The sequence below is a fragment of the Vigna umbellata genome, chromosome 9 (assembly GCF_029865625.1).
Source record: "Vigna umbellata cultivar VRB3 chromosome 9, Vumbellata_1.0, whole genome shotgun sequence".
NCBI classification, from domain to species: Eukaryota; Viridiplantae; Streptophyta; class Magnoliopsida; order Fabales; family Fabaceae; genus Vigna; species Vigna umbellata.
The window spans coordinates 28459737-28531825 of NC_142173.1; the positions used below are offsets into that span (position 1 = coordinate 28459737).

Below are 72089 nucleotides of genomic sequence, written 5' to 3' on the forward strand. Positions count from 1 at the left end.
CGCCTGACGGAGTAGGCCGCTTCATGGGTTCCGAGAGCAAATCCGTGCTTAGCGCCTCCCGGAGGATCTTCTCTTGGGGGGCGTTTAAGGGAGTGTATTGCTGGAAGCGGGGTCCTCGTCGCGGTTCCTTCTATCTAAGCCCGCCCGGTTTTCCTGTCGAGGCGCCCGATTTTCCCCCGTTTGCCCTTTCCCCCCTTTGCTCCTAACTTTTCTTCTTGTATGACAACTTCATCTCTTCCACCCTAATTCCGTCCGCCGCCCGCTCCCTCAACTCTTCCATAGTTTTGGGGGCACGTCGACAGACGCTGTCCTTAAACGGTCCTAGCTTGAGGGCGGGGAGGATGTAATGTAGGGCAAGCTTTGGGCTCAATGCCTTCACTCGTCACACGGTCTTTTGGTAGCGATCCATAAACGCTCCCAGCGTTTCTTCCTTGCCCTGCTTCAGGGTGACCAGCTCGAAAACGGTTAGGTCTTGAGTGTTGTTGGCGGCAAACTGCCGATTGAACAGGCGTTTTAAGCCGACAAAATTCTCTATAGAATTGAGGGGAAGAGAGTTGAACCATTCAATTCTTCTTCTTCCAATGATAACGAAAATGCCCGACACCAGATGGCGTCATTGCCTGTCCTGAACGCCATCGCGTTCGAGAAAGCCTTGATGTGGGCCTCGGGATCCGTGGTCCCGTCATACATTTTAAATTGTGGCGCAACAAATTGTTCCGATATCTGAACGTCCATGATTGTTTGGAGAAAGGGGAGTAATAGTGTGGACGAGGGCTCAGGCTTCACCATCATCCGTTAGCTTCCCCCGCGGCGCTCTCTGCGTGTATTGATTTGGCCTTACTTCCTTCGGCCTCGGACTGCGTCAACTTCCAAGTTTTATCGCGTCCGCTATTGTGCTCGGTCTGATCCTCCACGGCGGCCTTTCCCTTCTCATGTGCCTGTTCCTCCTCACCTCCCTTTCCAGCAATCTCTCGGGCTATTCGCGCCTTACACTCGGCCTTAACGGCCGCGAGCTCGTCCTCATGGCGCTGCTGCATCTCATCGATCTTCTACTGTAACATTCTGATCATCTCAACTGGATCGTCCATGCTCATGTTGCTCGTGGTCAGCATTGGGTTTAAAAAACAACTCGGCCCCACGGTAGGCGCCAAATGTTTCGGTTGTATGGGCTGAGTCATCCAATGCCTCCACGTCCTCCTCTTCTCGTCTCTCGGTCGTTCGGTTCTCACTCCTTACTTCTCGATTTCCTTCTCTGCGAGCGGGTGGGAGACCTGCGAAAGATTCTCTGATGCCAAAGTCAGTTTGAGAGCAATGGCGTTTTTCGATAGAACAGTAACAAATGTGCAGTAAATGCAACCTATCTACCACTCACCCTGGATCTGTATTTATAGTTTTTGCTATGGGCTTGGGATTAGTGAAAAGTTAATCACGGCCCAAATTCAGCCCAATAGCTTTTAGCAACTACTTACCTTAATCTAAATCCTAACCTGGTTAATTAGCGATGTGGTCGGCCGGTCTCCCGAATTTTGCTCATACGACCGGTCGGCCTCATATGAGTTGTTGTTCATCCGGATGGCAAGCTGCAAGGTTGCGTAATTGGATAATCATGGACATACGGACGTCCGGCCTATCACGCCCAACCCCTCCTGATGACGAGCGGCAAGGTAGCGTGATTGGACCATTATGGTTATGCGGACGTCCGGTCTGTTTGATGCCCGGTCCCTACTGGTACAAAAAGCATCCCTCAACGGGTGAAAGGATGAGAAGTTGGAGTGTTGCATTTCTAGTGAGAAGGGAATAAGAAAACTTGAATGTGAGATGGGAAAGAAAAACCTGGAATGTGGAGGTGCGCGGGGAACAATAGAAACTCAATGTAATGAAAGATATTTTAGAAATTTAGAGTTTTATAGGTCTCCATGAAGAAAAACAAGGTAGGTACAAGAAGAAATGGCCCATCTCAATTTGGTTGATGATAGATATAAAAAATAATGGAAATTATGCGTCATTTATAAAATTTCAATTTTTGAATAGATGATGTTGAACTTAGAATTAAATTAAAAATATATATAAAAGTATTATTCTTCTTCCTCCATATTCTATTATCATTGATATTTTTTCTCATCAATCACTTAGACACACTCATCACAACTCCTTAATTTTCAACTCAATTATCAACCTATCCATTTTTCATACAATAGAGAATACACAACCACTCCATCATCTTCTCTATTTTTTTGGATTTTCCCTTCTTTTTTCATTCAACTTCAACAAAAACATAGACCATTTTTCCATATTTACAATCTTCATCCTCGTAAAAATATCATGAAATGGTTGATGTAGCAAGGACTACATTGTTCGACGACAAGTGTCGCCAAATCTTAGGTGGGCAAGATAGACAATATCGCAGGTGGAGAAAGTGTTCCCTTTATATGTAGGTGGATTTAGAAAATTCAATCTATCATCATGAAAATAAGAAAAAGTTTGTATTTTTGTTTTTGTTAAATATATTTTTAATTCCTTAGCTTATATATGAAATTAGAATGAGTTGAATATGTTTTTGGTCCATAATTTATCAAAAAAAAATTAGACTTAATATCTATTTTGGTCTCTGTATTAGTTAGTTTTGTTCAAGATGGTCCTCACCTTTTTTTTAGATGTTCAAAGTGGTCTCTTATTTTGTAAAATTGTTCAATTTGATCATTTTCGCTGACGACGTTTAAATCACTAACGGCGTAATATCCACCTTCACCAATAATGAATTGTCTAGTTGTAAAATAAGTGGCAAGATCAACCCAAGTAACGTGACAATGTTAAAATTTAAAGTTAAAGTTTAGTTGAGGACTGTTAGGGTTCGTATATGAAGAGGGTTATAGAGTTCATTGTATTTTTTCCCTCAATTGAGCAAAGCCCTTGTGTCGAAAGACGTATGACTTCTTCTCGATGTTCTTCTTCTTGTTCCAATACATGGGGCAAGGAGATTCTCATTCTTCACATGGTGGTGGTTGGAGGAGACAAAAATGGCCAAAACTGCAAAGAATGATGACAGACAATTTTGGGGATGTCGTCACTACAAGGTTTTATGAATACCTCTTTTCACGTTATATCTATTGGATTTATGTGTTGACAATTAATATTGACTTTGAAGTTATTTTGGTGAGTAACAAGGTGGATCTTCAAATGGAATGTCCTGTAACTTTTTCAAGTGGTGTTATAAAGAAAACGTTGATGAAAGAGATGCTACAATTACCAGGCAAAGGAAAGGGATTTATGATCTGAAAAATTTAGTGCAAGTTTTGAATAAAAGGATAAAATTTTTAGTTGTAGTTGTGTGTGTTGGTAGTATGCTAAACATTTTAATATTGTGGTTGTGCTTAGGTTGATGGGTTTAGGTGGGCAATTTGGTTTTATTTTTTGTTGATGTAATGTTAAGGTTAATGTTTAGGTTCATGCATTTAGGATGGTGTTTGTAGGTTGATGTAGTGCATGATGTATCATTGTCTGTTTTAATAAGTAGAAATGAAGAATCAAAGAAATTTGATTTGGGTTATGGATTGTTCCATTTACCCCCTTTTATTTAAAAAAATCGCAATGTGCTCCCTAATGTATATCAACATGATACATACCAAGGATACTTGAGAGAATATAGTAACAGAAGTAGTAATATAATTCACTTAATAACATTATAATATAATAACATTAATGAGTTAATTCTCAGTCAAATGTTACAAATTACATAATCAAAGTGCATAATCAAAGTACAAAATTAAAGTACAAAATCAAAGTACAAAATTAAATTACATCAAAATTTTCCTAATAATGTTCCCAATCAAAGTACATGAAATTACTACTAAACAACTTTTATCCTAACATCTAATATTCCTTTTTCATTAGTTGAGTTAACTATGGTATGGATTCTTACATTGGATGGGGTGCTTCAAGTATGGTTGAGGGGATGGAGGAGTTGGTGCTATTAGTAGCTGTGATGGTGGAGGGGATGGGGGAGTCGGTTGTAGTGCTTGTGTTGGTAATGGGGATGGGGACTTGGCTTTATTGGTGGGTATGATGGTAGAGGGGATTGAAGACTTACTGTTATTGGTGGTTGTGATGGTTTTGTTACGTTAGGACGTAAGGGTCAATGATTTTTGTTGTGTCCAACTTTACGGCAGATGCTACATTTTTTTTCTATGGCCACCTTGACTCATTTGGGTCTCATCTCTCGTTAGCTCCCATTGCTCCAACCTTCGTTTTTTCTTTAGCCTCCAAGGAAACTTTCTGTTAATTGGTGGGAGTACATATGGGAAGCTTGTTGTTTCCCATAGCAGGTGCCTATTCACAGGATAAATGATGGAGGCATATGTCTCTTCACACGTGGATCTTCTTAACCAACTTGGAATATATTTTTCTAGGTCTACATTTTAGAAGTTCATTGCTACAATAGCATGACAACAAGGGATCCCACTTATCAACCACTTCCTGTAGCTACATTCTTTGTTGTCTAGGTCCACTGTGAACTTGTTCCTAATGACACAAACATGTCTAATTTCAAACATCTTTTGTGCAGACCGATTTTAAGAAATAAATGAAAAATAATCTAAATATGATCATACATAAATGAACACGAACATAAATGAAGAGTATCAATAGATTATTACCTTGGGATCTAATATCTTGATAAATTAAATTCCTTGACAAGTCTTTTTTAATCTTTGGGCAGATAGAAAATTCCATAGATGTCACCTTGGTTCTGTTGGAGGCCTACCGTTTCATGAGATAAAGTCTAATCTCTTCTAGCATGGTGATAATTGGTTTTCCTCTAGCATTAACAATAACACTTTGAAAGCTTCACTCATGTTGTTATCTCAGACATTGCTTTACTTGTGAACCAAGACTTTACCAATACGTGTTGTACAAAAATAATAAAAGGTATTTATAAGGTATTTGAAAGCTTCGTTAATATGCATGTAAGGAAAAAAGTGTACTTCGGGAAAATAGCTATAAGGTATTTATATGCTTCTACATTCACTTCTTTAATATTTAGCATTTCTCTCTCACAAGCTTGGGGGTACGTGCTTGTGGCAGCCCTTCACATTAGATTCTTCAATATTTTTCCAAAAAACCTTTTTTTGAAGTTTGCATACAAGTGCCTCATGCATAATCTTTGTTCTACTCCAAGAAAAATTTTTTGGATAGCTGGCAACAATTCCTGTCCACATCAATTTCCTAATCAGTCCTACATCAATTACAAAAAATAAAGTAAAACTAATCTAAGTAATACACGTACCTTTTGCTAGTCAAACATCCGCGTGCATGACCCAGAAACTTCATTAACTCCAAGGTCTTCTACAAATAACTCTAAAAACCACATTCATGTGTCTTTGTTCTTCACTTCAACTACTGCATACACTAGTGGTAACATCTAGTCATTTGGATCCCTAGCAACAGTAGTAACCAACTCTCCTTTAAATTGACCTTTCAAAAAACACTCATCTAAACTAGTAATGGGTCTACAACACAAAACTATCCTTACAAGCTTTCAGACAAACATAAAATCTATGGAACATTGGGTCACTATTATCAGTGTGTACTTTAACCTTATTTATTGATCATGGGTTACACCTCAACAACCTATGCGCATAGTCATAAATCCTTCTAAAATGTTCTTTAAAATCACCTTCAAGTTGACTTGATGCCATTAACTTTGCCCTATGTTCTTTAGAAATTGCAACATGGTATCTCATTCATCATCCGACAACCCCTTAGCATGTGCTTTTTGTTTAATATCACTTTCTTCACCCTTATCTTCTTCATCATTATCTTCTGCATTTTCATCACCTTGTACCTTCAAACCAATATAAACATCTCCTGCCTCCTCCACGTCCTCATTAATCTCACTTGAACTAAGATGTTCCATATATACTTCATCCTCATTGTTCACTTGCACTTCATCCTCACTATACACCTTCACTTCAGCCTGTCCATGCACCTGCACTTCATCCTTACTGTTTACCTCTACTCCAACCTCTATATGCACCGGCACTTCATCCTCATTGTCTACCTCTACTCCAGCTTTTGTGTGTAGCTGAATATCATCCTCAGTCAACAACTTAGCCTCATTTTGCACCTCTACCTCAGCCTATGTGTGCACCTCCACTTGAGCACACTAAATTAATACTTCTTCATCCTCATTTTCTACTTCAGCTTCACCCTCCACAAATCCTTCATCACCATCCTCAACATTTGCTAAATGATCAACATCACTACCCTCACCACTCTCTAAAGGTCTTCCACAAAGATAAAGATCTTCATTCACATCATTTTCAACAACCTTTGGCTTGTTCATTCCATGTACACTAAACAGGTTAACTTGCCCAAAATATTTTGTCACGTTGATCATATTCATTTCACCTCTATCATCATATAACTTATATAACATAGTTTGTATACTATAAAATAACTCATTTATTTCAACGTACCCCAAATCCTTAAGGGCACCTAGTATTTCAAAATAACTTCATTTGTTGGGGTCAACGTCCCAATAAGTTATCCCCTTATCTATATACTTAAAGGGCATCTCTTTTATCAAGGTCGCACCATAGTGAACCACTACTTCAAACCTTTGGTTAGACATCCCAAATCCAACCCTACAAATGGAAACCAAGACCATTAAATAATCTTAAAGTAACACCTATAAGACCAATAAAAAGCCCCCAAAACGTGACAATTTTAACCATAATTAAACACAAACCCACAACGAATTATATTCAACATAATTACACCCAAACCAGCAAGCTTTCACTACACAATTACAAAATTTTAACCACGATACCCATGCCCAATCAAACAAAAATTACATTTAACCAAATTAACAGATTCAACGCACAATTAAACCCTAACACCAAAATCCAACAAACACAACATGAGGTTACGAACACTTCCCTGACCTAAGCTCTTCCAAATGCAATTTCAATGAACCACTAACCCAAATTGAACACCAATTTCACTAGTTTCTTCAACCCAATTTCACCCTAATCGCAAATCCCTTTGGAACTAATTGTAATTTCCTTTTATAAAAACCATTTCACTTTTAACATTGTCACAACACTTGGGCTGGTATTACCACGTATTTTAAAACTGAACAACTCATTGAATATTGGCTAAGGTAGACATTACATCATTATCGATTTAAACATCGTTAGCAAAAAGGACAAAATTGAACAATTTTTACAAAAGAATGAACTACTTTGAACATCTCAAAAAAGTGAGACCATTTCGAACAAAACTAACTAATATAGGGATCAAAATAGGTATTAAGCCAAAAAGTTATAAATAGTTCATGCTAAAAGTTTTGATATTGTTTGGTTCCTTTACTTTGAGAAACAATGGTTTTGGTCCCTAATTTCAAACGACATTAAGTTTTATGCTTTGTGATAAATTTTGTTCCACATCTGATTACATGAGTCTGCTACATGCTAATTTTTTTAATTAAATTAAAAAATTATTAAAGTATTATTCTTCTTCCTCCATGTCTCAACTCCGAGATTTCCCACTTCTATTGTCATTGATATCTTTTCTCATTAATCACCTAGAAACAATCATCACAACTCCTCTATTTTTCAACTCCATTATCAACCCCTTCAATTTTCATACAACATAGAAGACACAACCACTCCATCCTCTTCTCTAATTTTTGGATTTCCCCTATTTTATTCATTCAACTTCAACAAAAACATACACCATTTTTTCATATTTACAATTTTCTTCTTGTGTAACCAGGATGTTTCGTCATCTGCTCCCACATTATCAATCACATAAAAATCACTCTCATTTTTCTTCACCTTTCATCACACAGAACCCTACAATACCCCTTCATCTACTCAAATTCCTTTGTCACCCAAGATGGATGTATCATATTGAACTTTATATGAAGATTTTGAAATGGTACATGAAAAATCAATATCACTCAAAAGCTTCGATAATTGAGAGTTTTATTGCTAATATAAGTATTGAGTTTTGTTCAAATTACATGCAAAAGCAAATATGATAGGAGTTTCTTCTAGATCATGGTTGAAAGGTGTTCTATAAGTAGGTGCTTTTGAGACGTAAATGTGCTAACCAAAGATCGCGATGAATTGTTGCAAGCACATCTATACATACTAAACAACACATATGAGGTGATCTCTTACTTATATGCACAAAAAGTCATTGTGAAGAGAACATTCTAAGACAATCAGAGAAATAACAGCTGATGAAGCATAATAGTATATTAAAACCTTAGTTTAAAGCTGAGGTTTTGAAATATTCAAAATCTTGAAACTTTGATGTGACTAGCAAATGGACTGATGTTTGATATTATATGTTGTACATGTTGCGAAATTAGTAATTTCACTTTTTATATGAAGTCTGTGGATTATAAAAACACAGTACAAAATAGTGGAGTCAACCTTGAAGTTGAGTCGCCAAAATTTTTTTCATCCAAAGATCAAAATCCTGTATTTAAATCAATGACGTATGGTATAATAGAAGAGATCTCGAAGGTTGATTATATTCTGTTTACTTGTCCAGTGTTCAAATGTAAGAGGATTGACAATAAGAATGATGTCAAAATGGATGAATCGAGTATGACGCTAGTTGATTTTTGGAAGGTGGGTTATCCAGACGAGCCCTTTATCATGACATAATAAGCATCTCAAGTTTTTTTATGTAAAATATCATGCATTTGAACATTGGTATGTCACTCTTCGAGACAAAAAAAAATTGATATTGATAAAGAAGGGTGCAGGGAAAGTCTCCCACAATTTCACAAACATCATCATCAAAATTGCAGATTATAGAAAAGTATGAAAGATAGTGTGCATAGTTCTGCTGCAATTGTTTAATCTAAGTAAATTTCACTTCATCAAACTACAGCAGAAGCAGGTGATACACATTGTAACTCAAGAAAGCGACCCTTATGCACAAATGGAAATGAATACAATGCAGTGGACTGGACTTACAGGAAGGAACAAGAGTGAAAGAAAACTTCTATAGCTGATAAAAATGACAAATAATTCTATTTTCTCCCTTTAACTTACTATTGTGCCAGAGTTACCTTGGACCAGATAACTCAACTGCATGTAGATTTTCAGTTGAGTCAACAATCCAATCAGAATTGGAATGAGGGGTGAGATCCACTTCCTGGCGCAGAACCTCCACCTTTTGCCACTCGTCCCATCTTTCGGCCAAACCGTCACCGTCAAGCATTCGCACCACTTCTGACATCTTAGGCCGGTCCATAGGGAAACCTTGTGTGCAAAGCAGTGCAACCTGAATTAACTGTTCCACCTCAGCATCTATGTAATTGCTATGGAGATCAGGGTCCACAAGCATTTCTAGCTTCTTTTCCTTCAAAAGTCCTTTAACCTAACAACATACTCAGCTATGTCAGATCTGGACATGACATTACTATAAAATATTATGCATTTCAGAGACAAAAGCAATAAGTACTAAACTATGAAATTCTTGTCGACAAGTAACATGGACTATAATTTAAAACTAGTGATTGTTTCATGGAAGATCATGAATGCACAGTTCAAATGACTACAAGTCAATGTTCAACATCATGTTAATCCTTTTCCAATTAGAGGCATAGCCTGTTTTTTCTTTCCTAAATCAGATCATGATAAATTATATAGGCATTAAGTAAATTTCAGTACTGACAGCTGCTAATAGCATTAGCAACATTAACCTTGACCTAATTTTCCTAGCCTGCACTAAAAAAGTATTATGAGTTAGAACTTGTTTTCTCCTGCAAGACCTAACAGGCCACATTTGATGTCATAGATACCACTTTCAATAATAAAACAACAGTGAAAGTATTTAGAAGCACAAAAGTAGCATTGAAATTAGTACAGTGGTGGCAAGAAAATGGAAAAAATGGAAAATTTGAAATATGTTCTGCATGCTACCATCTGCGGGCATAATTACTAGTCCTATGTCATCCTTGTCCGAAGTATTGAAGGAAGGAGAAAACTACTTTAAGGGTGAATGAAAACAAATGTAATTAACGAATACACAAGGATATGCATTTACAGTCAACATACCCAATCCAGCAACATAACATCATCATCATTCGCAAGTCGAGCTAAGTCAAAAGCCCTTTGTCCAGTGATCAGCTCCAGAAGCATTATACCATAACCAAATACGTCAGTTTTCTCTGAAGATTTACCAGTAGATAAGTACTCTGGGGCTATGTGCCCAATTGTGCCTCGTACAGCAGTCGTAACATGGGTGTCCTTGTAGTCCATCAGTTTAGCCAACCCAAAATCCCCAACAACAGCCTCAAACTCCTCATCCAACAATATGTTTGCAGCTTTTACATCACGGTGGATAATCTTTGGATCACAGTGATCATGCAAATATGAAAGACCTCTTGATGATCCCAATGCTATTCTTTTTCTTGTTGGCCAATCAAGGGGTTGTTGATGTGCTGGACGCTCTATAATAATGCAAATACGAGATCATGAGACAACACAAATTAGGGAAAGATAATGTAGAAGACTCATGTTTGACATAAATAAAATAAAGAACTGAGTTAGTAGCACAAGTTTAGTTGACATGTGGTATAACCAAGTTCATTTCACTTACTGTAGCATAGAATGTTACACAACAGTAATAAACATCATGGGTCTTTTGTTCAATGACTATAGTGTTAACAAACTCAATTTGCATAAATCGGGCAATTTCTTTATCTTATGGTGCTTTATCTTCTCTTCTTTAGTCTGAGTCTATATTTCATACATACTTTCAGCAGGAAATGGTAAATCAAGCGCAGAATCATTTTCCAAGCCAGAAGATAACAAAATCTATAAGTGAAGTCAATGGTAGTTAACACTTAATCCAAAAACGGTGGCCCAAAATTCCTCGTTTTGATGTATATGTTGACATGAATAAGAAAAAAGAGAGCAAAAGATAGAGTGACTTTTGTTACTTTCTGATAGGATCTAAGGCAAGGGATAGAAGGCGGGAAAATGAGAGAGCGGTTAGGAAAGGCGGGATGGAAGATCTTATATAAATAGAGTTCTATTCTTTGTTAGAGGGCAGCTAGCCGTACACTTTTGTGAAAACAGGTCTTGAACCTTGTTGAGGGGGATTAGGCTCCCGTTATTGTATTTCGTTATACGTTCCAGTAGATACATTCACAGAGAAATTCATTCTATTCCTTTGTTATTTATTGTTTCTGTGCTGTTTGGGTGTTTGGATATTGTGAGAAAGTTAGGTTTCTCAATCGGAAACCTAACACTTTCCTTAACATCATATTAGAGAAATAACTCTAGGGACTTTGGAACAAGAAGTCTCTTTTAAACCACAGATGACACAAGAAAACTTTTTTCCAATCCACATGTCTTTACAAATTTAAACCCTAATTATCTTTTTCATTAGTATTCTATCCACGTACCAGAGCTGTAGCACATTAAAACTATCCATGTACTTCAAATGCCAGTAGCAAGGATTGATAGAATTTGAAAATTGAGAGGAATAACTGACAATGACAGGTAATCAAGAAAGGAGAGTGCATGACAGTTGAAAAAGTAAAAAATCAAACTGATATCTTATGTAACTTGTTTCCATCCCCTGAAAAGCTAAATTCAAAATAACTACATAGCAAAACTGAAGGGCTTTTAACATAAGCCTGTTCTATTTTGTTGCTAGGCCAAAGACTGGAGGAAAAAGGAAATGCCATACCTCTTAAGCATGAGGCAACACTTCCATTAGCCATGTAAGGATATACAAGTAGTCTTTCTGTTGGTGTCATACAGAACCCACGTAAACGGAGGAGATTTCGGTGCACAGCCATGCTGATCATCTCTACTTCAGTCTGAAACTGAAGTTCCCCACCAGGTGTGCGCTCCTCTTTCAATCTTTTCACAGCAACCAGTGAACCATCTGCCAAGCGTCCTTTGTACACCTTACCAAATCCTCCCCTTCCAAGAATGTTTTTATTACTAAAAGTATCTGTTGCAACTTGCAGTTCCCGGAGTGAGAACCTCTTGAGCTGCCCAAGGTGTACTTCTGGATCTTCTTCAGCTGCAATTAGATGAAAGGAAAGGAGTCAACTCTCCAATTATTCTTCCAATGCACTACTAACTCGAATAGGAAGGGAAAGCTCACCAGGTACATCAAAGAAAAATTCTTGTGGTTTCCTTCGACGCCACCATGCAAATGCAATTGCTGGAGCAGCAAATAACAGAGCAGCACCTGCAGCTACTCCTCCAGCTATTGCACCAGTGGCACTATTTCCTCCTGCAATTAGACAGAGGAAATCACGAAACATAAGTGCTTCTTTTATATTAGCACAAAATAACTGTAAACTCATAGCATAAATAGGCATTGAACCTATTAAAATGTATGACTGACCAATGACTAGATAAAAAAAGAATTTAATCTTCAAAACTTCACAAGACAATAAACAGCAACAATGGATAATGAACAATAAGTCTATGTAAATCTACACCAACTCACTGGCATGACACAATAAGAGTCTCAACGTTCAACGGAAAGAAGAAAATAGTAACACCAATAATTAAATTTCAATAAACCAAAAATAGAAAAATCAGGACATGGAATATTGGCCGGTCATCACTGTTGAAATTTAATGTTTATTATTATTATTTATGTATGGGAACCCAACTTTAAGGTTAAGGTTTACGGAAGTGCCTTGACCTTTTGTATTCTGCTCCTTTGTACTCTATAAATACAGTAGTAAAATTGTGACAGTGTAATAAGTACATACACTTACTTCATTCAAGTTCTTCAAGTATCATAACCACATTATAAAAAGTTGAAATAGGCACCATGATGGGTACCGCGTGAACTTCAAGTTAAAACCCAGGTTAAGAAAAACTGAGAGCAACAGCTATAGAAGTTATGATAAAGTAGCAGATAACAGTGTAATCCAAATTTTAAAGCTTCAAAAGCACAATAAAGACTACCTGGACCTGAGATCGGGGATGGTGGGACAAAAGGAGGAGGAGGAGAAAATGGTGGTGACCCAGGACAAGGGTGCCCAGTGACTGGGCCACATAAGTCCAAGTTGTTGGTAAAACTACAGGAAGGGTAATCCATTCAGAAATCGTTTGCAGGCCAGATCACTGAAAGCAAGAATATCTCAAAGCGGAGCAAAATACCTGATGGGAGTGAATAGTGAGAAGGAGCCATTATCAGGAACCACACCTGAGAGACGGTTATTAGACAAATCCCTACATTTCAAAGTAAATATTGAGAACAAAACATTATCTTTGCATAAAACCATTGCGAAGATAAATAAACCACGTGGTGAGGGAAACTGTCTCACAGCACTTGCAAAGCAGTGACATTAGTCAGTGACATGGGAATAGGACCAGTAAGGCTGTTGTTGTTAAGCCGGCTATCCTTAGACAAACATACCACAAAAATGGTATTAGATATAATATTCTATAGTGGTTCAGAAAACAAGAGACAGATCAACAAGCACAAGGCACCATATTACGCTTTTAGAGTCCTAGCCTATGACAGAAAAATAATAGCAATTTACATCAAAGTAATATAGTTTTCATTTTCATTTTTGGTTACTCTTACAATACCTTTTAAATTTTTTCAAAGAAACAAGCACGAAATATATATATATATATATATATATATATATATATATATATATATATATATATAAGTGTTCACAAAGAGAGAGTCAAGCGCACATGATTTGATTAACAATAACTAAATGTGGGCTGGGGAGAGATGAAGGAACAATTTTGGGTAAATAGGAATGCAAGTTCCCTTAATGAGTAACTTATCTAAATTATAACCTTTTAGTAAGCATTTTGAGCCAAGAAAGACCCCTTTGGTTTAATTAATGATTAATTTACATTTCATTGGCTTAAACTGTCAACTCTGTTTAATACACAGAATTAGTAGCAACCAAAACCATAGTTGAATGTATGTTATCTAAATTTTAGATTCACTGTAGAATTTAACTAGTATGTACTAAAAGTATAAAGCTTTTTTACACTATCATCCAATCATAGATTTCAATCCATGGTGGTAAGATCTAAATGGAATCAAAAACTAATTGGTGGTTTGTTTATAATAATATGATTCAATACTAGGTTTTTTATAATAATTACTTTGAAAGTCATATCTGTCATGGTTGCTAATTGGTTAACTGTGTAAAAATCTTAACAGTATCAATGTATGAAATTAAAATATTTATTAATAGCACGATCGCATGCGCCCCAGAGCCTGTATATCCGCATTTCTATTATATTAAAAGAAGAAAATTTCAAAAAAATAAATAATTTGTAATAATGGTTTAAAAAAAATCTGTGGTGCTTATTTTAAGTGGAGAAGTTATATAGATACTTTTCAGACGGGAGATTGTGCAGTTACATATTTTATTAAATAAAGAAAATTAACTCTATTCATTAAATGATAAAATTGTCTAATTAAAAAGTAATGCCAAAAGTAGTTATAAAAAGGTGTGGAAAATGATCGTATAGATAACCCATTTGTTTTATTGTCAATGCGCATTAGCATATTCATCTTTTCATTTACAATAATAGGAGCCGTTCATAAATCATAATGCAAACCAAATGTAATGATGATAAATAATGGAATTCAGAAAAATAATATTCTTAAAAAATTTCACAGAATACATGTACATAAGACAATTCATCCCAACAATAAGTGTACTCACAGGAAGCGCAATTTTGACAATTTGCCCAATGACTCTGGGATAGGTCCACTGAAGCGGTTCAGATACAAATCCAAGCTCACCAAATTAGTAAGATTTCCCAGATCACTTGGAATTGGTCCACTAATGTTATTGCTGTAAAGTTCCCTGATACGAAAAAAGAAATGACATGAAATATGAACATATCAGACATCCAAATTAATATTTTGTAAATTAGAATCCAGCTAAATCTTTTTAATATTTCATTAACATTTTATCACTGACTGCTAGGAAATTGCTATCATCCATTAAAAGTCATACAGCTTCCAAAGTTAAAAGAGTCATTTAAAAAGTACTTAATGCAGATACTCTATTTTCTTCAGGAATACAACAAATGCACATAGAAGTATGGGAAATTTCTCTTGTGGATGAACTATTAATAGGCTTCTTTTCAAATATGTTAGAACAAGATCCACACAATCCCAAAACACAAGAGGCCTTGGATTTCCTCCTCAAGAAACTTCTGAACAAGTCAAATGCAACTGCTGAATCACACAAATTCAAATAGATAGCATGTTAGGTATTCAAGATGAAATCCCTAACGAGCTCTCTAACTCTCACTCACTTACACCAACACGGAACAGAATAGAATGAGAAAGAATGGAATTGCATTCACACCAACAAATCAAGAATACAATGTTCCCAGGAGCTTAACCTCCTTCACCTGGTTCTAAGACCGGTCAACTACATACAAGTCACTAACTAACTTTCAGAAACAAATACAGGGTCCTTATATAGACCCTGTTCCCGCCCTCTTAACTGTTATTCTGTTAGATAACAGTTAGGTATTATTCCTCACCCTTCTCCTCTCATAAACCCTTCCTCACCCTTCTCCTCTCATAAACCCTCCAAGGCCTAACATTACTCCCCCCTTGAAAATCAACCTTGTCCCCAAGGTTGAATTCTGGGAACTGTTCTTGCATCATCACCCGATCTTCCCAAGTGGCGCTTTCCTCCCCACTGTTTTGCCATTCAATGAGTAATTGCTCTCTTTGGTCCCCTCCTTGCTGCCGGACCCGTCTATCTAACACTCTGCTAGGCAAACAGGTTGGGCCACTTTCCTGCAGATCTTTTGGCAGCTCCTTCTCTACCTACTTCGTTCCAATAGCTAACTTCAACTGGGACGCATGGAAAACTGGATGAATCCTTGCGTTCTCAGGTAACTGCAACTTGAATGCTACTTCCCCTATCTGCTGAATCACCTTAAACGGTCCATAATACCTAGCTGCTAATTTCGGGTGCAACCTCACTGGCATCGTAACTTGTCGGTGCGGTCTGATTTTGAGAAATACCCAGTCATCCACCTTAATCGTAACTGGCTTCCTCCCTCGGTTAGCTTGTTTGACCATCGCATCCTGAGCCCTTGCCAAATGGAAACGAAGTTGTTGCAGTGCCTCATCACGCGTCTGCAATTCCTGGGCTACAGCTTCTACCATCGTTTCTCCCGGTACAAACCTGGTCAAAGTAGGGGGTGATCTTCCATAGACAACTTCAAAAGGGGTACTCTTCGCTGCTCCCTGATAGCTGGTATTATACCAGTATTCGGCCCAAGGGAGAATCATGTTCCAGCTTTTAGGCTGTTCAGAGCAAAAACATCTGAGATACCCTTCTAAAATTCTGTTGAGCATTTCCGTTTGTCCATCAGTCTCTGGATGGTAGGAGGTGCTCATCTGAAGCCTGTAACTTGAATAATTCCCTCCAAAACAAACTGAGAAAGAGTGGGTCTCGGTCACTGACTATAGTTTTGGGTATCCCGTGCAACTTCACAATCTCCTTTACAAACGCTTCAGCCACTGTCTTTGCGGTATAAGGATGTTTGAGAGGAATGAAATGTGCGTACTTGCTTAGTCGATCCACAACTACAAGTATCGCGTCGTACCCCTTGGATTTCGGCAACCTTACTATGAAATCCATGCTGATATCTTCCCACACAGCCTGGGGTATTGGTAGGGGTTGCAACAATCCTTGGGGAGAGGCTGCTAAATATTTATGTTGCTGACATACCAGGCACTGAGTTACAAATTCTGTTACAGCCTTCTTCATTCCGATCCAGTACAAGGACTGTGCGATCCGGCGGTAGGTGCGGTATACTCCCGAATGACCTCCCGTCGGTGTAGTATGATGCTCAACCAGCAGCTTCGGAATCCAACTTGACTTGGCTGAGAGAACCAGTCTCCCCTTGTAATGCAGCCTCCCATTCTCCATCGTGAATGCTGGATGTTTGTCAGGATCTTGGTTTAGGGCGGTTATAATTTTTCTAAGCTCTTCATCCTCATCAACTTCCTTTACCACTTCCTGGAAGTCTTTCCAGTATGGTCTTACTACCATATTCAGCTCCTTCTCCCTTCCTGGAATACCCTCCTCGGTTTCCTCCTCCGATTCATCTCTTTCCTTTCTAGATAAAGCGTCAGCCACCTTATTAGTTTGCCCCGTCTTGTAAACGATTTCGAAATCGTAGCCCAGTAGCTTGGCTATCCAGTGTTGTTGAGCTGGGGTGGTTATTCTCTGTTCCAGCAAAAACCGCAAGCTTTTCTGATCAGTGTGCACCACGAATTTCTGACCCATCAGATAGGGCCGCCAGTGCTGAACCGCCAACGCCACCGCCATGAGCTCCTTCTCGTAGATCGACTTCCCCAATGTCCCCTCCGACAACGCCTTACTAAAGTAAGCTATGGGTCTTTTTCTCTGTGTCAATACAGCCCCGATACCCACCCCCGAGGCGTCACACTCCACTTGAAACTGTCGTGTGAAATCTGGTAGCGCAAGCACTGGGGCCGTCGTCACCGCCTCCTTTAATCGACCCATTGCTCCTCTAGCAGCTTCAGTCCAGACAAAGCTCCCCCTTTTTAGCATCTCCGTTAATGGTCGCGCTATCTTGCCGTAATCTCGGACGAATCTCCGGTAATACCCGGTGAGTCCCAAAAAATCCCCTCAGCGCTTTTATCGTTCTCGGTTCTTCCCAGGCTAGAACCGCCTCCACTTTCTCCTTGTCCATTTCGACACCTCCCCCTGTTATTACATGGCCCAAATATCTTATCGATGTTCTTCCAAACTCACTCTTCTTTCGGTTGACAACCCATTGCTGTTCCTGTAGTCGCCCCATCACGAGATTCACCTGCTGCATATGCTCCGTCCAAGTCGGACTGTACACGAGTATATCGTCAAAAAAGACGAGAACGAACTTCCGCAGGTAGGGTCGGAACAGCTCGTTCATGGCACTTTGGAAGGTGGCCGGAGCATTGGTGAGGCCGAAGGGCATCACTAGAAATTCGTAGTGGCCCAAGTGCGTTCTGAACGCCGTTTTCGGAACATCCTCTTCTTCCATCCTTATTTGATGGTACCCGGATTTGAGGTCCATTTTCGAAAAATACGTCGCTCCCCCTAGTTCATCCAGAAGCTCTTCAATCACCGGGATGGGAAACTTGTTTGGAACAGTCACCCTGTTGAGAGCCCGGTAGTCGATGCAAAATCTCCAACTTCCGTCCTTCTTCTTAACGAGGATCACCGGACTGGAGAATGGACTTATACTGGGTTGGATAACCCCTGCATGTAACATCTCCGCCACCTGTCGCTCGATCTCCGATTTCATGACATGTGGGTAACGATAAGGATGCACATTTACAGGATCGGCCTCTTCTTTTAAAACAATTTGATGTTTCGCCATTTTATTAGGTGGCAGTCCTGGAAATTCCTGGAATACCCCCGCGTACTGTTCCAAAAGTTTCTTCATATCCTCCTTTTGTTCTCTCGTCAACTCACTTTCTTCCTTAGTCTCCCAACTTGCCTCTTTGCCCTCCAGACTCCAAACCAACGCACACGACTCTACCTCGCTAAGTTTTAGCAGTTGTTCGGGTTCTATCACCCTCCTCTCCAACCTCGGGTCTCCGGTTATGGTGCGTTTCTGCTCCCCTTGCCAGAACGACATGGTGGATTTTCCCCAGTCTACCGTGATCTCACCCAACTTAGCCAACCACTCCACTCCGAGAATCATGTCTACGCCCCCCAGTTCGAACAAATAAAATCTCTCCATGATCTCGACGTCCCCCATGCAAACCACCACTCTCGGACAACACCCCCGCGTCTTCTTTCGTTGACCATCCCCCAAACTGACGTGATATGGGGATGTGTCTTCCTGCTCGAGTTTCAGCTCCCTCACCAATTCTTGACTAACGAAGTTGTGGCTCGCGCCACTGTCCACTAGTATCAGCACCTTTCTCTCTCCCACTCTCCCCTGCAGCTTCAAGGTTTTTGGTTGAGTCAGCCCTCCGGCTGAGAAAGCCGACAACTCCATGCATGGCGGTTCTGTCTCCGCCCCTGTCTCTCCTTCATCTCCTTCTTCGTCCTCGACCAACAGCACCACCCTCAAGTTCTTCTCAGGACATTGGTGCCCGGGACTAAAGGGCCCCCCACAGCGAAAACATCTACCCTCCTCCCGGCGCTTCAAGTACTCAGGATACGGCAAATTTCTTGAGCTCCGGTTCCGACTGTCCCCGCCGCCGTAACCTCCGCTCCTCACGAGTTCACTCCCTGGCGCCGTGTCGCGCTTCACCGATCCCACACTCTCTATCGGTGTCGCTCGAACCATGCTACCCCTTGGTTGCTCCGTCCTCGTCACCACCGCTCCTCCTCCTGACGGTCGTCCCCACGCGGGGGTAGTCTTCGCTGCCGTCCATCCCATCAACCCTAGACCGCGAAGAGCTTCCTCTACGTCCCGCGCAATCTTCATCGCCGTCATCAAATCGCGGGGATCATGTGGTCTCATCTGACACCGCAGCTCCTCACGTAACCCCGCAATGAAATAACCTAACAATTGGTTATCGAAAAATTCCTTTGTCTGCCCTGCCAATGCTTCGAATTCTTTCACGTACTCCTCCACGGTAGTGGTCTGCCTAATCGCCGCTATTCTTTCGTAAATTCCCCCACGGTGGCGACTCTCGAATCGGATCAGCAATGCTTCCTTCAACCCCTCCCAGGTTCGATCAGTTGCCTTGTCTTTCCAGAACTTGAACCAGTAAGCCGCGCTTCCCTCCATGCTGATATGAGCCAATTCGACTTTCTCCGCTTCCGCTACCTTCTGAATCTCAAAGAACTTCTCCGCTCTGTTAATCCAATACAGAGGATCAGGTCCTTCGAATATGGGTAACTCCACCCGTCGTCTCCAATTAAAGTCGTTGTCTGATCGCTCTCCCTCTCTTCCCCCTCCTTCGTTCTCGCGCCGGTTCCCTCCATTATGGTTCACTGAATCCTGACTTTCATCCGAGCCTGATTCCCCTTGGCTGTTACGTTTTCCCATCAACCATAACAATTCTTGAATGTCTTTGCGCATCGCGATCGATTCTTGACGATTCGCTGCCGTCTCTGCCTTCAAACCGTCGACCGCCAACTCCAGGTGCTCCATCTTCCCCTCAACCTTGACCATTCTTCCCTCCATCACTCGCGCTTTCCTCCGATCTGATCCGGCAGGTCGGACCACTTTGTTAGGTATTCAAGATGAAATCCCTAACGAGCTCTCTAACTCTCACTCACTTACACCAACACGGAACAGAATAGAATGAGAAAGAATGGAATTGCATTCACACCAACAAATCAAGAATACAATGTTCCCAGGAGCTTAACCTCCTTCACCTGGTTCTAAGACCGGTCAACTACATACAAGTCACTAACTAACTTTCAGAAACAAATACAGGGTCCTTATATAGACCCTGTTCCCGCCCTCTTAACTGTTATTCTGTTAGATAACAGTTAGGTATTATTCCTCACCCTTCTCCTCTCATAAACCCTTCCTCACCCTTCTCCTCTCATAAACCCTCCAAGGCCTAACATAGCATAAGCAAAGAGAATCTATGCACAATTAGAATGCTAGTCAAGCCACCCTTAGCCAAAAACCATTTTCAATTTAGATAGCTTATCAATAATCCAAAGCCAAGAGTGTATGGACAAATATATGCTAGAACATTCTTAAAAGCCAAGAGTGTATAGACAAATACATGTTCAAACTAAGATCATCAATACAAAGTTTTCTTTTCTCTGTCTTCTTTTTCTGTTATCCTCTTAATATGGTACCAGAGTCATATTTCTATAAACAGAAGTTCATTAATTGTAAGATGCTCAATACAAAGGCCTTTCATATTATCTTTAATGGTACAAATATCAAGGGTTCAGATACCTTAGATAAATTCACCAGTTACAGAAAATATGATAATTATTCTGAATAATAAACTAAATAACAATAATAGCATGCACTTATCAAGTTCAATATCTTATAAAAACCTTACCACCTAAAGTCTGCATTGAAAAAACTGAATGAAATGTTATATAGATAGGATATTTCAGAAAGTGACAATAAATTATGTATCCATAAAATTAGAGATCTGAGTACCAACATTTGCCCATGATGACAGTCTTAAACACTGCACTGTTTTGCTCTACATTATTGGAAAACCATCCCTATGATACTATTGAAATAGAAAATTAAACTGACAAATAAAATATTAACAAAAACAGGAAAAAATATTGTCATCCATAATAAAAATATTATAAAAGGAAAACTAAAATATTGAAACATGAAAGTATAACATACAAATACTGTAAGTTTTTAAGTTGGCCAAGCTGTGGAACAAGTTGACCAGACAAAGCAGCATTTCCCAGATCACTGATATTAAACCAAAGGAAATAATAATAAGACGTTAAAATGTAAAAGATGACATTAGGCTGCAAAAAATACAGAACAAACATAAATGCGACAAATATCAAGGGGCAAACAGATTACACTCTAATGACACTATTATCATTGTTGCATGTTACATGAAACCACGTGCATGGATTCACCAATGTAGGGTCCCAACTTTGCAAAACATTGTTAGGATCCTGTAAATTTGTCCTCAGGTTATGTAAGGCGTCACCTGTTTCATAATACAAGAGCAAAAGATCAGGTGCTGCAAAGACTATCATCTTGAAAATTATTTTTTACACACTGCATCTAACAAAACAACGCCCTATTGATTGGATTGGGCAATACACTCCCGACACCCAACACACATAAACACTGAGAGAGAAAAATAAATAAATAAATAAAACAAAAAAAAAGTTCAGCAGCTGTTGAAGTATGTGAATCAGAACATTAGAATCATGTCCCTACTACACAAACAAGTACAAACAATTGAGGAAAAAGATAAGCCTAATGAACACTGTTCCTATTCCCTATGAGTAATCACTTCACACTCTGTTTCTTACTGTAGCCATAAGGGCGTAGCCCATTTTGTTAGAATCTTATGGATACACAGTGCAAAGGCATTGCCATCAGATGTTCTCTAACACAAAACCATAAGGTCATTGGGACAAAAATGTAGATACAATATCTTTCAGGACGTTTGTACCCCAAAACCAAACTATGATCCGTGAAAACCATTACAGCACTTAACATTGCAAGACCAGTACACAAAAACCATAACACAAACAACGAAACATCAACCAAAAGTCCCAGATATCCAACTCAAACACAACCAAAGCTTAAACTCCTCAGTAAACGAGCCACAAAGTAAAGAGCTTCAACACTCAAAAAAAACAAATACAAACCTTCCATGTTAGCAGAAACCAAGCACAATGGGTGAGCTAAGAGCACCCACCAGAAGAAAACAAACCCCCAAAACTTTCTCTCCATCAAAAACTAAGTCACCAGAACAAACCTCAGATCCAAATGGTATCTCACCCCCCAAAACACCATCACAAAACACCAACAACCCAAAATGCCACAAAAACCCTAACCCCCTAAAAATTCTCACATGCAAACCAACATTACCAACCATCACCACACCCAGAACCCGATCCCAACAAAACCAACATTTTCCAAAACCACCCTGAAAAGGATCAAAACTCAGAAATCATAGCATTTTCCCACATTCTTCTTTTCCAAAACATAAAACAAAAATAAATAAATAAAAAATAAACTTTGCTTTTAACTTTTTCTCTCCTGCTTATGAAGGAAAGAGCACACTTTATTTTTAATTTTAATTGATATTTTTCTCTCTCTGTTTATTTATGTGTGAGGAGTGGTGAGTGTATTTGAGTGAAGCGTGGTGAGTATGAGTCAGTGAGGCTGCCCGAACGGTGGTGCCCGCTGCCCGAATCCAATTAAAACGCCTTCGCGCTATATTGCGGAAAGCAATGTGAGGCAAAAGCCCTCCGTTCTGGGGTCAATAAGCGTGTGATTTCTGTGGGTCCCACACCTCTCGCTTTTATTACGCTTTTGTAACATCTTATATTACTATACTATACTAATATGATTATTATTGTTATTATTATTATATATATAAATTTATTATTAGGTATATGTGATGATGGATTACAGTGACTCTTCTTTGACTATTGATGATGAGAATTTAGTTCACTGTTTTGTGATTTGAAAAATCATTGAACAAGTTGTTTTGCTTTGTGCTTTTGTTATTGTATTTTGGATCTTTTATGCAAATCGATGTTTAAAATTATTTTCATATTTATATTATGAACCTTAGGTAAAATTAAAATTTGTGTGTTCCAGTTTAAAAAGGATTATTTATGCTACGATGTACTTATTTATTTTCTGGAAATTATTAGTTTTTACTTATGGAAAAGAGTAAAAGAAGGTTTTTGTATTAAAAAGAAGGTTTGGAGCAATGACTATATTTATTTCTTCGTTTAGTATTTGATTTTTAATTGATTTTTGTTTTAAAATAATGAGTATGAGATAAAAATTATGTTAAAAATAGTTTTATAAATGTTCTTTTAGATATTGTGTTATATTAATGATGATGTTTCAAAGTTAAGTTTTATGTCTTTTTATTGCAGGAAGATCTTAATGAAAGATTTGTTTTTATATTAAAGTTTTTGTAATTTAGTAGATTTATGTATAGAATGTGGTGTATCTTTGATTCTATTTATTGTTTGCTTTAGGTTGCATTAAAATATTTTTTGAATCACAAAAGTTTAATTTTATACTTAAGATAATTGATTAATAATCGATTATCAGTAACAATTATGACTTGACATAATTGATTATAATGAACAATTATGAAAATTTTTAAACAAGTTTTTTTTGTCGTTGTGCATTCATTAAATGCATAATTAGTTATCATGGATAATTGGTTATCAAACGTTAATTAGTTGACAACGGATTTTTGGATGTATCCTTCAGTGAGATCTCTATAAATTAGATTGGGACTCTCATTCAAAAATACAAAATACAAAATACGAAATAGGTGTATTTCGAAAAATCTTATCTCCAGTGTGGCTTTGAGAACTTGGCGTGTTGGCATAGAGCAAAAACTTTCACAGGGAGTGTGATTGAGTGTTGTTGTTGTTGGCATACAACAAGAACTTTCACAAGGAGTGCGATTGAGTGTTGGTGTTATTGTTGAGTTAAAAGCCTATCATCCTTCATGAAGCATTCGGAGGATGTGTCCATCCTTTGTGAAGATTCAGAGGAGGTGTTCATCCCTTGTGGATTACAGGGGAAGTGACTTTCATCTCTTGGGGTAAGAGGTGGTTTCTAAACTTTTACAAATTGTTTCTTTGTGATTGTAATTTGTAATTTTTTTGTGAATAGTAAACTATTTATCTTGATTTGAGATAAGTGACGGGATGTAGGATGGGTAAGATCCAAACGAGGATAAAATCATTTGTGCAACAATTCATCGCGATCTTTGGTTAGCTCCAAACGGGATGTAGGATGGGTAAGATCCAAACGGGATGTAGGATGGGTAAGATCCCTAAAAGCCACAGTCAAATATGTGACTTAATATTTGTGTATATTTATTAAACAAATCGGATGTCCTTAAGGGGAATTCTCTATAATTACCACTTTTCATAGTTTTGGGTTTTGTTATGTATAGGTAATTGACGCTTTGCATACTCTATAGGTATTAACCATGTGTGTGTTTATGTATATAATTCAAAATTATTGTGTAGAGGTATTGGGTAGCAGTCAAAGAGTAGTAGTACCATTGAGCTAGAGAGAGATAAGAGTGAGGTTACAAGATGCAGAATTCAAATTACAAATTACATCAGCAAGTTTGATATATGATTAAGAACTGATTTGATAAGATAACTCATGCAGATTTCAAATTACTCACAAAGGCAATGTTCCAAACCTAATTTTACTTCATATATTCAAATCAACCGTCCAAATTTTGATTCAGAAATTGAAACAGGTTGCAAACCAGGTATTTGACTCAAACATACCACTCAAAAATTGCTCAAATAAGCAGAATGACAATATAGATGGCTACCAATGATCTAAATGCTACAGCCGGAATTTTAACACTTTAAAGATTGAGCAAATATAAAGCAGATCGCCCAACTGCTATACCAGTAATTTTTAGCTATTTCTCAAGGTGCAACCAAGCTCTTGCTTTAGGAAATCATAGCTTAAATGGTCTGCACTTAGTAATGGCTCAAATCAGAGTGAAGAAATCAGTTGTAATGTCACTAACTAGTTGAAATTATAACAGCTTATGAGATGAACCAGGAAGGTGATTTTGATGATGTGAATTAGGCACCCGAGCTCTGTATAAACATATCATTGTTCATTTTTGTGTGCTTACTATTGATCAATCAGTTAGATGCACCAAAACAAAATTTCACTCAGCAGAATACTTGGAATGAGAAAAAAACAAGTAATATAACATGACTTTGGACAAAACTGGACAAATTTCAAAATAAAATGACTCAAATCAGAATGAACTGACTAAAAATGAGGAAACCAAAGCAAATCAAGGTTGGCACACAAGAATAAACATAATCAGAACCTAAGAAATCAAAATTCCATGTTGTAATGATGAACAGAAGCAATGAAACAGTGAAGGAAACAGAGTTGACAAATTCCAAAATAGAAGAACTAGACACTTAGTTGGACTGAGTAGCTCCATGGCTCTGAATACCACATGATGTCACGTCCAGTCAAAGATCCTTGGGTGCAAGGCTTCATAGATGACAACTCTTATTGATTGTGCATGACTTTATTAGTGATGGCCTCATGCTTGTCTATTGGGCTTCAGCCCAAGTCATCACTTTTTAGAGAACTTGCCTAGAGAATTAACTGAATTCAACAAATGTTTCTCTCTTTACAAATGGATTATAGAATAGATAGGGTAGCACTTATGGTAGAAAAGATGCATAAGAACTCAACTTTGGTGTTGTGGCATGTGTGGAGGGGATTTGTATAAGCTCTAGTAAGGAGAGTAGTTCAAATAGAGGGTACCTTAATTGCTAGACACAAAGGGAGACGACAGAAAATTATAGGTAAAACCATTGACAAGGATTTAACAACCAATGATGCTTACAAAAATTCTTAGAATGGGGTATATGTCTAGCTCAACCCATAAAATTGACTTATAACATCATTTTACTATATATCATCTTTTCCTTCCTTATATATATCATCATTTTATTATATTTTTAATATGAAATCTTAAACACACCTTCTTTTGCTAAAAAATAGGTATCTTGAGTGTGGGACTAGATATTTTAAAAGTGGTTCAATAGTAGTTTAATAGCAAGTAATATGATAGACCCAATAATAGTTGCAAAGATAGACTCTTATACTATCTTAAAATGTAAGATTGGAACTTAATCAGTTCCAAAATACTTGCTTGTATAAGATTGTTCTTCACTTATATAATATAATTTCATATCTCTCTTATTGATTGAAGATCTCTAGTAGACATGATTGTATGCTAAATCATTATGTTGTTTGTTCCAGTAAGCAAGCTCACGTACACAAAGAAGGCTAGATTGTTGTTGTTGGGTCATAAAGGACTAGTTATTCAAGTTTCTTGTTCATATCTTTGGAGTTAAGTTTGTGTTTTCATAGACTAAGTCGTGTGGCGTTTAGGTTCATGAGATTTGGTGGAGGCAATATTCAAATTTAGTAAGTTCATAATTTAATTAGCAAATTTGATCTCCTCAAACGATACTTCATATGTTGACTATGTAATGGGAGAAAAAGCATTAAAAACCTAGAGGTTGCAGCTAAAGCTTACGATTGATTACGTGAAGTGTTAGATATGTTGAAGATGTTATATCCCAAGCTCCCAAGGATTTGTCATAGGTTTGGAGATCACAGAAAAAGCTTTTCTAATTACTTTCTTTTATTATTTCCATGATTATGAGAATACTAGCCATTTATGTTAATTTACAGCACGATAAGTTGTTTTTCATTTGGTTATCCTATAACATCAGTGTAGACACACATAGTTTCTTATCAAATTGCTATTATGTTGCAGTAGGTGAAGTCACCAACAATACCACAATTTCCAAGACAGGAAGAGCTAGTCTCTTCTTTACCTCTGATTTAACTCTTTCAAAAGGGTGATCGAGTTGTACACTCCACACTCCACACACCACACAAACAAAGATAAATTTCATTACATCAACAGTTGTAACCACTATAACATAATGAGGCAAAAAACCACAACAATTTTTTCCACAAACCGACTACCTCAGAAACTCTAAGGTCATACATAAACAACACAATTTCTGCCACACATACAATGACAGAGACAAAACAAAATTAAAATGAAAAAAAAGAAAGAAAGAAGGCATCATTGAAGTACAACTTCTTCTCGAGAACCATTCAATTTTGAAAGCAAAACTTACCTCGAAAGCAAAATGGTCGACGATGCCAGTCTTTACAGACCACGACCCCTACGAACTTAAGAAGTCCACTTCACCCCAACGTTGTCGTCAAGCCAACCCGATGACTCCCCACCACTACCGCAAACGCCAACTACCACGACCCACCACCCTGCCGGAAACACCACGAAGCCACCCACACAAACCACAAAACACCAGCCACCAACGACCACAGCTCTGCGGGAGAACGCCTTAGGGTGACCAGAAATGGACCTCCACCTTCTTATGCTTGGCTCAGGGCAACCACGGGACAAAATTTTGGTAATTTAGGGAGAGAGGGATTCCAAATTTGGGCAGAGGAAAGGAAGATTAGGGGGATTCCAAATTTGGGCAGAGGAGAGGAAGATTAGGTCTTGGGGTTTGGTGTTCTCGTTGGAGAGGAGAAGAAGATGACATTTTGGAGGAGCAAAGAGGAAGGGTTTCTGAGGAAGGGTTTTGGACGACGAAACTTGGCCTACTGGAAAATGAATTGCACATAGGGAATAGCTTGATTTTGGCCAAAATACTTCGAAGACATTACCGAGGGCTCATAAGCCTTCAGTATTTTATTTCACCACTGCATTACCAAGGGGTCATAGGCCCTCGGTAAAATGCCGCCGGAAAAACCCACATTTCTTTTAGTGTATGTTATAACGTTTCTTGATGCAGCTGAAGTTAACATTTGAATGATTAAAATGGTTAAATTTAAATGTCCAATATACAAAATATACCTTCATTGGATGTTACACTATGGTCAAAGATGGTCCAATCTGGTCAACCTAGGACTCATGCAATTTTGAAAAGAAATAAAAGGCTAAAGTGCAATTGGAGGAAATTTCTGGACTTCTGTGCAATTTTGAATAAACTAAAAAGAATTGAAATGAAATTTTGGGCAAATTTAAATCTGTTAGATATTTTAAAAGATAATTTGGAGAAAATATATCTTAAGATATTTTATTTGATATTGTTAAATAATTACCTTATTTAACTATATCAATAAATATTAAAAGATAATATTTGCCAAATCTTTTTGAATCTAGAAAACATATTATCAAATCTTCTCAAAAACTAATTAAATTTGTTGAATATTTGAAAGATATTAGATATAAGATAAAAGATCTTATCAACAGAAGATTTAGAGTCTAAGCCCAATCAAGCCTATATAAAGAGACCTAGGGGAGACAAAATTCATAACTCATTCATTCTCTTAAACTCCTCCATTGGAAGCCATCATCCACCACTCATCTCACCTTTTATTTTACCATGTGTTTCACTCTATTCATGGAGGGCTAAGCTTCTAGGGCTATTCCACTGTAATTTCATTACGGATTCTAAGGTTAAGTTGAATTAATGAATTTGTTTCTTTTGATTATTGATTTGAGTTATTCATCTTCTATGTCTTTCACCTTTCAATCATGTTTAAATCAATGATTTTTGCATCATAAGGTGTTTGAATCTACATGCATATTAATCATATGAGTTCAAGGGTTTCTAGGTTTCTTTGAGAATTTACTTTGATTGAATTTAGGAACTTTCATATGATTAAACGAGTTTTTGCTACTAATGGAGAATGTACTTTGATTGGTGGTAAGAATTTCAACTATGATTAATTGAGAATTTACTTTGATTATTTAGATTTTAACTTGGTTTGGAGATTTAAGAATAGACATGATTAAACACAATAGGATATGATTGAGAATGTACTTTGGTTGAATTCATTGTGAATAATCTAAGAAGGTCTTGCATATCATTGAGAATCTACTTTGGTAATTGTATGATCGCCCTCAAGTTAATTAAGAATCTACTTTAGTTAATTTGAAACTCGAACAATAATTAATTGAACAATGATTTGTGGATAACCGACGATGAATCTATCTTGGAAAAACTGTGGAATTAGCTTATTTCATCATAATTATTTCTAAGTTTCCTATTTGTTCTTCAAACATTCTCCAAACATTAACTTCAGTAGCATAGCTTCTCACTTTTATTCTTGAGCATTGCATAGCATTCATAAGAGTCAAATATTGAAAAGCAATTTTGTATTCGTTAAGAGACGACTCAGATTTACTTTAACTCTATCTACTTTCTTGACTACTAACTTGGCAATACAGTTGTCTTGAAAAGCAATATTAATTTGATAGCTTTAATGACAGCTTATCCCAAGCCCAAATTCTGGCCCAAGACTCTATTCTTCTTTCTTCTTCAGAACTCATAAACCCTAGGGTCTTCACTTCAAAGAGAGTAGTCGTCTCCTCCTCCACTCGTGGCAGCCGTATGCCCTCCGTCCACCTAACAGCGTTGCGTCCTCCTCCAGCCGGCCGAGACCGACGCCGCCTGTGCCGATCACAGAAGTTCACTTCTTTGTTCTACCGTTCACGCACGCGATAGAAGCTTAGCTGCTCCATGCGATGTCCTTCCACCAGCAGGATCCAAGCAGCTTCGCCCTTCGCTAACCACTCATGTTGGACGTTCGACACACCACGCCACCGCCTCTCGTCATGCATGATATCCTCAGGGGCAAACTTTGTACCCTTTTTTCATATCGACGGTGGCATGACCCTTAGCCTTGCAATCGAGCAAGGACTTACGGTCCTTGTCCATTCGCAACTTCGTCACCACGACCTTATAAGGGTGAATGCCGACATTGACGATGGAACCGTTCACTTATGATTGAACTTTATTTTCTTCTCTCCTTCTGTGATGGCAATGTTAATGAAAAAAAAGTGTATGAAAAAAAGTGAAATTTAGGGTTTGTTATTTCTTTGACGGTAGAGAGAACACAAAAGCTAAAGATTGAAGAATTAGAAAAAAATTTAAAGTAAGAAAACCTAATGGGTAAAATGTAATTTCATTTTTCAAACGGATACCGGATACCTGCGGGTACATATAGTGTGATATCTGAACCCGACCCGTAACGAGCGGGTGTTAAATTACCTGCAGGTACTTCTTACCCACGGATACTAAATACCCGCAACGGATTTTACCCGCAACGGATTTTACCCACGGGTATCCACAGGTGTGGATTATTTTGTCATCCTAAGACAACACGAATACTTATACCTTTAAAAAGTGTGAAAAACATTTTTTCCATTTTTTATATTTTATGATTTAAAATAGGAAGGTGAATGTGTGAAAATTGAGTGTAATAATAGCATTCCCTAAGATACAATGAAAATGTAATGTGCATTGTCTAGCAAATATAAAAGTGCAATAAGTAAAAACATGTTCTAACCTAAACAAACAAAACAAGTGTGTGAAGTTGATACGGTTACTCCAACCATGGATGTGGATTTTATGCAGCGAAAGATGTTGCTTGGGGTTTGGCAGCCATGATGCAAAGGTGATTCAATGATGTCGATGATGGAGGAAGAGCTTAAGGTGAGTGGGTAAACTAGCTTAGGCGGCCTTCATTGGAAGGAAGCTAGATGGAGAAGGAAAGCTCAATATGAAGTGACTTTTGGCAGAGTTTCGGATGCTGGAAAATGCTTCAGCAGAAGTAAAACCCATTAATCATCAAAAGTGACTTTACAATGACGAGAGGTGTTGATTTATAGCAAACCCAACAACCATTTCGGTGCCTTATGCTAGGCTGATAATCATCCGTGTTTAATGGATCAAAGGCCACGTGTAAGAGAGTGAAGCAGGTGCTGGAGACAATTGGTGCACCGAAAACATGTGTTACATGTGAAGATAAATCAGCAGCTGGCTGGGCGCACATGAGGTTTTGCACTAGGCGCATCTTCATGGCTGAAATGAGAGTTTTCTTAGCTCGCCTTCTCCATGGACTGAAATGGTAAGCCTTCTTTTTGGATCCATTAGCTTCCAAGTGACAAATAACTTCTTTGGCCCTTCTAAATTCTCTTGAAGCTTTCTTATTATTCTTCTTAGTATTTTGACTAATTGATGGGCTTGGACCCCATATATCAGAAGTGGAGACATCTGGGTGCAGGAAGTAATGGATACAAAAATAGGCCCGAAAAAAAACAAGATATATAGTAGTGTGAGATTAACAAATATGGGGTGTATGGAGCAAAAGGATGGCCAACCCATTCTCCTTATTCTTTGAAACCATAAACCTTAAGAGTTCCTTTTCCATTCTTATCTTACTCAAAACAAAAAGCCACTTCCTCCAACTCTATGGCCACGACATCATGTGTTTCACGGTCCATCAAAGCCATCACGATGGATAAAACACCTAAACTATAAGATAAGTAAACTTTTCTAGACCCTATAAGTGCACATCAAACCAATGCAAAGAGTTTGGTTAAGATGTATCAGATTCCACCAAGTATACAAACAGAACCCAACCATACTTGTTAGGCTTCAAGAAGCTTCATCGACCATAGTGACACTCCAAAACTCCTCGTTCTTCTTCTTGTGCGAGCCACTTCAGGTTCGGGAGTCACATTGTCACATCCTTCCACCACACCAAGTTGTTATCTTGCCCTTGATAGAAATCGGTGTTGGCCCTCTCTTCTTACTTGTCCTTGTTGGCCTTGGTTGTTTTGTTTGTACCCTCGACCTTATCGGCCTTGCTGACCTCGCCAGCCTCATCTACCTTGCCAACCTTGTGGGCCTTGTTGGGCTCACCGACCTTGCCAACCTTGTCGACCTCGTCTTCCTTGTCAACCTCATCGACCTTGCTGATCTTATCGGCCTTGTCGAACTCATGTGTTGGCAGATGGAAATTGTATTCTTTGTTGCAATATGAAACGATGACAATAATGTGAAGTAATGTAGGTTGATGATTAGAAGAGAATGGAAGAAAGAGGATGGCTAATGAAGAAGGTTGCACTAGCTATGTGTATCTCGCGTGTGACGAAACTGGAAGAAGGTAATAGTAGTGGTGAATGGGCTCTAGTTTGGGGGTGCTGGAATTAAACTGGAAATGTGGAAGATGAAGGGGATAAATAATGTCCTTTGTTTGTGAATGGGTTGGAGGTTGAAGTGATGACATGATGGATTAAAGAGCTCGATCCCTGTCTCTTCTTGTTACTATTTTTGCTTTTGTGTAGGGATTAGATGACAAACTCAAACAAGTATAGAAAGGAAAATGGTATGGGGACATTGGATGGAAGGAAACAAAGTGTTTTTCTTTCAACCATGTAACAACACTAAAGCATATTTTCATAATGAACATTCAACACATAAAACAATGTTATACTAACACAAATTTGATTATGTTTATACAAGTTCTTAGATGTAATGCATATCTCTTGCGATCCTCCTTCAACACAGAGCTACTCCTATAACTCTCCAAATAGCTTCAGTGCTCTTTCTATGTTCTTTTTGTTCGCGCTCTCTTTTCTAGATGTGTATTTTGAATGTGTTTTTTCATGAACTTGGTATATTGTGTGTCGGAAAATGTTTCTTTAACAACTATATTTTTCGAACTTTTTGACAACACCATGTGGCGTTGTTTCATTGATTGGTTTTAAAAGGTTTTTCTAAAAAGGTGGAATTTGTTTAGAAGGGCAATTTTTGAAAGAATTTGGATAGAAACTCCTTTTGGCAGTTTTTTTTTTCAGATTCACTCTTTTTCGTAGCTTGGTTTTCTCAACTCTCTCTCCACCATTGAAGCTTCCATCTCTCTCCACCATTGAAGCATCCATCTCTCTCCACCGTTTTGGTCTTCTTCGTTCCTTGCTTTTCTTCACTCTCTATCCACCATTGAAATGTTGTTTCTCTCTCTTCTTTGAGTTTCAGTTCGACGCTTCTTACTTCGTTTCTTGGGTCATTTGATCACTGTCGAGGATTTTGTCTCCCTCTTTACCCATTTCCCCTTTTTTGATGGTATGACCGTGGGCTCGTTGGCGGTATATATCCCCCGTTCTGGAATTTTGTTGATTTTGGCGTGCATTGTTGTTGGCGACATTTTTTGTGGTTGTGTAAGTCTTTGGCTTTTGTCTTCTATTGTGGTTGGCAGTATTTATCCCAAGGTTTGGGCTTTTTCGCACACACCGTCGAGGTTGGTATCACCAAGGTTTGGGCTTTTCCGCACACAACATTGATTCATTACCAAACTTCACATTACAAGTTATGGAAACCATCAACCATCACCAACAAGGGTCCTTCATTCATAAAATCTTAAAAACACACTCATAACAAACAAAAAAACAATCATGGGGAGCGCGATTGCCACACTTGGGTAGCATAGATTAACCTGGTAATCGATTACCGCCTTTCTGTAAGCGATTACAAGTGCATGTCTCTAGTGTGTATGGTGTAGGACCTAACCTGCGTTGCTAAGACCACCCACGATGGGTCTTCCCTACACAGAACACTTACCAAACTTCACACTACAAGTTGTGGAAACAATCAACCATGACCAACAAGGGTCCTCCATTGACAATATCTTAAAAAGACACTCATAACAAACAAAAAACAATAATGGGGAGCGCAGTTGCCACATTTGGGTAGCGTAGATCAACTTTCAGTACAAAACTGTAATTTTACCCTGGTAATCGATTACAGCCTCTTTGCAAGCGATTACAAGTGCATGTGTCCAGTGTGTATGGTGCAGGAACATGTTAGGTCATTGAATTGTTGAGAAAAAATGTCGTTTAGGTGCTTTCATGTAAGTTAGATGAGCTCCATATGCATCTCTGGCCAATTTCTGACCTGGTAATGGATTACAAGAGTCTTGTAATCGATTACTAGAGAAAAAATGGTCATTTGTACAAAAACTTCAACTATACTCCCCACCTGGATGAACAACACTTCCCAACTCTGTTTTTCTGACCTTTGCTACTTGTTTTGTTCTTAACTTTCTCCACCGAACTCCAAATGACTTGATTCTTGTTTTGTTGGAATCTAGACTCAAAGATCTTTCAAATGACTTCCAACTCATAATTTTTAGACCACTCTACTAGGTGCAGTTAATTTCACAAAAACAAAGTTTTTCTAAGCTTTCTAAATGAGTTTACTTTCAAGTTATTGTTTCATGTTTGTTATTTTAGATGGATGAGTGAGTTTAATGGTCATGAGTGGTCTTTAGTGCACCAATGAACATGTTAAGTCATTGAATTGTTGAGAAAAAAATGTCATTTAGGTGCTTTCATGTAAGTTAGATGAGCTCCATAAGCACTTTTGGCCAATTTCTGCCCTGGTAATCGATTACAGGAGTCTTGTAATCGATTAACAGAGGAAAAATGATCATTTCTACAGAAACTTCAACTATACTCCCCACCTGGATGAACAACACTTCCTAACTCTATTTTTATGACCTTTGCTACTTGTTTTGTTCTTAAATTTCTCCACCGAACTCCAAATGACTTGATTCTTATTTTGTTGGAATCTAGACTTAAAGAGCTTTCAAATGACTGCTAACTCATAATTTTTAGACCACTCTACTAGGTGAAGTTAATTTTCCAAAAACAACATTTTTCTAAGCTTCTTAAATGAGTTTCATTTCAAGTTATTGTTTCATGTTTGTTATTTCAGATGGGTGAGTGACTTTAACGATCATGAGTGGTGTTTAGCGCACCAAAGAACATGTTAGGTCATTGAATTGTTGAGAAAAAATGTCATTTAGGTGCTTTCATGTAAGTTAGATGAGCTCCATATGCATCTCTGGCCATTTTCTGCCCTTGTAATCGATTACATGGGTCTTGTAATCGATTAACAGAGGAAAAATGTTCATTTGTACAGAAACTTCAACTATACTCCCCAGCTGGATGAACAACACTCCCCAACTCTATTTTTCTGACCTTTGTTGCTTGTTTTGCTCTTAACTTTCTCCATAGAACTCCAAACGAGTTGGTTCTTGTTTTGTTGACATCTAGACTCAAAGAGCTTTCGAATGACTGCAAACTCCTAATTTATGGACAACTGTACTAGGTGCAATTAATTTTCCAAAAACAATGTTTTTCTAAGCTTCCTAAATGAGTTTCATTTCAAGTTATTGTTTCATGTTTGTTATTTTAGATGTGTGAGTGAGTTTAACAGTCATGAGTGGTGTTTAGTGCACCAATGTATGATGAACTTTTATGTACATTTTCTAATACTGTTATGTACTTTTTAATTTCAAAACTTGTGGTTTGATGAACTATTGTTACGTTTTCCTATTAATTTCAAAAATGGTCATTTCTACAGAAACTTCAACTATACTTCCCACCTAGATGAACAACACTTCCCAACTCTATTGTTATGACCTTTGCTACTTGTTTTGTTCGTAACTTTCTCCACCGAACTCCAAATGACTTGATTCTTATTTTGGTAGAATCTAGACTCAAAGAGCTTTCAAATGACTGCTAACTCATAATTTTTAGGCCACTCTACTAGGTGCAATTAATTTTCCAAAACCAACATTTTTCTAAGCTTCCTAAATGAGTTTCATTTCAAGTTATTGTTTCATGTTTGTTATTTTAGATGGGTGAGTGAGTTTAACGATCATGAGTGGTGTTTAGCGCACCAATGAACATGTTAGGTCATTGAATTGTTGAGAAAAAATGTCGTTTAGGTGCTTTCATGTAAGTTAGATGAGCTCCATATGCATCTCTGGCCAATTTCTGACCTGGTAATCGATTACAAGAGTCTTGTAATCGATTACTAGAGAAAAAATGGTCATTTGTACAAAAACTTCAACTATACTCCCCACCTGGATGAACAACACTTCCCAACTCTGTTTTTCTGACCTTTGCTACTTGTTTTGTTCTTAACTTTCTCCACCGAACTCCAAATGACTTGATTCTTGTTTTGTTGGAATCTAGACTCAAAGATCTTTCAAATGACTTCCAACTCATAATTTTTAGACCACTCTACTAGGTGCAGTTAATTTCACAAAAACAAAGTTTTTCTAAGCTTTCTAAATGAGTTTACTTTCAAGTTATTGTTTCATGTTTGTTATTTTAGATGGATGAGTGAGTTTAATGGTCATGAGTGGTCTTTAGTGCACCAATGAACATGTTAAGTCATTGAATTGTTGAGAAAAAAATGTCATTTAGGTGCTTTCATGTAAGTTAGATGAGCTCCACAAGCACTTTTGGCCAATTTCTGCCCTGGTAATCGATTACAGGAGTCTTGTAATCGATTAACAGAGGAAAAATGGTCATTTCTACAGAAACTTCAACTATACTCCCCACCTGGATGAACAACACTTCCTAACTCTATTTTTATGACCTTTGCTACTTGTTTTGTTCTTAAATTTCTCCACCGAACTCCAAATGACTTGATTCTTATTTTGGTAGAATCTAGACTCAAAGAGCTTTCAAATGACTGCTAACTCATAATTTTTAGGCCACTCTACTAGGTGCAATTAATTTTCCAAAACCAACATTTTTCTAAGCTTCCTAAATGAGTTTCATTTCAAGTTATTGTTTCATGTTTGTTATTTTAGATGGGTGAGTGAGTTTAACGATCATGAGTGGTGTTTAGCGCACCAATGAACATGTTAGGTCATTGAATTTTTGAGAAAAAAATGTCATTTAGGTGCTTTCATGTAAGTTAGATGAGCTCCATATGCATCTCTGGCCATTTTCTGCCCTTGTAATCGATTACATGGGTCTTGTAATCGATTAACAGAGGAAAAATGGTCATTTGTACAGAAACTTCAACTATACTCCCCAGCTGGATGAACAACACTCCCCAACTCTATTTTTCTGACCTTTGTTGCTTGTTTTGCTCTTAACTTTCTCCATAGAACTCCGAACGGGTTGGTTCTGGTTTTGTTGACATCTAGACTCAAAGAGCTTTCGAATGACTGCAAACTCCTAATTTATGGACAACTGTACTAGGTGCAATTAATTTTTCAAAAATAACGTTTTCCTAAGCTTCCTAAATGAGTTTCATGTCAAGTTATTGTTTCATGTTTGTTATTTTAGATGTGTGAGTGAGTTTAACAGTCATGAGTGGTGTTTAGTGCACCAATGTATGATGAACTGTTGTGTACGTTTTCTAATATTGTTATGTACTTTTTAATTTCAAAACTTGTGGTTTGATGAACTGTTGTTACGTTTTCCTATTAATGTATGCGGTTTTTAATATTGTTATAATTTTTCGTTACTCAATACCCTTCATTATTCCTTTTTTATTTGTTTAATATTGAAGTATTCCAATAATGATCCATCCAGAAAACCTTCAAAACACAGTCAAAAGAACTCCAAAATAACCTTGGGGGGTGCTTAAGCCAGGCCTGGGTAGTTCTTGTCAAATTTTAGTACAAAAGGAGATTTTTTCCCTGGTAAGCGATTACAGGGTTCTAGTAATCGATTTCAAGTGCATATGTCTTGTGTCAATGGTGCAGGACCTCACTTGTCAACCTATAAACACCCTTAGTGAATCTTCCCTTCACATAGGGGTGACAGAACTGGACATTTGTTATAACAATCACAAAGGATGAATCTTAAATAATACTACAAAAGGACAACTGAAATGAATATAAAAATCGCAATTGCATTAACCAATGTCTTTATTAACATTTAATAAAATTTTTCTTATACATTTACAACTATCCATACTTTAACATATACCAATACTGCACTAATCACAAATTACATAAATCAATCAAGTTTGGGACTATATCTTGTGTATGGAGTTCTACTTTTGTACAGAGTTCTACAAATTCACTCAAAATTTCATTCAAAGCAGCAACACACCTGGTTTTCAATGAATGACGAACAAACAACTGCAAAAAAAATATTTTTGGTTACAAATAACCAACAAAAACCACAAAAATGATCACCAAAAGCCAAAAGCATAAGCCCAAGCCTAAAATACAAATACGAAAAAGGAAAAAAGTACATACCTTGTTTGAAGAACCTATGTTAGTGGACGAACCCATTGCACATAAAAAGCTCAGAACTTTGACACAATCGACGCCAAAGGAGACACTTTGAACAAACCAACGACGGAGATCGGTCGTCGAAATCACGAACTCGACAAGGAAAGAGAGACTTCGAACGGGACAACAACGACGGAGATTGCTGAGCATCGAGAGAGATTGTTGAACGTCGAGAGAGAAATGAACAAAATGGAGAGAAAAGTTCAAATGAAACTGAAAACCCTAAAATTGAGAGATGAGAGAGTGTTGAACGAAGAATGGTACTTTTGGAATAATGAAATCTGAAACCCTGATCCTTTTTCAAATCAGATCTCTTTTAAAAATTAATATTCAAAATGGCCTAATACAACGCTGACACGTTGTCAAAATGTTATCAAATTTGCATTGTGAAAATATCACAATCCTTGTGTGTCACTCTAATAAAAACAAGGTGAGATTTTGTCTGTGAAAACAAGTTGGTCTCTTGCCCTCTGTTCGATCACTTCTTCTGTCGCATTTCCCCTTCAACCTCTAGTCGTGTAAAGAAGGAAGTTTACTTGTCATTCAGCCATCCTATACAAGCAAGGGGACACAACACGTTTTCGCCTCTCGTATACAAAAAATGACAACCCCAACTGGTGCATGACTAACCACATTTTGAATCCTGTCAAATGGTATCTTCATTAGGGAGGATTTTGAGAGGGTATGAAAAGAGAAAATGTGGGTGTGAGAATGTGGAATGTGGAATGTGCAGGACTAATGGCTCCTGAAAAAAAGGGGTATAAAAAAAAACTAAATAGACCTAATAATAAAAAATAAAAGTAAAAGGTAAAAAAATATGGATGGTGAAGATAATAAAAATGATTTGGACAAAAAAATATAAAAATAATTTTTTTACCTCTTTTATTTCCTATCTTTTTTAAAAATTTTGGAAATAAAATTTATTCATCGGAACGAAACTGTTGACAATGTTAAAAATGTGTCATTCTATACTTATTTTAATGCGTTTTCATATAATTTATAATAAACAAAGTCTTTTTTTTTTTCAATTATGTAACCAATATTTTAGTAGGTGTGATAAAGAAAATGAATTGGATAAGTGTAACATCCCAAAAATACAGTAATAAACTATATAATAGAATAATCACATTAATAATAATCCAGATCAGTCATACACTAGAGTCGAGCGTACGCTCATGGCCGAACGGCCTTACAGAAAAAGTTACAAATTTAAACCGTACAAGATAAGCAAACCTGACCGAACGGTTTACAAAAGAAAATACCGAACGACCATTCTTAACAAAAGGGAAGGTGATCGAACGACCACCTTACTATAACTAGACTATTGACCGAACGTCCTACTCTTCGATCTTGACTTCGATTTCTTCCAAATTTTCTTCTTCCAGCGCCTCTTCCAGCAGCTCGTCTCCTTCTGCTCACATCCACACGGATGATCATTGCAATGACAAGGACGGACGTACAAAACCAGACACGACAGGAAACGCAGGGTAAGCTTATGTAATTTAATTCATGCATAAACATACATTTCAAATAATCCAACACCAGATAAATTTCAACGTACGTATCATACAAAGCCTATCACTAGACTGACTGTCCGGACTGTATGAAATCTGTGTAGCTACAGGCGTTCGTGCACCTGGGTGATGTAGTAACTGGAATACTCTCATCAGCTGCCACCCGAGGTTGGTCCTATTTGTCCAAAGTACCCCTAAGGACTAGAACCTCCTGCCGTTCCCACACATGACCTACCCTCCTCTACGTGAGGACAAGTACTCACGGAACATCAGGATGAACCGCCAGCATTAGCATGCCCACAATCATACTTTACCAATTCCAATATTCATCCATGAGTCATTCCTCCTTGGAACGCTCGTTCAAATCCACATCATTTCATTCATATCACATTCTCTTCCTATTTCATTCATAATCATTCTCGATTTCATCTTTCATTATCACTTTTCTCAAATTCATATTTCATTGCCAATAAGTTAAATTTCATCTTTGTTCAAAGATTCTTATGGATACTCGATACCGAACGTTCAATCCTTACTCAAAATGAGGACGAACACTTGGAACGAGACAGAGAAGTCTCCTGTTCCAGAATAGAATAATACAGAGGTGACCACTATTGGTTTGAGAAAGAAATCGAATATAATCATATATAACGGAAACGACTTAGAACGATCGTTAATTACAAAGTGAGTCAATTTAGATGAACTGACCCTTGAGAGTTCTAACCGGACACAGAAAGAACTAGGCCAAATACTAAGGCTCTAGGCCGGAATCAAATGGACGTATACACTTCAAGACTTTCGGAGAAGAATAATTAGAAGGATTCACCTGAAGAAACCGAACGCTTATGAATATTTAGCTTATTTGAATTTACATCAAGAAATCCAAATGTCAGTCAATGACCGAGCACGGTATAGAAGAAAATTCTATTGAAGTTAGACGAACACTATTTTCCATCAAGATAGAGTATACAAGAAACGAGTACGAGCGCTTGGTGTAAGACCGAGCACTACTCAGTATGAGCGCTTGGTGTAAGACCGAGCACCACTCAGTACGAGCGCTTGGTGTAAGACCGAGCACTAATGAACTTATAATAAAAGACTCGATAAATATAGTCAGATACTATTGAAGTAGTGTTTACGAACAACGAAAATATACCATTACATATATATATAAATTTAAGTTATCACAGGATACTCAAATACAATTGTGCTTAGCTGAACGCTCAAGCATAGTATTACCACACGAGGACGCTCGTCCTCAACTAGGATTCTCTCCAAATGAAAGAATCTCATTTCAACTATGTTTACCAGAAGAACCAAACGATCAATGACCGTTCAGTAACGAACGTACACTTTCATATTAGAAATTTCATATTCAAAATTCATTTATATTTGTCTCATTTCTTAACATATAATTTCATATCTTTATACATTCATATCATAATCAACTTTCATACTTTATACAATTCATATCATATAAGGTTCATATCTTTCATACATTATACATAACTCAGCCATATTTCATTTCCACTCATTAAATAAACGAACGTTCATGCAATCCAATCATATCAATCATCATGCATCAAAGTCATTCAGTCAACTAACGAATGTTCATATAGTACAATAGCATACAAATTAAATTAAATAAGTTTCCCTTACCTCTAAGCGTGATCGAACATTCTCAGACGCAGAAATAAAATTTCACAACTACAGGTTCTTCTACCGTCAACGCTCGACAATTCCAACTACACCAAGTGACAACCCGACACTATCAGAACCACTCATTTTAGGAATGGTGATTAACACACGAACCCAGAACTGAATTTGCATGTTTAGGAAAACGAACAACAGAGCGAAAAGAAGGACTTACCAGCCCAGCTTCACAAACCGAACGGTTTATCTAGAAGCTCTTGACGCCGGAAGTGCTTCTATGGTGCCGAAATAGTTATGGGAGAAGAGAAAGTGAGTGTTTTCTTAGAGAGAAGATGAAGAGGATGTAAAGAGAAGGAGGAGAGAATGGGGTTCTTCAGAAATTTTGAAAAGAGGGTGCATGTAGAGAGTGGGGTAGGTTTTTCTGAAAATCCAAGTTTTGCTTCACACTTCAAAACGGACGTCCCCTCATCTGTCGACACCTGCTTTCCACTGACTGATTTCCGGGTCTCCTTCGCTTGACACCTGGCGTTCGTCATCTGAGTGTCGAGCCTTCCTCTTGACACGAGAATTCCACTAACGACACGTGCTTGGATTTTACTGGTTCTGACAATAAGTTTTAATTCAAATTATAATAGATTGGATTGAATAATTGATTGATTTAAGCCCATTAAAATATTCCGTAAACAATTATTTATTCATTATCATCAATTTATAAAATAAATCCAAATTATTTATCAATATTTTTTCATATATATTCAATTTATCCAAAAATTAGTATTATCGTAAGATAAGAAACAAATATTTAGTTTATTTATTTAATCAAAGTAATTAAATTGATTGATTTTAATTAAAAATAATTGTATAGTAGGTACTCAATCGCGGTAACTCAAATTGGTCGGGTCAGCTTAGTAAAATTTATTCACTCAACACCAAAATACTTATTAGATATGCATTTATATGTGCATAAGTTAATTGTGTTATTAACATAGAAGACTAAAATGTTTTATTTGCAATATAAATTTAATTTATCGTATGACGAAATATAAATAGTTTATGAACTTATTTATAAGTTATTTCAAACATATACGCTACGTTAAGTTATCACTAGAAGATAAATTACTATGAAGTCAATGTTCTAAAACTAAACCTCAAAAGAAAGTAATGTCAAGTCCAACTATAATATCTAATATAATGTATGATTTCTTCTTAAAACTAATTATATTTATGGCATTAACTAACATATGTGTAGGTTGTACTCTAAAACTTCATGATATATTATTACATTGACATAGTAATTTCTCTTTTCATAATATTGTAATGTAAATATTTGATATAACTTGTGTATGGTATATAATATAGATAGAGCGGTTGATCCGTTACGATCAATCGGTCCACTAGCTTCATCAACAATGACCGATCGGTCCATCCGCAAATGTTGGACCATAATTGGACCAACATTTAAGTTATTATTAGGCCAATAGTCCAGCAGACGATAAAATAATCAAATATATCTAATTATAGATATTGATAACTGATTAGAGATATTATTGATAAGTTGCTTATGAGTAACCAACCGAATCTAAAGGTAATTTTGTTTTTATTTTATTGAATCTCTGCTAGTTTAGGATCCATGAGACACTTATAAATATAAGGTCAATGTCAAAAGCCAGGTATGTTCTACTTACGTTCGACTCACACTCTACTAGATCCAAAAACTCAACAGTGATAAACAATTCACTGAACATTCAATCGTGAGCATAAGCTCTTTCAACACACGCCTAACTTGAGCGTTAGAGCGCCTTTTGCAGGTACCTCCCCCTTCGGTCAAGAGTATAGCCGAGCGAAGCAGGTGATGACCGAACGGAGTAGTCAACAACCGAGCAGTCCAGACGATCCAGACATTCAGAAGCAAGAAAGACATGTCACAAAGGTTAGTCTCTCGATCCTGCACAAATTCCTACCAAAACAAGTTGTAAACAATTCATAAATTATTATTGATCAATTCCACAAATGCTAGTTTATTTTAAAATGAATTTTTTATATGGTTTCAAAACCAAATTTTCATATTGAGTGAATAAATTTTGATGTAAATAAATATTATATTTACGAAGTGGAATGTACCGTATGAAGATGATATTTATAGACTTTCTTAATCTTTTATGTATCATGTGAGTTTCCTTCTGTCATTTCCTTGGTACTTGTCCCCATGAATCAATGATAATGTGTCTCCAAATGATACCTAAGTTAAGATGATGCATCATATAAGAATTGGTCTTATATAAAAAAAGAGCCTAAATCATTTACATATACTATATGATTGTGAATATTATGAGTCCTTACAGGACTCTGATGGACACAATGATCCATTTACTTTTGAAGCATATTATGCTAAACTAAATAATAACATCTTTTAAAATATGATAAATTAGTTTATGACCGAGTAATAAAGGTTGACTTGTAATTGAGTAATTTAGTTTGTATTTAGAATACAAATCTTCTGGTGACTTGAAAACGTGTGAAGGACTTTTAGTAAAATAATTATAGTTGACCTTTCTACTATCGAAAAAACCGAAAGTTGATGATGTCTTATACTACAAAACAAAATTAAAGAAAAACAAAAAAGTTTTACATCTTTATTAATAACAGACAAATATTTTCGTGTTAAGTGAATAAATTTCACCATAAATATTTATAGGACAAGAAAATATTTAAAATAAATTAAACCTTTTAGTATATTTTAGTTTGTTAATTGAAGAAACTTCTAAAATAAGTTAATGCGAAGTTATACGAAAAATGTTGTGAAGTCCCATATCACCTAATCCAAATCCAGGTAACAAAGTTCTGTGCTACAACTTATATATTTGTTGATCAATTCCAGAAATATTAATTTATTTTAAAATGAATTTTTATATGGTTTTAAATCCAACAATCAAATATCCAATTTAAATTCCCATATTGAGCGAATAAATTTTGCTATAAATGTTTATAAGAAAAAAAAGTATTTAGAATGAATTAAGCTTCTCAAAATAAATAAAAATATATTATTTTAGTTATTAGTTGATAACACTTCTATAAAAATTAATTGCACAAGTTATAGGAAAAATACTCAATCCTGCATCACTGGAGTCAATATCAACTTATATATAAGGATCAATTCCACAAATGCTATTTTATTTAGTCACCTATTAATACATTCAAAAATTAATGTATTTTATCATCACATGATTAAAAAAGATTAATACACATTAATAATGAAACTCAAACGAACAAAATAACTAATAAAATGTATTTCATTCAGAAAGTACACATAAAAAAGAATGTTGAATACTAAAAAAAAATATAAACATATATTGTAAAGAAATTATTTAAATATATTTTTAAATCAAAAATATTTTTAACATACAAAATAGTGATATTTGTTTCTGCCTTTAATATTTTTAATATTTTTAATATTTTTTAGTTTTGGGGAAGTATGGGAAACTTAATTTTTAATTTTTCTTCCAATACTATAAATTAGATTTTATTTATCTCGGAGAGTTATTTTGGGTTTAAATTTTTTAATGTTTTTAGATAAATCTTTTAAAAAATATGAAATAGATAAATTCTAAATGTATTATAAAATATTAGCAAAAACATAGGTACTGTCAGCAATTATATAGACATATTTTTTAAATATTTATAAATTATTTAAATATTAAAAATAGTAATTAAAAGGATAAAATTGATAACTATAAATTATTTAAATATATATAACAGTTTTCAATTAAAATATTGGTTTATAATTTTCAATTTTAAAAATTTATGTAAAACAATAACATATATCATTTGTATTCATTATGATACTTTCAGTATAATTATGGAAACCTGTTATCAAATATATAATAAAGTTCTGATGACAATTCTATGAAAGAAGAAACAAGGAAAGCTGAAGCTATTGACAGAGCAACTCTGCAATGTCCGATGAAGCGACTGTCCCCTTCGGCGGGTTCTTTATTCTTCACCATTCAACTCGCTCCCGACTCAGCGCTGAACTCGGTCACTGCTTGTTCATCTGGGTTTCATATTTGTGCCACATGGTGGCGCAATCGGTTCGGCTTGGTTTCTATGGTATTTGTTTTCTCTTATTGGAAACCATATTTCTGTTCCTCTTTTCTCAACATATGAACTGGATCAAACCATACCTAAGATTAGTTTGGAAGAAGTGATTTACTCTTAGGGTTTAGATTAACTCAGTCAAGTTCATAAGATCATGTTTTCTTTCTCAACTCAGAATAGTTCAAAAAATTTGTAAGAAATTGTAGTATTTTTTCTTACATTTTGAGCATGGACATAAAAGTTTTAGTTTAATAATAATGGTATAATAATAGTAATTATGAAAGGTCTATTGATCTGACCTAATAGGTGTTATTTGTAATTTATGAAAATAGTTTACAATTTAAATGAGCTAAATTTGATACTGTAAAGACAACTTATACAAGGGTGTTTCCATTTCTGGTAAAAATATTATTTTTTGGAAATTAGAGTGTTTGCATTTGTGTAAATGTTTGAAACAATTTATAAGTAGGTTAATAACCTATTTTCAGTTTATGTACTCATATGAGTTATGAAGACAACTTACACTTAAACTTACATCCAAAGTGCAACACTTTATTTTTAATTTATTTTCAATAATAGAAATAACTTGTTGCAAATGCTTGCATCATAAACACCTATAAGCACTTTGGTGGTGTTTGAATAAAATTCGCTCTTAAATATTTAAATGGAAGAAAACTGCTAAAAGTAATTGAGTTTCTCCAATAAAGTCTAGTTGCAAACTTCACTTGTTGACAAAGTTAAATCAAAAGACTGATGTAAAAGCTAACAGCACAAGTTATAAGAGAAGTGTTTAAAGTCCCACATTGCATACATCAAGTCTTTCAGTGCAACTTATATCTATGTGGAGCAACTTCTTTGGTTAATACGAATCTGTTTTAAGATGGAATATTACTTACTCTAGTAGGATTGCCCAGTTTAGCATAGACATTCCTCTGAGGGGATGTGTGTTGTAAAGTCCCATATTGTCTGCTACCGTGGTTAGTTGTCCTTAAATAAAACTTTTTTAGGTTTCAAAACCAGCTAAATATTGTTTTTGAAAGTCTGATTCAAAGGAAGCAGTAGTTTAAAAGAATGAGTAATGATGCTTTGACACAAATTTTTTCCATTCATTTGACACTCTCCTTCTTTACTTTTTACTCTTTCTTTTCTTTCTTAAAAGTACAAAAATCCACTCTTTTATGACCATTTTATGCATGTCATGTGTGTCAAATGAATGTAAGTGTGTCATCCTACCATTATTATAAATGAATTCACACATTTAGGAGAAGCCAATGGAACACCTAATGTGTTGTGTAAATGTGGTTTGGATATGGAAATTTCTTTAATTTTTTTTACCAGATTTTCTTTCTTTAGCTTTATCAGCTAATACTGTTGGCATTACTTTCTTTTGAAATAGCTAGTGTACTTCTGGGACATTGAAGTAGATAGAATGTGTTCATGGTAAGACATTTGACAATGGGTACTGAAACAAATCTTTGATTGTTAGAAAGTTGAAGAAGATCTTCTTGTAATCCTTCATATTCTTGTAGAAGATTACTCCAAATAGCTTTTATTCTTTCTTGTTAGACTGCTTATGTGCATCTCTGGTTTGTTGATATGTGTTGGACACATCAGAAAAGGAAATTAATGTAAGTGTCTTAGGGATAACATGTAATATTTTTCCTTTTATGTGTTATATTATTGCTATTTACAATTTTAAATTAAAGCACGTAAAAATATTCATCTTCTTTTAATAAAATCTTACCAGAAAGTAAATCCTTCCCATAAACAGAGTGTTGGATGCTGGATAATACTTATTGATAAAAACAAATTATATACATTAGTGACATGCTGTTTTTGTATTATAGAAGGTTAGATAATATAAATTCATTAAGCTTTTTAGTTGATTTAGCAAGTTCCAAAGCATTTGTTCAAACAAGAGGATATGTGGTTTAACTCTGTAGTTACTTCAAAACTTAATCATGAATGTTATTATCAAAATGTAGTGTAAATGTCATCTAGTATGTTTAAACAGACTAGACTATTTGAGTCCTAACAGTTGTTTCATGTTTCTCTTGGTGCATTGATGTTTTGATTGAATGATCGTGTGGGTCAAGTACTCTTCGTATTGTTTATTTCCTGTCATTGTGCCATCTTTTTTGCAGTATGCAAAACTCATGCCAGCATGCTTCACATATTCAAATGCTCAAAGCTTGTGGGAAACATGTGCAACTCCAATTCTTAAACAGGTAATCTCATTGTAGATTAATTCTTACCGTCATTGTTGGTTTCAATTTAAATTACTCATAATGTGTTATCTAAAATGGTCACATTTGGATGTATAGTCTAAACGGCTCAGTGGTTGAATTGTCTGTTACGCACGAGTCAAACCGATATGAAATATCGATTAACCTTAGTTGCAGGATTTTAACAAGATTAAACATATTTGTTAATTATTTCTGCCACATTATCTTTTTTATTGTGGACTAATATATTGGTTAAACAAAACTTGTAGTACAGAGTTCATTTTTGTGTAGTGTCCATGGATCATGCCAAAATTTTCAACGACATATAGGTGTACATACCAAGCAAATAGTTCATCCCTATAAATGGTCATTTTATGCATTCAATATCAAGTTCATCCATACTTTTCAATTTGTTTTGTTTTCTATTAACATTAGTTCGAGTTTTCCCTCTAATCATTCCATTCTATCCACTGCTTGTGTGTCGAACCTAGGTGGCTTTGAACATTAAATCTATCATGTGTTGTCCTGTGCTTTTACAGGTGAAGAGTGATTTTACCAGATATTGCTATGGAGATGAGCAGCATTTGGATGAGACATGAAAACAAATATTCTTATATGACCATGTATGTTATTTGAATTTGTGAATAGTCAATTAGGTGCTTTTATTTTTTGTATATTATTACTCCATTTTCATACTTTTAGGAAGTACATAAAACATACAAGTAACATTTATTTTTCTCTGTTCTCTGCTTGTGTTTGAAATGAAACACAACACAGTACTTGAACCAATTTCCTACTTAAATTTGGGGTGATTTGGTTCTGAACATGGTCAAAACTGAATCCTTCTTAATACATAATGATATATTTTTCATTAATCAACCATAAAATAAACTTAAACTATTAGGGGATTGCATGTGAATCTTTTTTCATACTACAGACTCTTAACAATCTTCATCCACACTGGCAGGATTAGCTAGACCATTAGATTGCCACTGCATGAACTTGTTGATAATGGAATTTAAACATTCTTCTAAAGTAGCCTGTGATATGTTCTTCAGTTTTGAGACATCATTTTGTCTGTCTTGCTTCACTGTTGAGGAATACGAATAGAAGTTCTCCTGTTCTACAATTGATCCTTGTCGAAGTATGATTGTCAAATTTGCATTAGTTAACCAATCAATTGTACTATTACTCATTAGTAATTTTTCTAATTTTAATTTAAACAAAAAATTAGTAAATTAGTAGAATAGGATGCATAACTTATTTTGCTGGTTCATCTCTTCCCTTGTGCACACACTATCACCTCTCTCTGTATTGTTAGCTCTTTTAATCACGTTATGTTCCCTGGTCTTTTTTTATTCATTTGTTACTATTTATTTAATTTAAAAGTCCATTTATGTTCATTTGGAGGTATATCATGGACTTTACCTCATCTTAAGCTTATAACTTCTATTCTTATCCTTAGCATTTATACCTCTTTTTCAAGCTTCTTTTTGTGTTGTCTCAGCATTTGAGATTCTACTAAATACTTTTGTATTGTCTCAGGCTTTTTTGGGATCACAGTCTGTGTTGGTTTTGGAATCTAAAGCTATGGCTAATTTCCATTGTAATCCACTTGGCATTTAGTAGACTACTTTTAGTAAATTAGAATAACATCTTCAGAAAATTGTTCAGATTTAGCTTTAATACATTTATAGGTTGATAAAAAAAATCAATATATTCATTGCCGCAATTAATAAAGTTTTTTTTAACTATATATAGAGAGAGACGGAAGGACACTCTCAAAATTCCAAACCAGCCGTCCTTCCTTTGCTACTCCCTTCAACTCAGCATTCAAAGAGAGAATTCCTTTCTCCTACTCAAAATGGACGTGAGATTATCTTCTGCTCAGACTAAGAACTCCGAGGATGTTGTGGCCAGTCCTCCCCTTCAAATTGGGGGAAGTGGAAAATCTTGTCATCAAGTATTTTATTAATTCTTCTCTTTTTTACTTATGTGATGTCTAATTTTTCATGTTGCATGTTGGAGTGTGGTGATTTTTTTTATTACTCTTTGTTGTTCAGTTTGTTTCTTGATTTTGTGGTACATTTGGATGATAACACATTTGTTTTGTTGGTTTTCAACTGTGAAGTGCCGGCAAAAGAAGGAGAATTTTGCTGCAACCTGCAAGAACTTAAAGAAAGCGAAGAATTGTCCGATTAAGTACTGCCACAAGTGCCTCTTGACTAGGTCAGTTCAGCATTAGAAACCTTGGGTTTTTTTTTTTTTTTTTAGATGTTTGTATTTTTCATAGAAGTGTGATATGCTTGGCACCACTGGTGAGGAAGAAATCTCAAGTAGGTTACTGCTATATTCCTTCCTATCATATGCAGCATAGCAAAGATATATATGAAGATATGAGAACAGTGGAAGGGCATAGAGGAGCTCAAGGTCTTGTTTTTGGCCATGTTTATGGGAAAGCCTTTTTTAATTTGCAACACCATCCAAAGATCCATTGTTTTGCATGAGTATACAAAGAAATATCAAAAATATCTTGTCTTGTACCAGGTCGCTGGTATCCCTCATGAGATACTATATCTTGTGAGAACAGGGTAGGACCATGAAACAGTTGTTGTCTATAGTGGTTCTGCGTACCTTGAGTAAGATTGTTTATTATGCTGGATACCTGTGGCCTTGTACAGAAAAAAGACAACACATTTAAGTGGTTTTTGTGTGTTTCAACTATAGTTGCAAAGCAATGGAATTTGGGACACACGTCCAATGCAAGGAACAACTTAAATTTTCCTAAAAACTATGACTAATATTGTTTTTGTAAATGTGAAATGTTCCAAATTTGGGGTCCAAACATTCTATACATTTAGAAGGAATTAGGCTCTGATTGTCAGCTGAGATATCCTTGGCACAAAATGAAAGAATCGGAAGTATAACAATACAATACTTGTATATATGTATATGTTTTCTCCAATGACGATTTTCCTGTGGTAAATTAGGTATGGAGAGAATGCTGAAGAGGTTGAACAGTTGGCTAATTGGACATGTCCGAAGTGTCGAGGCATTTGCAACTGTAGTCTTTGCCAGTGGGTTTCTTTTTGATGTTTTCTATTTGCTTTTTGAGTTGGTAGTGTATCCATGAGTTCATTCTGATAAAGGAGTTATGTTTGTAGAAAGCGACGAGGTGAACAGCCTACTGGTCCCCTGTATCGTAGTGCCAAGGAATCTGGCTTTAAGTCAGTTGCAGAAATGCTTGCAATGAAGAAGAATTTAGAAACATCAAATCCATTAAATGAGGGTAATCTGATAAAGGTATGCTATTTTTCTACCTGTCCCCTTTGCTAATTCTCTTGTGGTTGACAGATTTGGTTGAAAAGGATCCCTTGTTTAACTGTGCGAATTCATGATAAGTTAATGATGATATGAGTGAATGTGTTTATATTTCAATTTATGATAAACTTTTCATGAGATGGTTCGTGTTCTTTTTTGTTATTTCTTGCAGGAGCCTGAAGTATTTCTCTCAGGGGAACTTGGAAATGAAAATTTTTCAGATGCAAATGTCACTGCAGTTTGCACCAAAGATGATGGTGGTGAGAATTTTGGAATGAACTTAGAGAGCAAAGCAATTGCAGAGGAAATTCTTTTGCCACCGGGCATGGAGTTAAAAGAAATATTTGGCATCGAGTTACCACCCAAAGAGGTTGGGAATGCATTGCAGATTTTAGAGTTTTGCAGAGTGTTTGGAAAGGTATGGTTTCGTGTTAACAAATTTTCCTGATGGTTTTTCTAATTAATTGCATTTAATAGTTCACTGATTGAATAATCACGATCGGCAAATTCCTTTAATGCTATAAGGGGATGTTACCAAATTGGAACTAATTATTTCTGTCAATATCACGCAACTTGAAAGTCAAATTTTAGATGATTTTGCAGTTGGTCATTTAATTGAACGTTTTGACCATGAATGATATTCCCTTCTGTTACATTAAATTATATACCCTAGAAAAAATGGTATTATTGTTCAAGCTTAGTTCTTGCTTTATAGTTATGATGTTGCAACCATTCATAATATATTAATCAAGTGTTTCTTCACTGTTATTCCTGTGTGTAATTTTAATCAGGCTCTTGATCTCGAGGAAGGAGAAGCTAAAGCCATTTTTAAAGAATTGATCAGTGAAGAAAGTATGGATGAACATAATTCCTCACTGATTCAATTTCACATTAGATTGTTGGAATTGATTGTAAGCAATTCGAAAAAAGAGTGAGTTATCCCTTACAACTCTTATTTGGAGTTTTCTCAGTGATTAAATTTTTTTGAGATGCTTGAATTAAAGTTTCCATATGGATTATTTTGGTGTAGGTCTCCATCCTTCTCAACCAAGAATGAAACTAATTCATGGTTGAAACATTTAGAGGATTTGATTATGCAATCATATCATCTAAATGATTTCCCTGTGGATTGGTTTCAAGAAGGCATCAGTGGATACTATAAATTGGATTTGTGTAAAAAGTTTAAACTGATGACTCTTCTTTGTGACGAAGCTTTGAACACTCAGTAAGTACTGTTAAAAAATATTCCTTTTTGTGTATTCTTCTTTTGTTTTATTACTTTCACCACTTCATCTTTCTTTTCTTTTTTTTTTCTTACTTTTGTTGTCTTAATATCAATTAAAGTGGTGGGAAACTTGCTTAATATGTCCAGAAAACTAAGGAGTTATATTCAGGACGAAAATTCAAGGCATGCAAAAGTAGCGAAAGAAACAAAACTTAAGATTGCTGCAGCTAAAGAAAAGGTAATATAAAACAAGGTCTTATGATGCTCTTTGTATATGGATTATCCTTGCTGTTACAGTTCATAATAATTCTGTGTGTATGATATGTACAGATAAAGTGTCTTGCACAAAAGTTGCAGAATGAGAATGCCAAAGTGTCCTCCATTCCAGGGGAGGAGCATGAGGTTGACGAAGCACACATTGAGATGTTAAGGTTAAAGAGCACAGGTGAAAAATGTATGTCATGATTAATTGTTTCTTAATAGATGTTAAGGTTAAACATCTAGGTAGGTCTTGGTTTAATAAAGAAATAAATGTTGTTAATGCCGTAAAAACAGAAAACAGAGTCTGTGTAGGTAATTTTGTTTCTTAAATAAATTAACGCTCTGAACTAGGTCAAAATGGAAAGTTTGGATACATATAGTTGTTTTATATGTTACTAGTTTTAATGTTTATGCTATTGTAAGGGTTGACAATTGTTTTTCTTATGTTAAAGACAAAAGTGGATGTGATGCTACGAGAATCAATCCAGAGTTTGTGGACAACAATGGGATGACATTTTGGAAGTTACAAAGTTACAATGACGAATCGGTTCTTCTGCTGCAAGGTAATTCTCAAAATTTATGAGCTCAATTTGTCTGATTGATGATACCATTTTGACTAGGGAATTAGCAAGTTTTCTAAAAGAAAGCATCAATGCAGATATGAAGATACAAGATGAAACTGCTACTTTACCTGAAGAAAGCTGGTTTGTTTACGGTCTTCCAGAGAAGGACGAGATTGATAAATATATATCTTCAAGGTGAGTTGTTTTCTTAAACTTGAGTGAATTGTTGTTGTGATTTCAGATACTTTACATCATATTTGAAATTGAATTGCTTATATTTTGTCAATGAACATGAAGCTGAATTTTTAATGTCCTATTTGGATGTTTTTATTTGTAGACTAAGCCACAGCTATTGAATCACATGTTTCTTTTCTACCTTGGTTGCAGGGCTAAAAGACTTAAGAGTCTCAATTCTCAAAAAAGTTTGTAGGAGTTTATGTTTAATGTTAATTGTTCTTAATAGCATAATGCTGGCAAAAACCCTCATTCCATATGGGTCTTCTTTCAGTGGAGTAATGGTATTGTATTAATGATGAGACTCTTGTAAATTTATCTACTAATAATAATATTTTGTTAAGATTCTTTTTGACATGATATCATTTTTTATTTTTGTAGGTTTCGGTGGAAATCTCCTTTGTTTTTGGACTCAAGGGACCTTCATTACTGTAATCATTGTATATAATTTTTTTGTATTTGATTTTAGTGGAATACGAAATGAAATGATTTTTTTTGTAATTTAATTACTATTTACAGTTGTATTTTTTTTATTTAACTAGTTAGATGTACAATGATATATTCATTGAAAAGTGATCATGTATTCTGAATATTTCTAATAGTAACAATAAGAAGAATTCTAGATATTTTGTCTTGATCAAATGTTAGCAATATACGACTTAGTGTTACTATTTTCCATAACCATATAATCCATTATTAGAAGTATGTAGCAATATACCTTTTTTATGATTTTTATTTTAAATAAGTGAGTTCAAATATAAGCAAATTTAATAAAATAGATCTCTTCTGTTAGAAATTTATCATATACTTCATTTTTAATATAAGCACTGTGTCTCCGATCATTTAAGGAAAAAAAATAGTGGATACATAATTTAAAAGAATTGAAATGTTCATATTTATGTTTTATTACATCTTTGGACAGTTATGAGCAAAGCTGTCTGCAATATCAGGTGGAAGCACTGTGTCTCCGATCACAGCAGGTTTATCTTTTCAATGAATCTTGTTTTTGTTGAAACGTTTTCTTTTTGCCTCTTTTTTGAACCAATGAGCTCAACAGGGACCATGGGCTATCAAACAATTTTGCTTGATATTTGTATTTCTGCAGAATGATTAGCTTTTCAATAAATATTGATTTCTTTGAAAACTGTTTTTCTTTGCCTCTTTTCTGAACCAATAGGATGAATATGAAAGAAAGGTAGTAGACGAAACCTCTCTGCAATTTCTAGGGTTTTTTCTATTGCCAACTGTATTCATCTTTTTCAATAGCATCTTTTTTTCATTGAAAACTGCATTTTTTCTGAACCAATAAAAGAACAACCAATTTACTGCTCTGCGTTTATAATAAAACTTCAATGGCATCTTTTTCTTTGAAAACTGTATTTTTTTCTGAACCAATAATAAAAAAGAACAACCAATTTACTGCTGTGTTTCTACTTTAAATGTGCATATCGATATTGCTTCCTTCTATAAATTAATATTAATTCTCGTAAATGTAATAATAGAAGAAATTGATTCAATAATTCAAGACAACCATTTTAATTAATATACAAAAACTAAGTTTCAAAAGTAATTGATTCAATAATTATTACTCTTTCAAAACTAGTTGTAATATGAGTTTAAGCAAGAATTATCATCCATTGCATTACATAATAATCACATCATATGAGTTGGCTTGTTTATTACTTGTGAAAGGAGCAAAATTACATAACATTCTTGAGAAAAACTACAACTAGTTGCCAATGATGTCTAACTGTTGGGTACAAACAAAGTCTCACATCGGATAAAATAGGAGATGAACATGGATTTATATACACATAACATATCTCTGTTGATAAGAGGTTTTCTGGAGTGGTATCAAAAGCAAATCCGTGAGGGCTTGGTCCTCACAAATTTCAAACTTGTACAATTATTTTGTCTCTTTTTAAATTTCTCCTTTCCACTTACACTTTGCATATTTTTTAACAGAAAGAATTTTCAACTAAACTCTCACAAGTCATTTAAATGATGTCGGCCAAGCATGCCATGAACAAAGTTCCTTCATCTTTTTAAATTTTTTTAAATAAAAGGTTTAATGTCTTCATAAGTCCCTATTTTTGTCCAGAATTTCAAATAGGACCCTTTCTTTTTTGACGTCTCAATTGAGTCTTTATTTTTGTAAAATTTGAGCAATTAAAGGTCTGCCGTTAAATTAAGCAAACAACCGTTTAAGGGTTGATTACGTGGCATGGTCAAACTTCAAGTTAATGAAACGTGGAATTATAAATTAATTTTGTATTAAAAGTTATGAATGCATGATGGTGTAATAAGCTTTTTGAAAGGGCAAAGTGAGAAAAATAAATACTTTCTACTTCTTCTTCTACCTCCACCTTCTCACTCCTACGTCCCAAATTTCCATGGCTGCATTTTGGTTCTTTTGAATTGGGAATGCACGAACCTCCTTGGAGGTGGTTTCCCTTGCAAGTTTCTACTGCTGTGTTTCTACTTTAAATGTGCATATCGATATTGCTTCCTTCTATAAATTAATATTAATTCTCGTAAATGTAATAATAGAAGAAGATAAATAATTTATTATCCTCTCATCAATGAAGAATAAAGATGCCATAAATAAGAAATATTTTTCACCTAAGTTCTATGGTGACAAATTATCATAAAATTAATATGAAAACTAAATATTTGTTTTTCTGTTTCGCAATATTTACATTCATCACAAATTTCTCAACTCAAATAACAGTAAATAACATGATGATGGTCGTCTTTCTCAACTTAAAGAAGAGCTAAGATATAGTTTGTCAAAAAAAATTAAATGTCTACTTCTATATTTCAGTTACATTTGAATATTACAATTTATGTATTTGTTAGTTAATATCTGAAATGTTGTTGAGTTATTTTACGACAAAACCTTACGTGATATATGAGTGTATAGTGAGGTTTGACATTAATTTGTTTTAGGTCATTGACCTAATACCTATTTATATTTTGATATTATCTGAATATAGAGTTAGATATGATAAAATATATTTTAGAAAATATACAATATTGTACACCTTCGACCATGCATGTAGAGTGAGATAATTTAAAATTAATCAATATGACTAAAAAATAGAAATACTAATAGGATACGTATAGGGCAAGAGGAGAGAAAAACCATGATTTATGAATGCATGAATGACTTTCAACCAACAACAATGAAAAAAAAAATCTTATGACTTTCACTCCAAATCATATATATGAAGCATCATACCAAACATAATGATATATAGCCAAAATAATAACACTAAATTATAATATATGGATTTTGAGTGATTGGTGTAAGACTCTTCAATCTATGCACAAAAGACAATCATTTTAATTAATATAAAAAAATTAAGTTTTAAAAGTAATTGATTCAATAATTATTACTCTTTCAAAACTAGTTGTAATGAGTTTAAGCAACAATTATCATCCATTGTATTACATAATAATCACATCATATGAGTTGGTTTGTTTATTACTTGTGAAAGGAGCAAAACTACATAACATCCTTGAAGAAAACTACAACTAGTTGCTAATGACGTCTAACTGTTGGGTACAAACAAAGTCTCACATCGGATAAAATAAGAGATGAACATGAGTTTATATACACATAACATACTTCCATTGATAAGAGGCTTTTTGGAGTGGTACCAAAAGCAAATTCGTGAGGGCTTGACCCAAAGCGGACAATATCTATCTATGTGTATGTTTAATACACTAAGAGGATTGTCCTCAGATAAAATATTCTTCTTTAATTTAAAATTTTTCTCTCAATACGACTATACCAAGGGGTCAGATAGTTCACAAATTTCAAACTTGTACAATTATTTTGTCCCTTTTTAAATTTCTCCTTTCCACTTACACTTTGCATATTTTTTAACAGAAAGAATTTTCAACTAAACTCTCACAAGTCATTTAAATGATGTCGGCCAAGCATGCCATGAACAAAGTTCCTTCATCTTTTTAAATTTTTTTAAATAAAAGGTTTAATGTCTTCATAAGTCCCTATTTTTGTCCAGAATTTCAAATAGGACCCTTTCTCTTTTAGCATCTCAATTGAATCCTTATTTTTGTAAAATTTGAGCAATTAAAGGTCTGTCGTTAAATTAAGCAAACGACCGTTTAAGTGTTGATTACGTGGCATGGTCAAACTTCAAGTTAATGAAACGTGGCATTATAAATTAATTTTGTATTAAAAGTTATGAATGCATGATGGTGTAATAAGCTTTTTGAAAGGGCAAAGTGGGAAAAATAAAGACTTTCTACTTCTTCTTCTACCTCCACATTCTCGCTCCTGCGTCCCAAATTTCCATGGCTGCGTTTTGGTTCTTTTGAATTGGGAATGCACGAACCTTGAAGGTGGTTTCCCTTGCAGGTTGCGATTGAGATTCTGGCTTAGAGGAGGTGGATAGAGATTCACAGTGGTGCTCTGGATGCTTTTTTAGGGTTTTTGTTGTCGTCAGATTTAGGGGTTTTTGGGTTTTTCTGGTTTGTCTTTGCTAGTCTGGTGATGGTGGGGAGCGTAGTTTTAGTGCCAGCAGTTCGCGCGTGGAGGAGATCGAATCTTGCGATCTGGCAGAGAGGAACAAGCTACTGGTTATGCGATAGTGGAGAAGACATAGATGTCGCGGCGCACTCGTGATGATGGAAGGACCTGGTCTGAAGGTTCTCGCAACGGTGTCCATGGTAGCGCGAGGTAAGATTGGACTAACTCTGCGATTTTGTGCTTTGATTGACAAAGAAGATGATGGGGGGTGTCGCGATTCTGATGGTGGTGGCTGTGGAGGCTCGCGACTCTGCAGCGGCACTAACGGTGTAGATGAACAGTGGTGCAGTGGTGGGCCACGACGAGATGAGCAAGGTGGTCGTGCTTCAACTTGTTTCAAACCGATGTTCTTCCCCACCAACACTTGCATCTACTTCAACAACGATTTTGTGGATGAATGATGAGGTCTATAACTCAAATTTCCCCAATTTCATTTCGACATAGCAATTGCAGAGAGAATGTAGAATACCAATTTCCAACTTTGCCCTTTCTTTAATTGAATTTCCATTCTGTTTAGTTAATTTTTTTAATTCAAAATTTAAAATAATAGAATTGAGTCACGTTTTTAATGACACATATGTAAAAGCAACATTGTCAGCATGTCAGGTGATGCAATCTTTAACGCCGTTTGATCAATTTGATGGAAAGTCCCTATTTAATTCAATTTTACAAAAATAAGGACCCAATTGAGACGCCAAAAAAGAAATGGTCATAGTTGAAATTCTGGATATAAATAGGGACTTATCGAGACATTAAACCTGAATAAAATTAAGATGTAGAGTCTTGAAAAAATAAAGTAAAATTATGGGAGAGATCAGCTCAACTAATGAAACATTCCAACTTTTAATAAAGTTAAGGAATTTTAAATTCATTGAAGTTATAATAGGGATCATCTTAGTGAATGAATCTTTCTTACCTAAACTTTTAATTCAATTAAGTTTTCTGGGAGAGATCATCTCGAATAATAAAGTTTCCCTACCCAAACCTTTAATTCAATATAATTATTGGAGAGATCATCTTATTTGATGAAGGTTCCTTACCCAAACTTTGAATTCAATGAAGTTATGGAAGGGATAATATTAGTCGATGAACCTTCCTTATCCAAACTTTTAATTTAATGAAGTTATGGGAGGGATTATCCCGAATGATGAAGCTTCCTTAGTATGTTTAACTAGAATGAACATATGTGAGTAGAATAATTATAACATAATCACATGATAAAATATTGTGTTATTAATTAGATGTCTTATTAAAACCTCCTTAGGACAACAGGCACATATAAAAAAGAGTGCATCACAAATATATACAACAAGATTAACTATAATACAATTTCAAATGCATTCCAAGTTATAGATATAACAATTCCATACAAATACTCACGCCAATATACTCTTTTATCAACTACTTCTCAATATGAAAAGATTATTCTCCAAATTTGTCGAGAACTTCACATCATGTTTACTGCATCGTTTACCATTTTTCATACTAATTCTCTTATATTTAAGTTTCACCTTAGATCTTCCAAACTTCTTCTTATACAATAAATTATAAGAGATTAAATGTTATTTATTTTCAATTATTAGATTGAAATTAACTTTTTTTAAAGTAAATAAAAAGTATATAAAAATGGATAAAAAAGTAACAGAAAACCATCCCATGTTTAAAATTATGATTTCAAAATATTTTTGGAAATTACAATTTTTACTATCTATTCATTCATTTGTATTTATTTTCATTACTGTATACCTATTATAAATAAGAGAAATTACACTATAAGTCTCATGTTTTCTTTACTAGAGTGTGTATAATGAAACAAATTTTAATAATTAAAAAGATTTAAAATTAACCTCTTACAATATATATTATACTTTTTAATTATATTAGAATCTATCTATTATGATTTTCAAAATGAAAAGTTTAAAACATTAGAAATAAATGTTCAAAATAATGATTTAAAAAATTTAATAACAATATAAATTATATAAAACATAATAAATAAAATGGAACAATATCTCCTTAAGGAGCCACTCTATTAAACGAGACATCCGTGCGTGCATGGTTGTATAATTAAATTAAGGGTTAAATATGTTTTTAGTCCCTAAACTATTGACCGTTTCTGGTTTTCGTCCCTCTTCCAAACTAAGGTACAATTTGGTCCTCAATCTTTAAAAAACGTTCGTTTTAGTTGAAAAAACGAACGTTTTGAGGACTAAAACGAGGACTAAAAACAAAATTTTGAGGACTAAAACGAACGTTTTTCTAAAGAATGAGGACCAAATTGTACCTTAGTTTGGAAGAGGGACGAAAACCAGAAACGGCCAATAGTTTAGGGACTAAAAACATATTTAACCCTTAAATTAATTGATTACCTAAAAAAATAAAATAAAGAATAATTATACATAAATATATATTCTCTACGAACCGTTAAATATTATATTAATACTTTATTGATATTTAGAAGAGTAAAATATTGATTTAAAGAAAATGAAAATAAAAATAAAATAATATGAGATAAAATATAATAACAATATAAAATATATAAAACATGATAAATAAAATGGATAATATCTCAGTAAGCGGGTACTTTACTGGAGTGGACATAGGTGCATAAAAAAATAAAATGGACATCACGTGATATGTCATCAAGGAAACACTTCATTGGAGAGCACATCGGTGCAAGGCTGTATAATTATGGAAGCACTCTATTGGTATATTGGACGGCACATCGGTTATAACATTTCTCTGCAATGGCTGTATAAAGATGGAAACCTCTTACCAATAATAATATATTTCTTAAGATGGAAACCTTTTACCAATAATAATATATTTCTGTGTGATAACAAGGAAAAAGCTATTACCAGAAAAACATTTCTGAATGTCCAATGAAGCTACTGTCTCCTCAGGTCACCGATTCTTTCCTCTTCACCATCAACTCGCTCCCAACTCAGCACTGAACTCGGTCACTGCTTTTTCATCTGAGGTTCATATTTGTGCTGAATGGTGGTGGCAATGGATTCAGCTTGCTTCCAATGGTATTTCTTTTCTCTCTTTGTAAATCATATTTTTGTTCTCTTTTCTCACATATGAACTGGATCAGACCATACCCTACAATGATTTTGGAAGAAGTTAGGGTTTAAATTAACTCGGTCAAGTTCATAAGATCATGGTTGGCTTTCTTAAGTCAGAATAGTTCATAAAATTTGTAAGAAACTGTAGTATTTTTTCCTACATTTTGAAGATGCACACAAGAGTAGTAGTTTAATAATAATAATAATAACTAAAATGAAAGATCTATTGGTCTAAACTAATAGTTGTTATTCATGATGTAACCTTGTGAATAGATTTAAACAGTTGTAAATATGATTTCTTCCAATCTGTCTTGGCACAAATGAAATTAGGTGGTGCATTGTTGATGTGTTTGTAACATGTTACTTTGTGCATTGAAGTTCTGATTGAATGGTCCTGTGGATTTTTTCTTTTCTTTTCTTATTTTAGATGTTTGTATTTTTTTTATAAAAGTGTGATATGCTTAGCACCACTGTTAAAGAAAGAAATCTCAACTAGATATATACGAAGATGTGGGAACAGTGGAAGGGCATAGAAGAGCTCAAGAACTTTTTTTTGTCATGTTTATGCCAAAGTTTTTTTTAGTTTGCAACACCATCCAAAGATCCATTGTTTTGTAAGATTATACAAAGAAATTACAAAAATATCTTATCTTGTATCAGGTACTCTGTATCAAAGTGCCAAGGGATATGATTTTAAGTCAGTTGCAGAAATTCTTACAGTTAAGAAGACTTCAGAAACATTAAATCCATCAGACAAAGATAGTATGGAAAAGGTATGTTATTTTTCTAACTTGTGATTAGGTAATGATGATGTGGGAAAATGCCTTGCAACTTTTAAACTTTTGCATAGTATTAGTAAAGTTATGATTTCAAGAATATTTCATCGTTTTTTTTTTATTGCATTTAATAGTTGAGTGATTGAACAAACACATTTGACAAATTCCTTTAATGCTACAAAGGATGTTACAAAATTTGGGACTACTTATTTCTATCAATATCATGCAAATTAAAAGTCAAATTTAAGACTATTTTGCAGCTGGTCATTTTATTGTGTTTTTTCACCATGAACGATGTTCCCTTTATGTTACATTGAATTATATATCCTAAAAAAAATATGGTATTATTGTTGAAGCTTAATTCTTGCTTTATAATTATGGTGTGACAGTCATTCATAATATATTTAGCAAGTGTTATTTATGTGTGTAATTTTAATCAGGCCCTTGATCTCAAGGAAGGAGAAGCTGAAGTCATTTTTAAAGAATTGATCAGTGAAGAAAGTATGGATGAACATAACTCCTCACTCATTCAATTTCACATTAGATTGTTGGCATTGATTGTAAGCAATTCGAAAAAAGAGTGAGTTATCCCTTAGAACTCTTGTTTGAAGTTTTCTCAGTGATTAAATTTTTTTGAGATGCTTGAATTAAAGTTTCCATATGGATTATTTTGGTGTAGGTCTCCATCCTTATCAACCAAGAATGAAACTAATTCATGGTTGAAACATTTAGAGGATTTAATTATACAATCATATCATCTAAATGATTTCCCTGTGGATTGGTTTCAAGAAGGCATAAGTGGATACTATAAATTGGATTTGTGTAAAAAGTTTAAACTGATGACTCTTCTTTGTGACAAAGCTTTGAACACTCAGTAAGTACTGTTAAAAAATATTCCTTTTTATTGTATTCTTCTTTTGTTTAATTACTTTCACCACTTCATCTTTCTTTTCTTTTCTTTTTCATACTTTTGTTGTCTTAATATCAATTAAAGTGGTGGGAAACTTGCTTAATATGTCCAGAAGACTAAGGAGTTATATTCAGGACGAAAATTCAAGGCATGCAAAAGTAGTGAAAGAAACAAAACTTAAGATTGCTTCAGCTAAAGAAGAGGTAATATAAAACAAGGTCTTATGATGCTCTTTGTATATGGATTATCCTTGCTGTTACAGTTCATAATAATTCTGTGTGTATGATATGTACAGATAAAGTGTCTTGCACAAAAGTTGCAGAATGAGAATGCCAAAGTGTCCTCCATTCCAGGGGAGGAGCATGATGCTCATATAAAGATAAGAACTGAGGTTGACGAAGCACACATTGAGATGATAAAGAACACAGGTGAAAAATGTATGTCATGATTAATTGTTTCTTAATAGATGTTAAGGTTAAACATCTAGGTAGGTCTTGGTTTAATAAAGAAATAAATGTTCTTAATGTGGTAAAAACAGAAAATAGAGTATGTGTAGGTAATTTTGTTTCTTAAATAAATTAACGCTCTTAACTAGGCCAAAATGGAAAGTTTGGATACATATAGTTGTTTTATATGTTACTAGTTTTAATGTTTATGCTATTGTAAGGGTTGACAATTGTTTTTCTTATGTTAAAGACAAAAGTGGATGTGATGCTACGAGAATCAATCCAGAGTTTGTGGACAACAATGGGATGACATTTTGGAAGTTACAAAGTTTCAATGACGAATCGGTTCTTCTGCTGCAAGGTAATTCTCAAAATTTATGAGCTCAATTTGTCTGATTGATGATACCATTTTGACTAGGGAATTAGCAAGTTTTCTAAAAGAAAGCATCAATGCAGATATGAAGATACAAGATGAAACTGCTACTTTACCTGAAGAAAGCTGGTTTGTTTACGGTCTTCCAGAGAAGGACGAGATTGATAAATATATATCTTCAAGGTGAGTTGTTTTCTTAAACTTGAGTGAATTGTTGTTGTGATTTCAGATACTTTACATCATATTTGAAATTGAATTGCTTATATTTTGTCAATGAACATGATGGTGAATTTTTAATGTCCTATTGGGATGTTTTTATTTGTAGACTAAGCCACAGCTATTGAATCACATGTTTCTTTTCTACCTTGGTTGCAGGGCTAAAAGACTTAAGAGTCTCAATTCTCAAAAAAGTTTGTAGGAGTTTATGTTTAATGTTAATTGTTCTTAATAGCATAATGCTGGCAAAAACCCTCATTCCATATGGGTCTTCTTTCAGTGGAGTAATGGTATTGTATTAATGATGAGACTCTTGTAAATTTATCTACTAATAACTATATGTTGCTAACATTCTTTTTAACATGATATCATTTTTTGTTTTCTAGGTTTCGGTGGAAATCTCTATATGGTGGCCATTTTTATCAAAGTTAGAGTAGGTTCCTCCTTTGAAACAATTTATAAGTAGGTTAATAACCTATTTTCAGTTTATGTACTCATATATGAGTTATGAAGACAACTTACACTTAAACTTACATCCAAAGTGCAACACTTTATTTTTAATTTATTTTCAATAATAGAAATAACTCGTTGCAAATGCTTGCATCATAAACACCTATAAGCACTTTGGTGGTGTTTGAATAAAATTCGCTCTTAAATATTTATAATGGAAGAAAGCTGCTAAAAATAATTGAGTTTCTCCAATAAAGTCTAGTTGCAAACTTCACTTGTTGACAATGTTAAATCAAAAGACTGATGTAAAAGCTAACAGCACAAGTTATAAGAGAAGTGTTTAGAAGTCCCACATTGCATACATCAAGTCTTTCAGTGCAACTTATATCTATGTGGAGCAACTTCTTTGGTTAATACGAATCTGTTTTAAGATGGAATATTACTTACTCTAGTAGGATTGCCCAGTTTAACATAGACATCCCTCTGAGGGGATGTGTGTTGTAAAGTTCCATTTTGTCTGCTACCGTGGTTAGTTGTCCTTAAATAAAACTTTTTAGGTTTCAAAACCAGCTAAATATTTTTTTGAAAGTCTGATTCAAAGGAAGCAGTACTTTAAAAGAATGAGATGCTTTGACACACAAATTTTTTCCATTCATTTGACACTCTCCTTTACTTTTTACTCTTTTCTTTCTTAAATGTACAAAAATCCACTCTTTTATGACCATTTTATGCATGTAATGTGTGTCAAATGAATGTAAATGTGTGTCATCCTACCATTATTATAAATGAATTCACACATTTAGGAGAAGCCAATGGAACACCTAATGTGTTGTGTAAATGTGGTTTGGATTTGGAAATTTCTTTAATTTTGTTTACCAGATTTTCTTTCTTTAGCTTTATCAGCTAATACTGTTGGCATTACTTTTGAAGTAGCTAGTGTACTTCTGGGACATTGAAGTAGATAGAATGTGTTCATTACTTTCTTTTGTTTACTAGACTTTGTTCAGTTTGTTTCTTGATTTTGTGGTACATTTGGATGATAACACATTTGTTTTGTTGGTTTTCCACTGTGAAGTGCCGGCAAAAAAAGGAGAATTTTGCTGCAACCTGCAAGAATATAAAGAAATGGAAGAATTGTCCGATTAAGTACTGCCACAAGTGCCTCTTGACTAGGTCAGTTCAGCATTATAAATCTCGGGTTTTTTTATTTATTTTAGATGTTTGTATTTTTCATAGAAGTGTGATATGCTCAGCACTGCCGTTGAGGAAGAAATCTGAACTAGGTTACTGCTATATTCCTTCCTATCATATGCAGCATAGCAAAGATATATATGAAGCTATGGGAACAGTACAAGGGCATAGAGGAGCTCAAGGCCTTGTTTTTGGCCATTTTTATGGGAAAGCGTTTTTTAATTTGCAACACCATCATCCACAGATCCATTGTTTTGCAAGAGTATACAAAGAAATCACAAAAATATCTTTTCTTGTACCAGGTCACCGGTATCCCTCATGAGATACTATATCTTGTGAGAACAGGGTAGGACCATGAATAACACAGTTGTTGTCTATAGTGGTTCTGCGTAGCATGAGTAAGATTGTTTATTATGCTCGATACCTGTGACCTTGTACAGATAAAAGACAAAACATTTTGGTGTGTTTTGTGTGTTTCAGCTATAGTTGCAAAGCAATGGAATTTTTGGACACGTCCAATGCAAGGAAGAACTTAAAATTTTCTAAGAACTATGACTAATATTGTTTTTATAAATGTGAAATGTTCCAAATGTGGGGTACAAACATGCTATACATTTAGAAGGAATTAGGCTCTGATTGTCACCTGAGATATCCTTGGTACAAAATGAAAAAATCGGAGAGTATAACAATATGTTTTCTCCAATGACGATTTTCCTGTGGTGAATTAGGTATTATGGGGAGAATGCTGAAGAGGTTGCGCAGTTGGCTAATTGGACATGTCCGAAGTGTCGAGGCATTTGCAACTGTAGTCTTTGCCAGTGGGTTTCTTTTTGATTTTATCTATTTGCTTTTTGAGTTGGTAGTGTATCCATGAGTTCATTCTGATAACGGAGTTATGTTTGTAGAAAACGACGAGGTGAACAGCCTACTGGTCCCCTATATCGTAGTGCCAAGGAATCTGGCTTTAAGTCAGTTGCAGAAATGCTTGCAATGAAGAAGAATTTAGAAACATCAAATCCATTAAATGAGGGTAATCTGAAAATGGTATGCTATTTTTCTACCTGTCCCCTTTGCTAAATCTCTTGTGGTTGACAGATTTGGTTGAGAAGGATCTCTTGTTTAACTGTGCAAATTCATGATAAGTTACTGATGATATGAGTTAATGTGTTTATATTTCAATTTATGATAAACTTTTCATGAGATGGTTCGTGTTCTTTTTTGTTATTTCTTGCAGGAGCCTGAAGTATTTCTCTCACGGGAACTTGGAAATGAACATTTTTCAGATGCAAATGTCACTCAAGTTTGCACCAAAGATGATAGTGGTGAGAATTTTGGAATGAACTTAGAGAGAGAAACAATTGCAGAGGAAATTCTTTTGCCACCTGGCATGGAGTTAAAAAAAATATTTGGGAACGCATTGCAAATTTTAGAGTTTTGCAGGGTGTTTGGAAAGGTATGGTTTCATGTTAACCAATTTTCCTGTAGTTTTTTCTAATTAATTGCATTTAATAGTTCACTGATTGAATAACCACAATCGGCAAATTCCTTTAATGCTATAGAGGGATGTTACCAAATTGGAACTAATTATTTCTATCAATATCATGCAACTTGAAAGTCAAATTTTAGATGATTTTGCAGTTGGTCATTTAATTGAACGTTTTGACCATGAATGATATTCCCTTCTGTTACGTTAAATTATATACCGTAGAAAAAGTGGTATTATCGTTCAAGCTTAATTCTTGCTTTATAGTTATGGTGTTGCAACTATTCATAATATATTAATCAAGTGTTTCTTCACTGTTATTCCTGTGTGTAATTTTAATCAGGCTCTTGATCTCAAGGAAGGAGAAGCTGAAGCCATTTTTAAAGAATTGATCAATGAAGAAATTATGGAAGAACATAACTCCTCACTGATTCAGTTTCACATTAGATTGTTGGGATTGATTGTAAGCAATTCGAAAAAAGAGTGAGTTATCCCTTACAACTCTTGTTTGAAGTTTTCTCAGTGATTAAATTTTTTTGAGATGCTTGAATTAAAGTTTCCATATGGATTATTTTGGTGTAGGTCTCCATCCTTCTCAACCAAGAATGAAACTAATTCATGGTTGAAACATTTAGAGGATTTGATTATGCAATCATATCACCTTCTAAATGATTTCCCTTTGGATTGGTTTCAAGAAGGCATCAGTGGATACTATAAATTGGATTTGTCTAAAAAGTTTAAACTGATGACTCTTCTTTGTGACGAAGTTTTGAATACTCAGTAAGTACTGTTAAAAAATATTTCTTTTTTTGTATTCTTCTTTTGTTTTATTCTTTCACCACTTTATCTTTCTTTGTTCTTTTTTCTTACTTTTGTTGTCTTAATATCAATTAAAGTGGTGGGAAACTTGCTTAATATGTCCAGAAAACTAAGGAGTTATATTCAAAACGAAAATTCAAGGCATGCAAAAGTAGTGAAAGAAACAAAACTTAAGATTGCTGCAGCTAAGGAAAAGGTAATAGAAAACAAGGTCTTATGATGCTCTTTGTATATGGATTATCCTTGCTGTTACAGTTCATAATAATTCTGTGTGTATGATATGTACAGATAAAGTGTCTTGCACAAAAGTTGCAGAATGAGAATGCCAAAGTGTCCTCCGTTCCAGGGGAGGAGCATGATGCTCATATAAAGATATCATATAAAGATAAGAACTGAGGTTGACGAAGCACACATTGAGATGTTAAGGTTAAAGATATTAATTATATATCTTCAAAGTGAGTTCTTTTCTTAAATTTTGAATGTCTTATTCGGATGTTTATATTTGTAGACTAAGCCACAGCCATTGAATCACATGTTTCTTTTCTACCTTGGTTGCAGGGCTAAAAGACTTAAGAGTCTCAATTCTCAAAAAAGTTTGTAGGAGTTTATGTTTAATGTTAATTGTTCTTAATAGCATAATGCTGGCAAAAACCCTCATTCCATATGGGTCTTCTTTCAGTGGAGTAATGGTATTGTATTAATTATGAGACTCTTGTAAATTTATCTACTAATAATAATATTTTGTTAAGATTCTTTTTTACATGATATCATTTTTTTATTTTTGTAGGTTTCGGTGGAAATCTCCTTTGTTTTTGGACTCAAGGGACCTTCGTTATTGTAATCATTGTATATAACTTTTTTGTATTTTACTTTAGTGGTATACGAAATGAAATTATTTTTTTTTTGTAATTTAATTACTATTTATAGTTGTATTTTTATTTATTTAACTAGTTAGATGTACAATAATATATTCATTGAAAAGTGATCATGTATTCTTAATATTTTTAATAGTTACAATAAGAAGAAGTCTAAATTTTTTCTCTTGATCAAATGTTAGCAATATACGACTTAGTGTTACTATTTTCCATAATCATATAATCTATTATTTTCCATAATCATGTAATCTATTATTAGAGATACGTGGGATTATTTGTAGAAGTTGTTCCTAATAAATAGTTTATTAGGTCAATGTGTATGAATTATCTATAAATATCAAAGGTTAGTTGAATATCAATAATAATGTTATTAGCTTTAATTTGTTTTGTTCTTATATATATATATATATATATATATATATATATATATATATATATATCATTTTATATTTTTTATTTTTCTTGACTGTTCTACGTATCATCGCAAATCATTAAAAGAAATTAATAGATACACTAATGTTCATTAGGTAAAAAACCAAAAATAAAATATTTATTTTATAAGTTACCGTCGAAAAAATATTAATGGAACTAAAAAGGTAAATGATATATATCAAGAACATAAAGGTTATGTAAATCTATCTTTTAACTAAAGTTGTTACTGAAAAAGTAAAGTAGTTGATACGGCCTTTAAAAGTTTATAATATAATGTGGTTTCTAAAAACAGATATTGAATGATAAATGTAATATTTCATTTTAATCATATATATTTATTAAAAGAGACATTCACTAAAAAATGAATGAAAGAAGAAATAACTCAAATATATATATATATATATATATATATATATATATATATATATATATAATATATTTATATATAATTATATATATATATATATATATATATATATATATATATATATATATATAAAGTCTTATATTATTAAGAGTAATATAATACTGAGTAAAAAATATAATATTGATTTTCAAATAATTTATTTCAAAATTTGAGCATCACTCTCCCCTAGTACTAAATTCATATGATCATCCTAATCTCCTAACATCATTAAAATATCATTGTAAGTAAGAAAAACAACAAACAAATATACGTGTATGAAAGAAAAAAAAAGATTCACTCTAAAGCAAGTCTCTCTTTCATGAAAAAAATAATATACCTTTTTTATGATTTTTATTTAAATAAGTGAGTTCAAATATAAGCAAATTTAATAAAATAGATCTCTTCTGTTAGAAATTTATCATATACTTCAATTTTTAATATATTTATAGCCTTATAAACTTCCGGGAGATAAAAATTTTGTTTAGTGCTCTACCTAATAATTATTTGTATTTTATCTAGTGTCATTTTTTAATCAATATTTGAAATATATTTAAATTTATCAGTAACTTATTCGTTTGTTATAGAAGGAAAACGTTATTTTGACAACAGATTTTTGACAACAATTTGACAACAACAGGTGTCTCAGTGTCATTGGTTGTTTTTATTAAATTTTGTTTAAAGATTCATTTTGTTTTGGAGGACATTTTTGGAATAATTTTCAGAAACTTTTTGGCGCTTTTCAATTTATGAAACCTGACCCTGCGAAAGTCTCTTTCCTCCTTTTCGAAACTCTCTTTCCCCCTTTTCGAAACTCTCTCTCCCCCTTTTTGAAACTTCTCTCCCCCTTCACCGAAAGATCCTTCAAAAATCTATCTCCGTCATTGAAGTTCCTTCCTTTGAAACTCTCTCCGTCATTAAAGTGGTGTCTCTGTCCACCGTTGTTCATCCGTCGCTTGGGTCCACCAGTGTCTTTGGAGGAAGTCGTCTCTCTCTCTCTCTCTCTACGCCATTGAAGTGCTTTTTGTGTGCCATTTCTTCAAAGCTCTCGTTTTTCCGCTGGCACTGTTGTTCCTTCGTCGCTTAGGTGCATTGTTCCTTCCTCTTTGGTTAGCGAGTGGTTTTGTTGGCATCATTTCTCCAAAGGTATTGTTTTTTCGTAGACTACTGTGTTTCGTTAATGTATTTGCACACTCCTGTGGTTTCTTGGTTTGACCGTGATTTTTTCATTTGGAAGCACTGTGTATCGCGCATTGGATATGTTTACCAATTTTCCCATATTTTTGTGGTTTGACCGTGGTTTAGAAAGTGGTTTTTCTCCCAAGGTTTTGGGTTTCCGCACAAGCCGTCGAGGTTGATATCACCAATACTTGAATAGTTGAATTTGTATATTGGAATGTATTGAAATGTTTCTTTTGCCCTTGTTCATTTGTTATTGTAGGTTATTATTTGACTGAAGTCATTAGTTCAGTTCAAACCGAAATGGAATCATCTAATAGCAATGTAAGTAGAGTTTGAACATTTTTGTTGTTTTTTTGTTTTGGAGCACTGATTTGAATGTTATGAATTTGGACTGTTTTATAGTGGCGCCTTCGAGCTTGGATGTACACCACCTACATTGCCAATATCAATTCCTTACTACAAGTCAAACATAAGACGCGCATTGGAAAAACTCCATTTAAGTGTTGTTTAGACATTGTAGATCCTTTAGAGGTCAATTTAAAATTGTTGAAAGAGATGGTATGTCAGTTAAGTCATCAAATAAATACAAGATCTCCGCACGTTCGTGGGTGATAGATTTAACAGAATTGAAAATCGTGTTGGAGTCGTAGAACAAGAACTTGTTGACTTCCGCAATCAATTTGATCGACAACCACCTTCTTAGATTACATTTCATTGTAAATTGTTATGTACCTTTTAATTTCACAACTTGTTGTTTGGTGAACTCTTATTACGTTTTTCTATTAATGTATGTGCTTTTTAATATTGTTATAATTTTTCATTACTCAATACTTTTCATTATTCCTTTTTTATTTGTTTAATATTTAAGTATTCCAACTTGAAGTATTTCAATAATGATCCATCCAAAAAAACTTCAACAGACAGTCATAACGAATCCAAAATACCCCTGGGGAGTGCTTCAGCCATGTCTGGGTAGCACTCCTCAACTTTTGGTACAAAAGGGGATTTTTCCACGGGTAATCGATTACAGGGTCCTTCTAATCGATTACAAGTGCATCATTCCTGTTTGAAGGGTGCATGACCTCACCTCTCAACCTAGAAACACCTTTACTTGGTCTTCCATCCACATAGGATTGACCAAACTTGAAATTTCTTGTTGTGGACACCTTCAACCATCACCAACAGGGGTGATCAATCCACAAAACCTTCAAAACACAATCGTCAGGACTGTTGGGGAGTGCTTCAGCCATGTCTGCGTAGCACTCCTCAACTTTTGGTACAAAAAGGTATTTTTCGACTAGTAATCGATTCCAGGGTCCTTGTAATCGATTACAAGTGCATCATTCCTATGTCAATGGTGAAGAACGTCACTTCTCAACCTATAAACAGCCTTCGTGGGTCTTCCATCCACATAGGACTCACCAAACTTGAAATTTCTTGTTATGGACACCTTAAACCATGGCCAACACGGGGGATCAATCCATAAAAACTTGAAAACACAATCGTCAGGACTGCTGGGGAGTGCTTCAGCCATGTCTGGGTAGCACTCTTTAACTTTTGGTACAAAAGGGGATTTTTCCACTGGTAATCGATTACAGGGTCCCTGTAATCGATTACAAGTGCATCATTCCTTTGTCAATGGTGCAGA

At 34.9% G+C, this 72089-nt stretch overlaps 3 protein-coding genes across 9 annotated transcripts; 2 read left to right on the forward strand and 1 right to left on the reverse strand.

Annotated features, from left to right (window-relative positions):
* Positions 1–8737: 8737 nt before the first annotated feature.
* LOC124840727 (somatic embryogenesis receptor kinase 1-like) lies at positions 8738–22752 on the reverse strand. 2 transcript variants are annotated; one of them, XM_047316836.2, is made up of 11 exons: positions 22319–22752; positions 21513–21645; positions 21324–21395; positions 14708–14851; positions 13331–13402; positions 13164–13235; positions 12975–13081; positions 12148–12279; positions 11722–12063; positions 10080–10474; positions 8738–9399 (listed from the first exon to the last, which is right to left on the reverse strand). In XM_047316836.2, the coding sequence occupies exons 1-11, from the start codon at positions 22401–22403 to the stop codon at positions 9085–9087; spliced, it is 1869 nt and encodes a 622-aa protein (XP_047172792.2). In that variant the 5' UTR covers positions 22404–22752; the 3' UTR covers positions 8738–9084. The 2 variants fall into 2 exon arrangements, with proteins under 2 accessions (XP_047172792.2, XP_047172791.2); XM_047316835.2 differs by having other exon boundaries at positions 12969–13081.
* A 22465-nt stretch (positions 22753–45217) lies between these two features.
* LOC148193147 (uncharacterized) lies at positions 45218–53888 on the forward strand. 4 transcript variants are annotated; one of them, XR_015782148.1, is made up of 16 exons: positions 45220–45442; positions 47575–47658; positions 48195–48278; positions 49417–49618; positions 49787–49884; positions 50646–50732; positions 50820–50958; positions 51149–51394; positions 51768–51907; positions 52007–52201; positions 52349–52439; positions 52532–52655; positions 52915–53025; positions 53121–53220; positions 53413–53543; positions 53641–53888. XR_015782148.1 is itself a non-coding variant. In XM_088098692.1 (16 exons), the coding sequence occupies exons 5-16, from the start codon at positions 49520–49522 to the stop codon at positions 53453–53455; spliced, it is 1473 nt and encodes a 490-aa protein (XP_087954818.1). In that variant the 5' UTR covers positions 45220–45442; positions 47575–47658; positions 48195–48278; positions 49201–49261; positions 49417–49519; the 3' UTR covers positions 53456–53888. The 4 variants fall into 4 exon arrangements, 3 of the variants coding, with proteins under 3 accessions (XP_087954817.1, XP_087954818.1, XP_087954816.1); XM_088098692.1 differs by adding an exon at positions 49201–49261 and having other exon boundaries at positions 53413–53888; XM_088098691.1 differs by having other exon boundaries at positions 45218–45442; positions 52532–52646; positions 53413–53888.
* A 6286-nt stretch (positions 53889–60174) lies between these two features.
* LOC148193148 (uncharacterized) lies at positions 60175–68528 on the forward strand. 3 transcript variants are annotated; one of them, XR_015782151.1, is made up of 13 exons: positions 63332–63378; positions 63474–63896; positions 63993–64039; positions 65132–65229; positions 65976–66065; positions 66153–66291; positions 66482–66700; positions 67074–67213; positions 67313–67510; positions 67655–67745; positions 67838–68004; positions 68108–68238; positions 68337–68528. XR_015782151.1 is itself a non-coding variant. In XM_088098693.1 (9 exons), exons 1-9 carry the CDS (start codon positions 60693–60695, stop codon positions 63806–63808), a joined length of 1092 nt encoding a protein of 363 aa, XP_087954819.1. In that variant the 5' UTR covers positions 60175–60692; the 3' UTR covers positions 63809–63975. The 3 variants fall into 3 exon arrangements, 1 of the variants encoding a protein (XP_087954819.1); XR_015782150.1 differs by having other exon boundaries at positions 68108–68528; XM_088098693.1 differs by lacking the exons at positions 63993–64039; positions 65132–65229; positions 65976–66065; ... (6 more) ...; positions 68108–68238; positions 68337–68528 and adding exons at positions 60175–60849; positions 61546–61658; positions 62102–62241; ... (1 more) ...; positions 62684–62774; positions 62867–63008 and having other exon boundaries at positions 63268–63378; positions 63474–63573; positions 63766–63975.
* Positions 68529–72089: the final 3561 nt, after the last annotated feature.

Bases quoted from the DNA above. Each gene is read 5' to 3' on its own strand.
- LOC124840727 (XM_047316835.2), bottom strand. From the start codon at position 22,403: ATGGAGAGAAAGTTTTGGGGGTTTGTTTTCTTCTGGTGGGTGCTCTTA. The intron at 21,646-22,318 runs GTTTGTATTTGT...ATTATGAAACAG, and splicing joins GGTTTCTGCTAACATGGAAG to GTGACGCCTTACATAACCTG. The intron at 21,396-21,512 runs GTAATCTGTTTG...GTTTAATATCAG, and splicing joins GATAATAGTGTCATTAGAGT to TGATCTGGGAAATGCTGCTT.
- LOC148193147 (XM_088098690.1), top strand. From the start codon at position 48,223: ATGGAGATGAGCAGCATTTGGATGAGACATGAAAACAAATATTCTTAT. The intron at 50,733-50,819 runs GTGGGTTTCTTT...TTATGTTTGTAG, and splicing joins TGCAACTGTAGTCTTTGCCA to AAAGCGACGAGGTGAACAGC. The intron at 50,959-51,148 runs GTATGCTATTTT...TATTTCTTGCAG, and splicing joins ATGAGGGTAATCTGATAAAG to GAGCCTGAAGTATTTCTCTC.
- LOC148193148 (XM_088098693.1), top strand. From the start codon at position 60,693: ATGTCCAATGAAGCTACTGTCTCCTCAGGTCACCGATTCTTTCCTCTT. The intron at 62,775-62,866 runs GTAATATAAAAC...TGATATGTACAG, and splicing joins TTGCTTCAGCTAAAGAAGAG to ATAAAGTGTCTTGCACAAAA. The intron at 63,574-63,765 runs GTGAGTTGTTTT...CCTTGGTTGCAG, and splicing joins GATAAATATATATCTTCAAG to GGCTAAAAGACTTAAGAGTC.